Source organism: Pinus tabuliformis, chromosome J (assembly GCF_031772625.1).
Source record: "Pinus tabuliformis cultivar Carrire ecotype Pingquan chromosome J, CPIR1, whole genome shotgun sequence".
Classification (NCBI taxonomy): Eukaryota; Viridiplantae; Streptophyta; class Pinopsida; order Pinales; family Pinaceae; genus Pinus; species Pinus tabuliformis.
Genome location: NC_142295.1, coordinates 2,649,755 through 2,721,843, shown reverse-complemented (window position 1 = coordinate 2,721,843; position 72,089 = coordinate 2,649,755). Strand labels below are relative to the sequence as shown.

At 36.9% G+C, this 72,089-nt stretch overlaps 1 protein-coding gene across 1 annotated transcript; it reads right to left on the bottom strand.

Moving 5' to 3' along the window:
• Positions 1 to 41,839: 41,839 nt before the first annotated feature.
• Positions 41,840 to 64,187, bottom strand: LOC149225124 (uncharacterized). The gene is made up of 19 exons (XM_089376925.1): positions 63,755 to 64,187; positions 60,915 to 61,018; positions 58,576 to 58,662; positions 58,334 to 58,409; positions 57,917 to 57,991; positions 57,632 to 57,685; positions 52,243 to 52,302; positions 51,772 to 51,882; positions 51,518 to 51,612; positions 51,226 to 51,428; positions 46,352 to 46,449; positions 45,960 to 46,063; positions 45,678 to 45,843; positions 45,308 to 45,430; positions 44,586 to 44,668; positions 43,871 to 44,012; positions 43,667 to 43,696; positions 43,327 to 43,397; positions 41,840 to 43,097 (listed from the first exon to the last, which is right to left on the bottom strand). The coding sequence occupies exons 1-19, from the start codon at positions 63,791 to 63,793 to the stop codon at positions 42,212 to 42,214; spliced, it is 2,607 nt and encodes an 868-aa protein (XP_089233051.1). The 5' UTR covers positions 63,794 to 64,187; the 3' UTR covers positions 41,840 to 42,211.
• Positions 64,188 to 72,089: the final 7,902 nt, after the last annotated feature.

Genomic DNA, 72,089 nt, shown 5'->3' with positions numbered 1-72,089 from the left:
AAATGAACTGAAATCCAACCAAAACATGAAACCCTAGTAAACCCTAATCTGACTAGTTTAACCTCTATGATGCAATAGTGAGAGTGCAAATGTCTAAAAATGATGCCATTACTTCTAGTGATGTGAAATGCATGAACTCAAACTACTTCCATTGAAAAGAACATTGTTTTTGTATTTTTGCTTAAGTGGTTGGAGTGATTACGGTTTTGTTTCTTATTAGGGTTTGGCTATGCAGAGGTGGTGCGAAGGGAGAGAAAGCTTGGGAAAGGTCAGGAGGGCTAGGAGAGGTCCCAGAGGATCCCTAGCATCAGTCCATAGAAGTCCACAACGTTAAGGTGCTCGGCAACCAAGTTTGCAGGCTTCTACAGGATGTCTGCAGGGGATCCTACAGGAAACTAAGGAATTCTACAGGAAGTCTGCTATCTTCTACAGGATGTCCTACCGTGGGAGTTTTGGGTGATGGTGAAGTGATGGAGCGGTATGGGTGGATAGGTAAGATGGAGATGGGGCTTGTGATGGCTCAGGGGCAGAGGAATAAGATGGAGAAAGAGTGCACGAAGTTGGTTGGTGGATGGAAGGATGGGAGCAACGAAAGGTCAAGAAAATGGAGCTACGTGGGCAATGGAAGAGTTGGAAGGTAAACGAGCTGAACAGAGGTCGAGTAGGTGGCTTGAGGCATGGTTAAGAATAAGAAGAAGGAAGTGGAATGATACTGAGCAGTGTAAATAAAACAAATTGCTTATGTCTTGCACCAAAAACGAGAATCCATTAACCTGTGCTACCTGTGCTATTAAACCAATGAACAGCAATGTAAATCGTGAAGAGAAGTCGTGCATGGAGTTGTAATGAAGGAGTATGGCTCAAGATCAGAGTGCATGGATGGTTCTATGATTACAACGACTTTGTTGCAGCTTGCATAAAAGTAGAAAAAGACTGCGTTTTTTTTGGTGGTTGGTATAGACTGCACCCCAATCCCTAAACAGAGATGGCAGTGAAGGCACTATCAACCTTTTCTTGGAGCTCCAGTGAATTACAATCCTCCTATTCTAATCTAAGCAACTGAAAGTGATTTAACCATAAGCTAATCCTACTCAATCTCATTAAAGAAATCAAATCAGCAGACTGTGTTCTTGAAATGCATATCAAAACAAAGAAACAAAGTGCTGGAAAGAAAGGCAAATAACACTACAAGAAGAGGAGATCTATTGCTTTCAGGTTGGGCCCTAACCTGAGAGCTATATCTCCCTTAAAATCTCAAAACTAGATCCAAATCTGCTTGCCTTTATTCATAATCAAGAGTCTAATGTCATGCCAAAACTGGCTTACAAAAAATGAACACCGAGCTGTGCTCAGAAATTACAATATCAGTTCAAAAGTTCAAAAAGCTCCTATCAAAGGCTACGGCCTTCATATTTATACACAATGAAGATCAAGCTGGCTTCCTCCATTCGTGGAGCTTGGTTGTCCAACTGAAAGTCAAACTGCTGTAAACTGTTGATCTTGTAGAACATGTTGGCTGCCTTTAAGCTCGGTGGGGAGAGCTGTTGGAGCTCGGAGTTAAGGTGAAAATCACGAGGAAGGTCATCAAGACTGTGGACAACCTCCCTATGAACCCGCAATGTCACCTTTGTTGTCTCCTTGTCTCCATTTGCGTGGTCTTTTGCTCTCTTTAATGCCAAAAACCTGAAATCATCATGTATTAGCCACATAGATATAATGCCTGCCCTTCTTCCTACAAATAACACGAATATACTAAGAAATGAATGCATAAGTGATAAAAGATGAATGGTTGAGCAAGGTAAATAGGCCAAATGAGCCCAAATTGTACCAAAAATTGGGGCTCATCAGATGGCTCTAAAATTGGTACACATTCTCCATATTCCATCCTTCTTTGTGTTGAGCACTATTGGAGAACACATGGAATCAAACTCTCCTTGATGAGACCCTTATCCAATAGCTCTTGCACTTGTCTCTTCACTTTTCCATTCCCTTCTGGAGTAATTATGTATGCTTCTTTATTTAGAAGACTTTATCTAGGGATTAAGTCTAGATAATGACTAATGGTTATAATAGGAGGTAAACTACTCAACAATTCATCAACAATGATATCAAGAAATTCATCCAACATGACTTTGACTTCTTCATGCAAATCATCTAATATTTTCCTAGCAATAATTACCTTGGGCTTTCCAATCAAATAAAAAGGTGCATCTTCCTTTTTTACCTCTTATATTAGATCCTTTGCACTCATCAACGGCACACTAGGACCAACTTCTTCATTTTCTCCTTCATATTGCAAAGATAAAAATGTGTGTCCCTAACCATTCTTCTCAAGGGTGTAGTTGTTTTCCCTACCATCATGAGTAGAATTCATGTCACACTGCAATGGTCTTCCTAACAAAATATGATAAACATCCATGGGTATTATGTCATATATTACCACATCCTTGTAGATTTTAATCTAAATTTTCAAATTGCATTGTTAAGTCACCAAAATTTGATGTCTTTTTTGTAACCATTATACTTTATAATGAGTAGGGTATATTACTCTCTTTAAATATAATTTCTCTACCATATCACTACAACCAAATTATTTGTACTACCACTATCAATCACAACTTTGCAACACTTACCCATTGACTTACATACAGTTAAGAACAAACTTTCCTCTGGGTTGGATCCTTAACTTCTTTTTTTAATTTGATGTGGACCCTCTTCATCAACAATGAGTCTTCTGCTTCGAGAATTCTTCAATTGTCATTGAATTCATACTTTTCACTTTTTCTTATGCCACATGTTCACTAAATCTCTCACTTCTTGGATTCTTTTTTGGACATTCCCATGACATATGTCCCAAATTTCCACATCTATAACATCTAGGTTGGTATTGTTGGGTCCCTATAATACTAGTGATTACCCCATTACTAATGTAGTTATACCCTTATTTATATTGTTGTGCCCCTATTACCCCCATATTGTTATTTTTGTGCCCCATAGAATCCCTCTATTGTTATTTTTGTGGCTTTATATTATTATTGTTAGGTCGGCTGGATTATATTGTGACTCCTTAGACTCCTATATATAGAAAGGAGGTTTTGTCATTTGTATCATCCAAGAATTGTTCATTTATGTAATGTAAAGGAGGTTTCCCCCTCGAAGAGGCTGAATTCTAAGGCGTTGATCTTTCTTTTCTATCTTTTCTTGAGCTGGTTTCATAACATTTAGTATCAGAGCTTTGGATTCTAGGGTTTCGCTACTCCAAATGGTCATCGTGGCATGTTCGCTATAACTTTTTTTCTGTGACGTTTCAAAATTCGCAAAAAAAACCCATTTGAGAAGAATTGACGCTAAACCTTGGGTCTGAATTTCACAGCTTTTCGCATGATATTTTTGGAGATATGATCTGAGGAAGTTGGTCTTTTTGCAGACTCCTGAATTACATTCAAAACAGGTGACCTGGTGAAAATCGTCATAACTTTCTATCTGAGGATCGGATTGAAATTTCGTAAAAAGGTACAGAAAGAGGACGGATTGTAGTTTCTTGTATGTGTGTTTTAGATCCAAAGGTTGAAACAGTGACTCGTGGCACGTCGTACAAGTTCGCTCTACTGAACTAGTCTATAAGCAAGTCACTGTGGGAGATTTCACATAACTCTTCCTTGGAGAATCCAATTTGGGTCAGACTTGTGGCATTGGAAAGAGGACACAGAGGGCTACTACAAATCACAAATTCAGAAGTAGATGATTGGAAAGTACAGAGATATATCAGAGGCAATATCGAGCTCCTACAAAGTAAAAAAAGGTGTGTAGATTTTCTTAAATTTTTGCTTAAGCTTGGTTTGAAAATTTATTTTGAAGGAATTCAAAGGGCATAGTAGAGCATTATTATCGGTAACTGATGCCCCAAGGAAAGAAAATGCAAACACCTAGTAAGGAACCTGAAAGTTCTAGCATGACTCATTAAGAAGAGGAAGAAATGCAACATGATATATCAAAATTACAAGACCAAGTGCAACAACTGTCCCTTGCACAAAAAGGAACAGAATCTAAGATGGATGGTTTAAAGAAAGATGTAGAAGCTAAGATGGATGGTTTAAAGAAAGGTGTAGAAGCTAAGATGGATTGTTTAAAGAAAGGCGTAGAAGCTAAGATGATTGACGTGGAAGCTAAGATGGATGATTTGAAGATAGATTTGAAGACAGACATGGACGAATTGAAGATAAATATGAATAAGTTGCTACAAGAAATGGTCACTAAGGGTGAAAGAGTACTAAAGGAAACTCATGATGAGAACAAAAGAAATGTTAATCATGATTCCATAGACTCTAATGTTGGATCGAAGACTCACCATGTTCCAAAAATCGATATGAGGAAGTTTGATGGCAAGGATCCCGCCACATGGATATTACAGATGGAGCAATTCTTCGATCTCAATAATGTGCAAAACACACAAAAGGTACGTATGGAAACTTTATATTTGGAACCAAATCAGTTTGTATGGTATCAATGGCTTTGTTCTCGTAAACAATTTATCACTTGGGCAATTTTTACGGAAGAATTGATAGCACATTATGAGGATACAAAAAGCAACACTTTTTTTAGCCAATTGATAAGTCTCAAACAAAAGGGTTCAATAATGGAGCACATTGAGGAGTTCCAAAATTGAACATAAGGGTAAAAGATATTCCAGAGGAGCATAGGATTGATGTGTTCATATGGTCTTTAAAGGATAATATCCAACATGATGTGCGCCTTTGGGAACCTGATTCATTAGAGAAGGCATTCAGGTTAGCAAGAAAAATGGAAAGCAAAATTATGGCAACTAGGAAGCATACCATTCACAACTATAAAGACGGAAGTGTTGTTGCCCATAGTCTTCCACAACCTACAAGGTTGACACCACAACAATTGGAAGAAAAAAGAGCAAAAGGGCTTTGTTACAATTGTGATAGCAAATACACAAAAGGTCATAAGTGTGCTGAGAAGAAATTATTCTACATAGATTGTGAAGAGGAAGAAGAAAAGGAGAAAGAAAGGTCAAAAGAAGAGTATATATTTCAGGAACAAAGCCTAGATGAAGAACAAATAAATCCGACCATATCTTGTAATGAATTGGCGGGAATTACCACTCCTCAAACCATCAAGATAGAAGGACAAATCAAGAAGAAAAAGGTAATAGTGTTGATTGATTCAGGAAGCACCCACAATTTTATTCATTGTAGGGTAGAAAAAGAATTGAATTGCTTCCTATATCCAGCACCAGAGTGTCAAGTGATGATTGCAAATGGAGGAACAATAAATTGTTCTGGAAAGTGCCATAATATCAAGCTATCCATGGGAGAATATGTATTGACTAGCCCAATGCTTTCCATTCCAATGGGAGGTGTTGATGTTGTACTAGGAGTCCAATGGCTACAATCCTTGGGTACAATAACTTTTAATTTTCAAGAACTTTTCATGAAATTTTATGTGGAAGGAAAGGAAGTTGAATTAAGGGGTATTGCAGGGAAACCAGGAAAAATAATCAGCTCTAATGGCATGACAAAGCTTCTAAAAAAGGAGCAAAGAGGTGTAATTGCACAATTATGTTCGCTAGATGTTTCCACATTGGAATCATCTATTTCTCCAGATCTCCAAAAAGTCCTGGACAACCATTCCAAGGTATTTGAGACTCCCAAAGGTATCCCACCTATGCGTGACCATGATCATGCTATTCATCTGATTCCAGGAAGTGTTCCTCCAAACATCAGGCCGTACAGATATCCATATGTCCAAAAAAGTGAAATTGAACGTATGGTTGCAGAAATGCTAGAGGCTGGTATAATTCAACCAAGTCAAAGTTCTTTCTCAGCTCCAGTAGTATTGGTGCACAAGAAGGATGGATCATGGCGCATGTGTCCAGATTATAGGGAGCTCAACAAGATCACTATTAAAGATAAGTTCCCCATTCCTGTCATTGATGAATTACTGGATGAATTGCATGGATCAATTTACTTCACAAAGTTGGATCTTCATTCGGGATATCATCAAATCAGAATGAAGATTGAAGACATTCCAAAAACGGCATTTAGAACTCATGAGGGTCATTATGAATTTTTGGTCATGCCTTTTGGCCTTACCAATGCACCTTCAACATTTCAAGGTTTGATGAATTCAATTTTCAAACCATTCCTTAGAAAATTTGTGTTAGTATTTTTTGATGATATACTAATCTACAGCAAGTCTTGGAAGGATCATGTTGAACATGTTGATAAGGTGCTACAACTATTGGAGGAGAAACAATTATATGCAAAAAGATCCAAATGTTTCTTTGGAGTCCAGGAGGTGGAATATTTGGGTCATATTGTATCTCATGAAGGAGTTAAGGTAGACCCTAGCAAAATTAAATCCATTAAGGAATGGAAAATCCCCACATCCATAAAGCATCTGCGAGGATTTCTTGGGTTGACAGGGTATTATCGCAAGTTCGTTAAGAATTATGGGAGAATAGCAGCACCTCTAACAACATTATTGAAGAAAGATTCATTTTCATGGACTCGAGAAGCAACAAAGGCCTTTAAACATCTTAAAGAGGCAATGTGCCAAGCACCGGTCTTAGCTACACCGGACTTCACAAAAACCTTTATTGTGGAATGTGATGCTTCAGGAAATGGAATTGGTGTTGTTCTAATGCAAGATGAAAGACCCATTGCTTTTGAAAGTCGTCCAATCAAGGGAAAGTTTTTAAGCAAAGCTATTTATGAGAAGGAAATGTTGGAAATACTCCATGCACTTAAGAAATGGCGACCCTACCTAATGGGAAGACACTTCAAGGTAAAAACGGATCATGATAGCCTTAAATAATTTTTAGAACAAAGATTATCCTCTGAAGAGCAACAAAAGTGGGTCACAAAGATGTTGGGTTATGAATTTGAAATCATCTACAAAAAAGGGAAGCAAAATGTGGTGGCAGATGCACTCTCAAGAAAGGATGAGGATATGGAATCATTGTTGTGTGCCATTTCTATTATCCAACCAGATTGGATAAACGAAGCAAAGGAGGAATGGAAGAATGACGAAGAAGTGTGGGCACTTATTCGAAAGCTACAACAAGATTCCAGTACTTCTGATACATTTAGCTGGCAAAATGATTCGTTATGGTACAAAGATAGCTTATACCTCTGTAAGTATTCCCAGCTAAAACAAAAGATTCTTATGGAATTGCACACTTCTCCCTTAGGAGGGCACTCAGGATTTTTAAAAACTTACCACAGGGTTAAGAAGGAATTTTTTTGGGATGGCCTTAAATCAGATATTCAAAAGTTTTTGGCGGAATGTTTGGTTTGCCAACAAAATAAAGTTGAAACAATTAAGACACTGGGTCTATTACAACCTTTATCCATTCCAAGCCAACATTTGGAGGAGGTTTCAATGGATTTTATCACAGGTTTACCCAAGTCTGAGGGAAAGAGTGTCATCATGGTGGTAGTTGACAGACTTACCAAGTATGCACACTTTTGTGCATTATCACATCCATTTAAAGCCAGTACAGTTTCTACTGCATTTATGGAAATAGTTCAAAAGCTACATGGAAACCCAAATATTATTGTAACTGACAGAGATCCCATTTTCACTGGAAATTTTTGGACAGAATTATTTTCTTGTCTTGGTACTCAGTTAGCTCATAGCTCATCTTATCATCCTCAATCTGATGGGCAAACTGAGATAGTAAACAAATTTTTGCAAGGATATCTTCGTTGCTTTGTATCTGATAAACAGACACAATGGGTCAAATGGTTGCCTTTGGCTGAATGGTGGTATAACACTTCCTTCCATACAACAATAAAAATGACCCCATTTATGGCACTTTATGGGTACCAACCACCATCAATCACATCATATTTAAGAGAAAATTCTAAGGTTCAGGCAGTGGAACATCACATCGAACATCAACAACAAGTCCCCCAAATCTTAAAGGATAACCTCGTGTTGGCACAAAATAGAATGAAACAATAGGCAGATCAACATCGCAGTGAAAGAAGTTTTGATGTAGGTGATTGGGTATTCCTACGGCTACAACCATATAAGCAAATGTCCCTAAAGCAAGCTAAGAAGGATAATAAATTATCACCAAAGTATTATGGTCCATACAAGGTGTTGGAAAAGATTGGTACTATGGCATACAAATTGGAGCTTCCTGCAGCTTCTCGATTGCACCCAGTTTTCCATGTTTCATGTTTAAAGAAGGTTATAGGCGACAAGCTCCGAGTTCAAACAATATTGCCAGAACTTGACGAGGAAGGAAAAATTATATTGGAACCGGAAGCAGTCACAGAAACAAGAACTCGACAGCTACGAAATCGATCAATTTCAGAGTATCTTATCAAGTGGAAGAACTTATCCGCTGAAGATTCCACATGGGAGGATGAGAATTTTATGCAGAAGTATCCAGAACTGCTCAAGCGTTGAGGACAACAATTTTTTGAAGGAGAGGGGCATGTTGGGTCCCTATAATACTAGTGATTACCCCATTACTAATGTAGTTATACCCCTTATTTATATTGTTGTGCCCCTATTACCCCCATATTGTTATTTCTGTGCCCCATAGAATCCCTCTATTGTTATTTTTGTGGCTTTATATTATTATTGTTAGGTCGGCTGGATTATATTGTGACTCCTTAGACTCCTATATATAGAAAGGAGGTTTTGTCATTTGTATCATCCAAGAATTGTTCATTTATGTAATGTAAAGGAGGTTTCCCCCTCGAAGAGGCTGAATTCTAAGGTGTTGATCTTTCTTTTCTATCTTTTCTTGAGCTGGTTTCATAACAGGTATTCTCGACCTATGTATCTGCCTCTTGAGAAAGATATTCTTCCTATGGAATCACCTCCTCTCGGTGACTAACTACTTGAGCTTCCACCTTCTTTCCTCAAAGACTGGAATATTCCTTTGTCGCTTTGTTGTCTTTTTCCACTTGCGGGACTTCTTCCCCTACTCTTATGACTTTATTTTTTGATGATCTTTTCTTCTGCTTTCAAAACAATGTGATATGCATCCTCAACTTTCTTCATGGATAAGATACCTATCTCCTCCTAAATTTAATACCTTAAGCCATTGATATACCTAGCAACCTTTTCAACATCCTCTTCAATATGTTTAGCTCGACTAACGTTTCATTTATAAAATTCTTAAGTATATTCCTTTATTGACATAGATTTATATCTAACATTATCCAATTGCTTGAAAATATTTAACTAGTAATCTCTTGGCATGAACTTACCTTTGAACTTAGACATCATTCTCTCTCATTTTTCATCTTTGACTTTCCTTTCCTCTTTCTATCTGCTTGCACTTCATCCCACCATAGAGTTTCATTACATTTCAATCTTCTCATTATGTACTTCCTCCTTTTCTCTTTGTCAACATCTTCATAATCAAAATATTTATCCATGTATTGTTCTAATTCGTCAATTCATAAACATTTATATTATTTTCATATACATGAATCTCTATTTTTTTATCTGGAACTCATCTTTTCTATCATCTAGAACATTCTCTCCTCTATTAATTATTCACCTTCTTCTTCACTAGGATACTTTCTCTGCCTCATTGACATCTCCCATGGAAGTTCTTCTTTTTGGAATAGTCTCCAATGCCTTTAATCTCGTCTAAATGTGCCTCATCTATACTTGCAAGGATACATGCCTTACAGACCTTCCTTGACCTGCTCCTCGAGTTTCCCCTTTGTGTCTTTCTGTCATATCTAAGCACTCCTATGCTCTGAAACCAAATTGATAACAAATTTTCACTTCTTTGAATTCCCCTCATTGATTCTTTGATCGTACTCATCAAAATATTATTGATAAATCTATTATCCTTCTCTCTATAGTTGAAGTTTGTGTGGAATAATGGTGATCAGATCCCAACTTAGAATTAATGTTGATTGTGCTCTAATCGAGCTTAAAACCCAAATTCATTTTATTAGTAGGAACCAAAATTTTCTTAGATTTGTTTTCCATGTGATCTGGTTTCTTCCCAATACAGATATAGTGGTGCGACACAGATATCTCTTTGTTATCTGAATGGTCCTTGATATACGCTTCTCCTTTGATCTAGGTGTCTTCTCTAATCGCCTTCAATCTGGATGTCTCTTTTCTAATATACGTGACCCAAATATCTCTTGCAATCTAGATGTTTTCCAATCCAAATATTTCTACCAGGTGACTAGCACTTTAATTCAAAGATCCAAACATCCAAGTCCTTGTTATAACTTGAACTTGATTTTGAGACAGATACTTTATAGTTGGATACCCTTTTCATAACTTGCCATGGGGTTCGCGCTAGATTATTTATCGTCCATATATAAACTTTGATCAGTATCCAAACATCAACTTCGCCATTCCCACTTTTGTTGAACCAAATATTTTTAAATTCAAATACCTCCTGTCAACAAACTATTGTGGTTGGGATTTGAACTAGTGATCTCTACACTTTGGAACCTGGACAAGTTAGCCTTGGGAGAAATTGATCCATTCAAGAAAAACAAGGATTTGATCTTGTCTACAATCAATTCACGCAGTTACCATAACAAAGCCTGAAATTACATAGAGTATATACAGTAATTCAAACTCGAGGGGAAGATTTCAATTTTTTATGTTCCACACGACCTTCCTCCTTTAAACACGCACTTACACTCAAACTCATAATCTCTTGCTCCCTCTAAAAACATATCTTCTTATTTACATGGAAATTCTATTACATAAGACTCTTGTACCTAGATTCAACAAACTCAACCTGTTTCACTAAATTATCTAAAAAAATCCTAAATTGGCTAAATTTATCCCCTAACATGGCTATGAAATGAAAAAAATCCTATCTTCCCTAATAATACATTCTAGATTATATTTAGAAAAATATTACAAATTAAATAAAATTAAGGAAACCAACTTCCTTTGATAAATAATTTTTTACCTAAGGAGGTCAAAAATGTCTTTTACTAGTAGATGCTCCTATATCAGTGAGGTTGATCTACTCTCTCTTTCTCTAAATGGAACTATATGCAAGTTAAAAGAAGTGAGACATGTGGCCAATGGGATACTACTTTATACAAACTCTCTATATTTTATCTATCTTTATCCGCTCTTAGCTACTCTTCTTGTCTATGGAACAAAATGCACTCCAATATAATGGAACCCCTTTTCCAAGCTAGTTGCCCAGTTATAACACATCATAATAGCCTACAAGTGGTTAAGTTTGACTTTAAACTCTTAACTAGAGTTACAATATGGACTCTTCTAGATTCTAATTCATCGTGATCACATGGATATCCTTTTTTCCATGAATAATGGGGGCTGACCCTGCATCCTCTCTAATCATGGTGGTCAAAACAAGAATGGAAACTTCTAGGTGGCATAACTTTCGCATATGGCATTCAATTGAAGTGATTTTTGCACCATTGGGAAGGTATCTATGTGTATAGTAGCGCTAGCGAGTGTCACATCAAAGCCGTAAATATTTAACCCCAAAAAAAATCATTTTATGTATGAAAATGCTTTCAAAAGGTTTCAAACCCTAAGTCATCAAACAGGGACACACTGATAAAAATGGTATTGTGAGCTTATTCCTTCTCTTTTTCCACTCTCAAATCATTAGTATGGATGAAAAATAATATAATTATCCAATATGAACAGTTATAAGCATCAACAAATACAAAGGAGTCTTGTGGCTTTGAAACTAGGAATATGTGCATGTATGTAGGTTATATAGGTTGTGAACATGGAGAGACTCAGGAAGCTATCATGAAAGAATATGAATATTCTCCTCTTGAAGGCATAGAATAGGACAAGAATAAGAGAGATTCTTGAAGTACATTATGAATTCAGGAAGACCTCATATTAACAGATCCAATGAGAATTTGGGATAAATGGCATGACAACAAAGAGTCTTTTGTGAAGGAGATGATAATGCTTGAGAGAGAATAAAAATTTTGTAAGAGTTGCTAGAAAATCCCAAGATTGCAAAAGGCTACATTTCAGTTGCAAACACAACATTCAAAATTCCGAATGGTATCGATATAGTTGGAGAAGTTGGAAACAAAACAATGAATTCACGGGAAGAAGACAAAAATCGGCCTTGTGAAGGAAAACCAAGGATAAATTTATAAAGAGAGAATTCATCTAAATGTAAAATGGGTGGAAGCATGTAAGAAATAAAATTCAAAGAGAAAATCAAAGCAGAGATTTCATAATTGAGATAGCATTCCAGGAAAAAGGAATGCAAATGAAAATTTTCCAAGACATGGATGTATGAATCAAGTTCTAAATTAAATGGAGAACATGGAAAAAAAACATTACTTCATTTGTACAAAAACATAATAAGCACCAAGAGGATGTTTTGGAAGGAATTAAGGAGAAGATAGGTTTTAAATTTAGTGTGATTTTAAATTTTAAGCAATAGATTCAAAATATTGAATGTATAAATGAGCTAGAAAAAATACATTACCGTGGTAGATAGCAAGGAAAACACTATATAAAATGAGGGAAAATATTTTTGGAAATACATTTTTTTTTTGCATATGTGGACAAGAATAGGAGTTCTAAATATGGAAGCAGATACAAGAGCAAGAAGATGGGAGAAGAAACCTAGGTGACTTAAAGATTTTGGAAGAGAAAAGAAAAGTTCTTATAACTATTACACAAGGTATTGTTGAAACAATGTTACAGGATAATAAGTCTAACATGCACGGGCAGAGGTATATTCTCATAAAAGATAAGTAGCCTCAAGAAGGTAGTAGAAGAAGATGTGGTATCGCATAAAATTGGAGTAAAAATTATGAAAAGATTATGCCATCTACGCAAGAAAAAATGAAGATCAAGAAATTTCCTCGGGAGGAAATAAAAAGGTTGGAAATGCAGTTGAATACAGCATTAGTATAAAGTTCAATCAACATATTATAGAATTTCATGAAAAAATTTATACAAAGGAGACAATCCATGGTCATTACTATATGATCAAAAATTTAAAGGAAACTCCACAAGTACATGGAGAAAAGAGTAATCCTGGACCTACAAATGAGTGGTTGTGTATTCTTATATCAAGAATGAATTTATTGATTTTGAATTTGGGAATATTCCACTCAACATAGTGGGCAAATGAATAATGCAAGAAATATGGGAGATATATGTCTCATGCCTATATCGGCATAGAGTAGATAGAAAAAATTGTCATAAATTGTCATATCTTCTAAAGATCAGTTGTGGATTGATGAAAAAGATGAACTAAAGGAAACCTCTTGGATATATAAGTTGATAATAATTATGGAATCAAGAATTATAATGTACATTGAAGCATAACACAAAAGAGTTGGTAACAAGTGCATGGAGTAAAGTTTCAAATACTTTTAGGCATTAGAAAGACGCCTATGTGATTGTATACAGTATTTTGGGCTAAAGATGTTGACAAATGATGGAAGTGTTGAAGATATGACAACATCCATACAAATAATTGATACATAAATAAAGCACCAAATGAAAAAGAGAAACGATAATATATACTAGCAACAAGCAAAAGTGAAGATTTCCAAGTGGAAGTTATTGGATTGAAACAGAAGTTCAAAATTAAAACATAGTTTGTTGAAAGTGCTTATGGAATCACAGCAAGTGGACAACAGTGAAGCAGAGTATGGAATCCAAGAGGAGGAGAAAATGCAGTAGATACACCTGCAATTGAGAAACTTCATATAGTAGGACTGGACCTATAATTGGCTAAAGTATAGCTGCAACCAGAGTTCATGATTTTTTTATCTTGGGAATCTGATGCAGGAGCATATCTTCAAAGTCAGCGATACCTATAGAAGGTCATACAAAATTTACTAAAGGGAGTGGGTTCCCTTAATTTAATTTATAAATATAGGATTACTTCTAAAATGAAAGGGTTTGTTTTACAAAGAAATATGTAATGACTAGTTTGATAGGGATTATTAGAGATGAAGGATTTATTTCTCCATCGACATGTAATTCATAATTTCAAGAGATATTTTAGGTTATATTGGGTGTTTTCTATAAATGAATGATGTGATCCGCCTTTAATGGATCATAGTCTAATGGTTTCATATTGTATATAAACAAGTTATGTAACGAGTAAGATCAATGTGTGTTGAGATAGGAGAGAGTGGTGTAAGTGTGTGAAGAGGTATGAGGAGACCAAAGGGGTGACGTTGTAGTAACATTGTAATCTATAATAATCTATCCTCAGTATCGACTATTCAATAAAGTATCAAAAATTTGTTGTAATTCTTGGTTAAAGGAAAAACTGGTGTGTTTGTGTTTCATTGAAATCCATTTAATAATCATTATTCTACTGAGCAATCGACTAGATTGGACTTATTTTCATTTGCAGGAGAGATACATGAGTGATATTGTTAACCTAAGTCATGGATCCAAGTGAGGTTCCAATTTTAGGGTTCACACAAAGTCCATTCTCGCGTGGAAAATTTCTTTTCTTAAGAGTTATAAGTGCAAAATTACACATATATCAGAGTAAATATTATAACATGTGAAACTCACAAATTCCCAAGGTTTCGGTGGAGTTTTTGTTTACTACTGAAAGATTGTGACAAGAGAAAGATCATCAATTGTTTTTGTTCTACTGTATTTTGACCTTTCGATGGAAAAGTTCCATCACTGTTAGGTTTCACCCTCACCTTGATGTTTAGCAAAAACAACAACAAAAATTGTGTTTTCAACTGATAGTCGATACCCTGGTGCCTCACTCGTTAACTAGCATCCCAGATAACCATTATATTACCAACAGTTTCCACCAATTTACCGACATACATTCTTCCATTTGCAAGCTTTCAAATCATAGTTCTTACCAAACCTTGATGGTTTTGAAACATTTTTCTTTATATTAAGTTTTTTACAAGTTCTAATATGTCAGTGTTTGTACTTGTTAAATTAATGTAACCCCGGGAGAGAAATTCCTCCGTAAATTTTTTCCATCTACCAATATCATTGTATGAGATCCTGCTAGCTAATGTCGGTATGTTTCTAATGGAGGCTTCAGTCATCATTCATTTGTTAAGTTATTTAAAAAAAGTGGAAGGCATGGACGAGCATTGTTGGCCCAAGATGATTGTTGCAAAGGAACTAAAGTGTAGGAATAAAACTTGGAGGAAGAAAAATGAAAAGTGAATAAGCAAATGGGGAATTAATTGGAAAGATTGTCCTAATTCTAAAGACGGGATAAAAATTGGTTGCTTGAAAAATTCAAGACTAATGTGAAAACAGATTGGTTGACAAAAAACACCATATGTCAAAAAAATCAACCCAACAAGGTCACATGGTGAAAATACTTATTTGAGTATCGTAATCAAGGGAAATTCTAGAATTTTAATAGAACAACTAAGGATTGGATCTCACCATCTTAGATTTGAAACAGGTAGATGGATAAGCCCCAAGGAACAGTGAGAAGAAAGAACTCGTATATTTTGTAGGAAAGGAACGATTGAAATCGAATAACACTTCATCATAGAATGTTAAGCGTATGAGGACATTCGTAATCAATGTGAAAGCAATCTGAAGGTGGACAGTTTGAACGAATTGTTTGAGGAAGCAAGGCTTCACAAAACTACGAACTTTCTTATGAAGATTCATTGCAAAAGGGTTGTTTTAAAGGGAAACATGAAAATGTGATGTTTTGTATGGTTTGGAGCTCTAGGTCCCTTATACCACTTGGTCTTGTGGACGTCATTAAAAATTCTTCGATTCAATTTAATTCAATGTTTTAATTAAGTGTCAAGTGAATATAGCATAGTTTCGATACATTGATATATGTTGACATCTGATATAATGGTGGGTTGACTCCCCAATAACATTAATTTATGGGGATTTGTCCATCATTCTAATACACCGACCCAATATACTAAGGAAAACATTGATTCACCAATATGTCAATAAACCCTTAGACACAGCATGTGGTCCTATTCATTATGTTGTGTTAGCACCTAGAAGCGAAGATATTAAGGGTCCTTGGGATTTTCATGTGGTTGTGTAGTTAAGTGAGAAGTGGGTATAGTGTTTGGTCCAATACATTTGGTGTTTGGTGCTAAGGTTTTAGAATAGAGGAAATATAACATGGGTTATAAGGTTCTAGTGGGCTAGAGTTTAAACATGATTGGTTATGGGGATTATCCCGCCCAGTTTCCAAATATAAGGACAAGATTCGACAACAACATAGAAGAGTTGAGACCATAAGAACATTAGAGAAGCTGAGTGTGGATGCACCCAACATCAATTCCATTAAGACTTTTTGATGGTTTAAGGATAAAAACTAGCGTGTTGTTCCTAAAATGTGATTTTAAGGCTCATAAACTATGCAAAAGGTCAAAAACCACCACCTATACCCTATAAAGTGAACACTTGGCCTATTTATGTCATGTGCCTTATACATGGTTTAAATATCACTAGCATAGATCAAATCTCTCAAGATGCAAACCTCTTTGTCAGTGCAAAACTTGAGTAAAGGTTTGCACATTAAGATATTTGATACCTTTTGACACTTAATAGATTCATAGTCAAAATGAATCTATGTTGGTTATTTATAATACTATTTATATCATATAAAAATTTCACATCATTTTACGTTAAAAATATTCTTATTTTTAATTTCATTTAAAAGATCATAATATATATAGCTACATACATATGCACATGGCATTTTCTTTGGCGTGTTTTATAGTTTTTTGTATTGAATTTTTTGATGTGATATTCATAGCATAGATTGGTTATATATATGTGTGTGTGTGTGTATCTTAGAAAAAGAGTTTATTGTGAGTATTAAGACTGTATATGGTTATTGACAATCAAAGACTTTTGGATTTTGAGATGGCTTGGATTTTTGTTTGTAGTGATATTTAGACCATCGTCGTTAAGATACAGGCCCCTTTCTATGCCCAGGGCGTGCTCAAACAAAGAAATTTGCACCTATGTCAAGAGTATGGCACAAATCTGTAGAATTTCCCACTGTAGATCAACAGAATATGCAATATACTAAAGCAAAATACCAGATCTACTTCTACAACAAACTTGCAGAAGCTTAATCAATTTTGAGCAAGATCAAATAGAACACATATAACTGAGAATGAGAAAGCAATCACACATGAACACAGAAGAATACTCTGGGGAAAGCCTCAGCTAAAAACCCCGATCTTTGTATTATCATACAAGTGGAAATATGTCTGGATTACACAAAGCTTTAGCTCACAAGCTATCCAGCTCTTAGTACAATCCCTCTGCTGCTCATAGACAGTCAAAGGCTTCTCACAAACCTTCTCCTTTGCCCTCCAAGCCTCCTATTTCCTTGCGCAGTTTCTCCTGGGGTCCAATGCTGCCACCTGTGTGAATTCACCTCTCACACAGCTCATTAAACTCACAAGTAACTACACAATCTTGAAGGAGATAATTCCTTCTACATGGATGAGTTTCCTATATAGGAAAAATCCTCCAACTGATAGTACATTGTCCTTTTCTCTAATCTCAATTGGGTCTCTGACTGAACTGACATGCATGAGTTATTTATGAGAGAATATTTAGTTATCTGAAGTGCAACAGTTACATTATTGCATGCATTAACTAACTGAACTCACAATCAGTTCCACAAACTATTGGAACTAATCTAATTGGACTTAACTCAGATAACTGAGCTAACTAATTACAACTCAAAGTACAACTCATCTTGATCTCCTTTAATCAAGGGATAACTTCCTCAATCAATGGAGAAATTGTTGCATGTATTCACATAGACTTCATGTTTGATTCCTACAACTAATTAACTCAAGATGAATTAATTAATTATTTTACAAACAACTGCTAAGATCAAATTCGTATTTACTTCTCAATTTTAGTTCAAGGACTAATTAAAATTGGAATCTATCCCGAAATACTATTTATAGCAATGTTATTTTTAGCATTTCCATTTTTCATTCCTTGTTGCTATGTCCAACACTGATACCTGAAATGCTATTTATAGCATTTCTATTTTTAGCATTTCTTGTTGCTATTTTCAACACTCCCTCTCAAAAAGAAAGGCATTCAACATGAACCCGATCCTGAACCTTTGGAATGTTCTGCATGCAACACTTCTCCCTAGTGTTGTTGCTCCAGCAACTCTAAAAACAAAAAAATGTTTCAACTGACCTACCTGTTGGGCTAGAAACATCCTCTGATGCTAAAGCTTCCTCTGTCGCTGACAAGTTCTCCTTCTGTGACCTCTGAGTTGTTGCAACACTCCATGCATCTCGCACCGTTGCACACCTCTCTGTGCCATCATGCACTGGTGCAACACTCTTGTGCCTCTCGCATTGTTGCATCCTGCTAGCTCTATGTTTTCTTGGGATTCCTACACTGTAGCTCTCTCTGCTGCTCCATCTGCATCTGTCTCTACCCACTCAGCCAGTCGTGCTACTCCTCATCGGGGCTCCCGTAGCAAGTTCTAATCAAAGAGGTTGGGTACCTCAATGATCCTGCCCCTATTCCAGCCTTCTTGGGACTATGACTCCACATCGCCCCACCTCCGACCTAAAGGTATGGATGCATGCGATCCCTCTGCCCACTTGGCTCGAAATTTCCCCATACTAGAGGTCTCTGCATGAGTGGATGCCTCCACTCGGTCTCCTCTTGGCTTCTCTATTTGTGGCTGCTCCACAACCTCCTGAAGTTGCTTCACCAATTGTGGCTCCTCCACAATTGTCTGAGACTTCTTCTGGCATTGCATGTTGAGAGGTAATGTACTCTCCCTCTCAACCACCAAGTCTCCAACAGTTTCCTTGCTCCTTGAGGCTTTGAATGCATCTTGAACCTCAATAGCATACAGGTTCTTGACTCGTGAACTGATCTGCTTCACTTGTCTCGTGGTGATGTGTCTAAGGAAAACCTTTCCCTTACTAAAGACTACATCATAGCCTTTGTCTTCCAGCATTGCGATTGATACCAAGTTTTTCCTCAGTCCTAGCTCATACTTCGCATCTGTCAAGGTAATGCGATTTCCATGCTCCCTTTGAAAAACAATTGTGCCTACTCTTGAGAAACTATACTTTTCATCATTACCCATTGCTATGAGTATCTGGAGATCTTTCTCCTCCAAGGTACTGAACAAACTCTTATCATCAGTCATGTGGAATGAAGCTCCGCTGTCAAGAAACCAACCACATCCCACTGTGGATGAAACCATGCATGCGAAGAGGGTTAAATCCAACTCGAACTGTGAGGCCAATGCCTCACATTCAGATCCTTCCTTGGTTCCCATCTTGGATTTCTTCAATGGAAAATTTGTTGCAAAATGGCCCACCTCATGACAATGAAAGCATTGCACTTTCGATTTGTCAAACTTCTTCCCACCATGGGAAGAACTCGATTTGGGATGAGAATCCCTCTCCTTCCCTTTCTTTGCGTTACTTGCTAAGGTGCAGTTTTCTTCATCCTCCTTGGATGAAGAACCATCTCTGGTGCTTCTTCTTATCTCCTCCTGCATTAGATCCGACCAAAGTCGTTCCCAATCTGGCAGTTCTCTCTTCCATTTACCGAGTCTTAGTAGCTATGCCAGCTCTTAGGAAGACCGAGGAGAGCAAGACTCACCATGTCATCATCGGCTGTCGTGATCCCTACACTTCCAAGCTCATCCCTGTAGGTGGTGAGGTTATTTAGATATGTAGAGATCGTGTCGCCATTTTCACACTTGATTTTCCGAAGCTTGTCTTTCAGCACCAGCTTCCTCTAATCGATGTTGTTCTAATATACATCTTTCGATGTTTTCCACATTGAAAACAGTGTTTCCTTCCCATGGAGGCTCGAGACAAAAGTGGTCTCAAACTCCCTCCAGGAGGATTCCCCTTGCTCTAGCCACACATTTCTTCCATTCCTCCAATTCTGTAGCATTAGCTATTGTCGGCTTGTGGACTTCTTGATCAATGAAGTCCTTTAGACCGTTGTCCTCTAATACTACTTACATGTGATCCTTCCAGGCTATATAATTTGAGTTGCCATCAAGGGCATACTCGAGTCTTAAACCGTTGAACGCCATTGGTGAAATTGAGATGTAATAAGAACTTGATTTCTATATTCAAGAACCTCAAACTTCGAACTTCTCCCTTCTTGTATATTGTTCTTCGCTTTGATCACCTTTTCTCCGATAAACTTGGCTCTGATACCATGTAGAAATTTCTCTATAGATCATCTAGCTCTGATACCATGTAGAATTTCCCACTGTAGATCAACAGATTATGCAATATACTAAAGCAAAATACCAGATCTACTTCTACAACAAACTTGCGGAAGCTTAATCGATTTTGAGCAAGATCAAATAGAACACATATAACTGAGAATGAGAAAGAAATCATACATGAACACAGAAGAATACTCTGGGGAAAGCCTTGGCTAAAAACCTTGATCTCTGTATTATCATACAAGTGGAAATATGTCTGGATTACACAAAGATTTAGCTCACAAGCAATCCAACTCTCAGTACAATCCCTCTGCTGCTCATAGACAATAAAAGGCTTCTCAAAAACCTTCTCCTCTGCCCTCCAAGCCTCATATTTCCTTGCGCAGTTTCTTCTGGGGTCCAATGTTGCCACCTATGTGAATTGACCTCTCACACTGCTCACTAAACTCAGAAGTAACTACACAATCCTGAATGAGATAATTCCTTCTGCATGGATTAGTTTCCTATATAGGAAAAATCCTCCAACTGATAGTACATTGTCCCTTCCTCTGATCTCAACTGGGTCTCTGACTGAACTGACATGCATGAGTTATTTATGAGAGAATATTTAACTATCTGAAGTGCAGCAGTTACATGCATGCATGCATTAACTAACTGAATTCACAATCAGTTCCACAAACTGTTGGAACTAATCTAACTGGACTTAACTCAGCTAACTGAGCTAACTAATTACAACTCAAAGTACAACTCATCCTGATCTCCTTTAATCAAGGGATAACTTCCTCAATCAATGGAGAAACTGTTGCATGTCTTCACATAGACTTCATGTTTGATTTCCTACAACTAATTAACTCAATATGAATTAATTAATTATTTTACAAACAGCTGCTAAGATCAAATTCGAATTTTACTTCTCAATTTTAGTTTAGGGACTAACTAAAATTGGAATCTATCCTGAAATACTATTTATAGCAACGTTATTTTTAGCATTTCCATTTTTCATTCCTTTTTGCTATGTCCAACACTGATACCTGAAATTCTATTTATAGCATTCCTATTTTTAGCATTTCTTGTTGCTATTTTCAACAAGATCTAGCTTGCATGAAGATTTTTTTCGAAGAGGATCACCACATGCAAGGAGAACTATGATGTCAATGGGAGGTTACAATTTCTCTCTAAATTCTTTAATGATCATCAATCGGAGGACCAGTTTTTCGGTTGGAGGCATGGATTGGAGCATAAGGGTTCTTGGGTCCCTCTAGTTTATTTTTGGGCAATGTTGTATGCAATTAGTTCTCTATGGAGAAAGTCGATGGGGGAGAGAGCGTCGAAATCGAAATATGCCATGAAGGTTTGTTTTGCACACATCCAAAGACATGGATCTATCCATATGATTCACATTTGATTAAACGAAGTGTTAGGTGTGGAGCCTGATTATATTCCTGATTGTTCAGAGTTTTTTGTTTTAGTCACCTTGGATCCCTGTTCGTATCGGGGCGGAATGTTATGAAACCAGCTCACAAAAAGATAGAAAAGATAGATCAACGCCTTAGAATTCAGCCTCTTCGAGGGGGCAACCTCCTTTACATTACACAAATGAATGATTCTTTGATGATACAAATGAAAATACCTCCCTTCTATATATAGGAGTCTAAGGGGTCATAATATAATCAGAGCCGACATAACAATAATAATGTAAGGGCATAATAATAACAATAGTGGGCTTCTATGCGGCACAATAGTAACAATATGGGCACTACATGGGTACATCAATATAATAAGGGGGTTGTATTAATAACAATAAGGGGTTACACTAATAGTATAGGGGCCTAACATGCCCCTCTCCTTCAAAAAGTGTTGTCCTCAACGCTTGAGTAGTTCTTGATGCTTCTGTATAAAATTCTTGTCCTCCCATGTGGAATCTTTAGCGGGTAAGTTCTTCCACTTAATGAGATACTCTAAAATTGATCGATTTCGTAGTTGTCGGGTTCTTGTTTCTGTGACTGCTCCAGGTTCCAATATGATTTTTCCTTCCTCTTCAAGTCTTGCCAATATTGTTTGAATAGGGATCTTCTGCAACTTTTGAATGAGTGGCAATACTTCTTCGTCCTTCTTCCATTCATCCCTTGCTTCGTTTATCCAATCTAGATGGATAATAGAAATAGCACAAAACAATGCTTCCACATCCTCATCCTTTCTTGAGAGCACATCTGCAACAAAATTTTGCTTCCATTTTCTATAGATGATGTCAAAGACATAACCCAACATATTTGTGACCCCTTTTTTTTGTTCTTATAAAGATAATAGTTGTTCTAAAAGTATTTAAGACTATCATGATCCATTTTTATCTTTAAGTGTCTTCCCATTCGGTAAGGTCGCCATTTCTTAAGTGCATATAGTATTGCCAACATTTCCTTCTCATAAATAGCTTGCTTGAGATGTAGCAGTAAAAATACCCAATCACCTACATCAAAACATTTTTCACTACGATGTTGATCTACCTGTTGTTTCATTCGATTTTGCACCAAAGTGGCATTATCCTTTAAAAGTTGGAAAACTTGTTGTTGATGCTCGATGTGATCTTTCATTGCTTGAACCTTTTTCTTCTTGATATGTCCTTCTATCTTTAGATTTTGAGGAGTGGTAATTTCTTCCAATCCTTTACAAGATATGGTCAGATTCATTTCTTGATGCTCGATGTGATCTTTCACTTCTTGAACATTTTTCTTTTTGATATGCCCTTCTATCTTGATAGTTTGAGGAGTGGTAATTCCGACCAATGAATTACAAGATATGGTTGAATTCATTTCTTCTTTCTCGATGTGATCTTTCACTTCTTGCACCTTTTTCTTCTTGATATGTCCTTCTGCCTTGAGTGTTTGAGGAGTGGTAATTCTTGCCAATGCTTTACAAGATATGGTCTGATTCATTTCTTCTTTCTCTGGGGTTGGGTCCTGGCATATATACTCTTCTTTTGATGTTTCTTGATCCTTTTCTTCCTCCTCTTCATACTCCGTGTAAAATAATTTCTTCTTAGCACACTTATGACCTTTAGTGCATTTGCTATCACAATTGTAACAAAGCCCTTTCTCTCTTTTTTCTTCCAATTGTTGTGGTGTAACCCTTTTAGGTTGTGGAAGGCTAGGAGAAACAACACTTCCATCTTTATAGTTGTGAGGGGTAGACTTCCCTGTTGCCATAATTTTACTTTCCAGTATGTAACAAAGCCCTTTTACTCTTTCCAATTGTTGTGGTGTTGCTCTAAAGAAGGTGTTGCTCTTTGTATCCTCATAATGTGCTATCATTTCCTCCATGAAAATTGACCACGTAACAAGTTTCTTACGAGAACAAAGCCCTTTATACCATAAAAATTGATCGAGTTCTAAATATGAAGATGCAATACATACCTTTTGTAACAGTGGTACACCATGTAGATTCGGGGGCAACGCCCCAGATGCTAAAAATAGATGAAAATTTGCCTTGTAAAATATTGTAATTTCATAGTCAATCTGGGTCATTCATTAGGAGGATTATCTAATGGTAGAAGTTATTTTAATTTATGGTTTTTTCCCTAGAAGGAAACCCTTGATTTATATGAGGGAATTGTATTGTGGTTGTGTATTATTATTTTGAGAGAGAGAGAGAGAGGAGGTTATGTGAGAGCGAAGAGGAAATTACAATGGATCTATTGTAGGTTGTATCTCTTCATTTTGCTGGATAATATAAAAGGAAGGAATAATTGTTTCTCAGTGGACGTAGTCCAAATTGGGTGAACAACGTATATCTATGTCTCTCCTATTTTATATGTTTCTGTATTTCTGTTTCCTCAATATTTGTGTATTTCATTGCTCCGGTAATTAATTTCTAACACAAAGCCCTTTTTTATGTAGCCCAGTCCAACATCTCCAAATATTTAGTAGATAAATATTGGAAAACACTATATCCACATACTACCCTATAGAATATAGCAAATAATTCTATAGATCTGGAAGTTTTTCTTCATATCCATACCAAAATGTGAAATTTGGGGGATATATCTCAAAAACCGAACAATTTTGAGAGCTCTCAAATAGATCTGGACATGGGAGCATCTTTCCAATTCTTTGTGAAAAACCCATATGGGAAATCGACCTCCATATGGGATAGGGAAGAGGACCGGGTACAATATCTGAAGAAGGCTCATGATAATTTGGGAATCTCGACTAAGTTACAACGTGTGATCTATGCAAGGAAAGCTTTGCAAGATGCTATCTAATTGCAAGAATACAACATCGAAAGGGATTCATATATTATCTTAAATCTGAGGATGCAAGCAGGACTTCATGGAACAAGTGTTCTAAGGGCTCAGTATCGTTTAAGGAAGTTGTCAAAATAAAAGATGGGACACAAAGAAAATATGATCAAATCCTAAATCTCCGAGCCCCTACATCGTGGAACAGATGAATCATGATCCAGAAATGGCATTAGACCTTTCAGAGGTCAATAAAATCAACACAAATTTCCAATCCAAAGCATTTATATGTATATTTAATGGCTTATGGCCAAAACCAGTGGATTATTTCAATGGATACTTTCTACTTTGACTCCAAAGTGCGATATTCTCCTATGTTCCATGGGATTTTTCATTGCCAAATTTGAAACATTATAGGATAGGGACCGTCTTAAAGGAGGGCCCATGGTTTTTGGGTAGTGAAAGTATTTTCATGACCCCATGGTTCCCAGGTTTCGATGCCAATACAATGGTGGTTTCAAAATGTTGGTGTGGGTCAGATTTCACAATCTCCCTCTCCATTTTTAGCATCATAAATTATTAGAAGGAATCAGGATTACATCGGGGAAGTACATTAAGACAAATCTAGATAGAAATGTAGAAGGATTGTTTACCTTTGCTGCAATTTGTGTGGAGGTAGACCTCAGTAAAGGTTTACCTGATTGCGTTCATCTGATTCATAATAATTTTTGTTGGACCCAATTCTTAGATTTTGAAAATACAGCTTTTAGATGTCATATTTGTCTTCAAACATGACACTTACAACATACATGTCCTCAGGCAAAGAGAGATCCAAAAAGGAAAAAGAAACAAACCAAAAATCCATAGAGATGGCAGTTTCCATAGCAATCCCTTTCAAAATAAGAAGATGAAGAGGAAACAGGTACTCCCACTATTACAGAAAATCAGAATCCACATGACATAGTAGTTGGAAGAGGAGGCCAACAAGGAGGAACAATGTTACCAAGCTCAAGAGCTCCTATGTATAAATTCCTTGTAGATTCAAACTACTTATGTAATATGCTAATACAAAAGACTTGAATCTACTCTACTCCTCAGCGGAAACAATTAATTGATTAAGAAATCACAACTTAAACATGAGACAAGAATCAATCACATATGCTCATAGATTTATCTAAGGGGACTCCTTTGTTCAAAATCCATTTCTATATGTATTGCATTAGATCAGAAAATAAAGAAGAAATACAATTCTTGTTCAAGCCTGAACAATCTCTGCACAAGTATAATCTATCTCACTACCTCACCAGATGACTCTGGCGAATACTTAGCCAATTCTGTGTTGAGAAATGGCAACAAGAAATTCCAGTTTAATTTCTCCTTGAATTAAACTGATAATTAATATCGAATTCTATTCTCATAGAAACTTGTAAATAGTTAATTAAGTTTAATTAACTTAATTAGATTAGGAATTTCTAGTTGGAAGTCTTTCTATAGTTATGTATATGTTCTCCCTAAGTTTTAGGGGTCCAGTATGAGTTTCAATTGAGTTGGAAATTATATCATTCAGTTTATTGAGTTAAGTTCAGTTAAATTAGTTCTAAATCGTTTTTGGAACTAATAGAGGACTAACAGTCAGTTGGTGCACTAATGCATCCACTAGTGCTACTCCAGTTAACTGAATGTTCCCTCATGAGAAACTCATGCAATTCAGTTCAAAGAAAGACCCAATTGAGACTAGAGTGTAGGGACAGTGTACTATCAGTGGTATTATTTATTGGAGTGTAAATATCATGCATGCATTAGAGATTGATCCTATGTTTGGATTGTGCAATTTTGGAAGCATGGATTCCCTTGAAATACAAGCTATGAATCCCAGGAATTATGCAAGATATTAGGGGCTTAGAGAGCTACAGAATTGGCTAAGTGTTGGCCAAGAGCTAGCTTGTGAGCTAAAATATTTGAGCATACTTGTGCGGAATTGTTCTAGTGAGAACAAGTTTTGTATATTCACTCATATTTCTTATATATGCAATACAGATAGCGGGTTTTGAGTAGTGGCTTTCCCTAGATACATCTTATGTTATGTGCGATTGATTTATCTTCTTCTTGTTCATATTGTTTTCATAGATCTATTGGTTTCCGCTGGTTGTAGAAGTATATTCTTGTCTTGTGCGTTAGTACATTGCATCAGCTTGTGAATCTAAAGGATTTTCTACATGGTATCAGAGCTGAAGACAGTATACTAGAGGATATTTCAAATTTTTCAATTTTGGGTTATAGGTGAAATTCGAATTTACAATACATAGTTCAGGATCGGAAGATAGCGTTCTACGATTTGCGACTCGAGTATGCCTTGGAAGGCATCTCAAATTTTATAGCCTGGAGGGACAGAATGGAGGTTGTGCTAGAGGATAATGGCTTGAAGGAATTTGTTGATCAAGAAATTCCTATGCCAGCAGCATCGGATGCACAGAATTTGGCCGAATGGAAGAAGTGTGTGGCAAAGGTGACGTCGATAATCCTTGAGGGAGTTCGAGACCACATTGTCTCGAGTATCCATGGAAAGGAAAATTCGTATGCTATGTGGAAAACATTATGAACTTGTATCAGAATAACAGTGACCAAAGGAAATTGGCACTGAAGGACAAACTTCGAAAAATCAAAATGGATAAAGGTGAGAGTATTCCAAAATATTTGACCAAGTTCACTCAATGTCGTGATGAACTTGTAAATGTTGGAATCATAGTTTCCGAGGATGATATGGTGAGTCCTACTCTTTGAGGACTCCCAAAGAGTTGGCATAGTTATCAAGGCTCTGTTAATGGTCGGGAAAAGTTTCCAAATTGGAAATGACTATGGTCGGATTTGATGCAGGAGGATATCAGGAGGAATACTAGGGATGGATCTTCATCAAAAACTGATGATGAAGAGAATTGTGCCTTAGAGATTAAGACGAAGAAGTGGAAAGGGAAAGCTTCCCATTCCAAATCATATTCTTATCATGGAGGTAAGAAGAAATACATGACAAAAGTTAAGTTCTTTCATTGTCATGAGCTAGCCCATTTTGCTACAAATTTTCCACTCAAGAAGTCCAAAAAGAAGTTCTCAGGAGGAGCGGCGGGTGAGGCTTTGGCCTCTCAATTAGAATTGGACTTTTCCCTCATTGCATGCATGGTGTCATCAATGATGGGAAGTGTATGGTACTTAAACAATGGAGCTTCATTCCATAGGACTGGCCACAAAGAGTTAATCAATGACCTAGAGGAGAAAGATCTCCATATGCATACTGAGATGGGTGACAATGGGAAGTATAGTGTTATTGGATTGGGCACGATTACATTTCAAAGGGAGCATGGGGCTCCACTCACCTTGAAGAATGTTATGTATGTGCTCAGGCTAAATAAGAATTTCGTATCTGTTGTGATGCTTGAGGATATAGGTTATGATGTGATCTTCTCGAAAGGAAAGGTGTTCCTTCGACACATAGCCACGGGTCAAGTAAAGAAGATAGGGATTCGGGTGAAGAATCTATATAAGATGGAGGTAGAGGAGTGTGCTTCTTTGAGCACAAAAGCAGAAAGGGTGCAGAGTTGATATGTTGGCGAGTTGTGGCACAAGAGATTGAGCCACTTGCATCATGGGGCTTTGACGATATTGTAACAAATATCTACCAGTATTCCAAAAGGTACGCTTAGGAAAGTTGATACATGCAAGGGGTGTACTTTGGGAATATACACCAAGTCTTCTTTTCACGAAAGAGGCAGTCGAGCAGAGGCTATTCTAGAGTGCGTCCATTCAAATGTGTGTGGACCATCCTTGACAGCATCCACGGCCAAAAGCAAGTATTATGTTATATTTGTTGATGACTATTCTTGTAAATGTTGGATATTTTTCATGTAGAAAAAGGATCAAACTTTCACAAAGTTTTGTGAGTTTAAAGCATTAGTGGAGAAAGAATTGGGCAAGAAGGTTAAATCTCTACGGAGTGATAACGATGGTGAGTATGTCTCAAACGAGTTTAAGAACTTCTGTGCAGCGGAAGGCATTAAACGGGAGTTGACGTCACCCCATAACCCTTAGTAGAATGGGGTAGTTGAGAGGAAGAACATAAGCATAGTAGGGGCAGCGAGGACGATGTTGCATGATCAGGGCCTACCACTACACTTGTGGGCTGAGGCATGCCACACAATGGTTTATGTTCAGAATCGTAGCCCACATCAGATACTTGAGATGAAGACACCAAAGGAGGCTTATTATGGTAAGAGGCCATATGTTGGTCACTTTAGGATTTTTGGGTCATTGGTATATTTCCGTGTGACCAAAGATTCACGAAAGAAGTTTTAACCGACAGCAAAGTTGGGGATATTTGTGGGGTACACTGATACACCTCGCAACTATCGGGTGTACTTTCCGACCAGCAAAATGACAGTGGTTCACAGGGATGTCAGGTTCGATGAGGAGAATTCCATGTGAGTTTCGCTTGAGAGGGAGCTTCAGCTACATGCGGATGAGGAGATTTTAGCTCCTAAGGTTGAGGAACCTTAGATTGATGTGGAGTAGCCACATGTAGAGGATTCGAGAGTGGAGACATCCACTCAAGCAGAGTCTTCCAGAGAGGGAAGAAAGTGCACCAGAGAGGTTGATAGATTGTTGGATGATGCACGGGAGAATGTGGGAGCACCCACTTCTCATCACAGGCAGAGGAGGTCACCTGAGAGGTACACTCTACACATGGCTCTTATGGGCGAATGTGTTGTGATAGAGCCCTCTTCCTTTAAGGAAGCAGTGCAGCAGTCAATTTGGGCTGATGCCATGGTGGAGGAGTATGACTCCATAGTTCGTAACAGTGTTTTCCATGTGGTCCCGAGACCAGAGGACAAGTCAGTGGTGAGCTCCTGTTGGCTTTACAAGGTAAAGCAAGATGCAGATGCTAGTGTGGAGAAGCATAAGGCTAGATTTGTTTCCCATGGCTTTTCACAGGTAGAGGGGATTGACTATGATGAGACCTTTGCTCTTGTTGCAAGGTACTCATCGATTAGATCTATATTAGCACTATCAGCATAAATGGTTTGGAAGATACATCAAATGGATGTGAAGACAGCCTTCCTTAATGGCATGATTGAGGAAGAGGTGTACATAGAGCAGCCTGAAGGTTTTGATACCTTTGACTGTGAGTCACATGTGTACTGGCTCAAGAAAGCGTTGTATGGGTTGAAGCAATAACCCTGTGCTTGGTACAACAGGATAGATAGCTACTTCACTGGGTTGGGCTTCACAAAGAGTGAAGCGGATGCGAATCTGTACCACATAGTGGTGGAAGGTAAGTTGTTGATCATTGTAATTTATGTTGATGATCTCATACTGACAAGTGATGATCAGCTGATCAAACCTTACAAGGAGTACCTTGGAAGAGAGTTTGAGATGAAGGACATGAGGCTCATGCATTACTTTCTTGGAATGGAGGTATGGTAGGGAGAAGGGGATTTGTTTATGTCTCAGGGAAAGTATGGCAACAAGATACTCGGGAGATTTCGCATGGAGAGCAGTAAACCCATGGAGACTCCTCTAGCAAGTAACTGGAGGAAGGAGGATGCTGCTTCATGGGAAGTAGTGGAAGCTACTGTTTACAGGCAGCTTGTGGGTTCACTGTTGTACTTGGTGAACACACAACAAGATATGTGTTGTGTAGTTAACCATCTTAGTCAAACGGTGGTTAGGCCTACCAAGTTGTATTAGAAGGTGGAAAAACATGTGTTGAGATACATCAGGGACACTACTCAGTATGGATATGGTGCATACAGACAAAGGGAGTGAAGCTTCAAGGCTTCACCGATGCAGATTGGGTAGGGAGCCCATCCAACCAAAAAAGCACATCAGGAGGGATTTTCAGTATTGGGTTAGCGGCAGTTTCTTGGTACAACAAGAAACAAAGATCGGTTGCACTCAGTTCGGCAAAGGCAGAGTACATGGCTACGAGTCAGGAAGCATGTGAGGCCATCTGGATGAGGAAGATCCTGGTTGGTTTGTTTGGTCAACAAATGGATCCAACTATGATTTACTGCAATAATCAGAGTTGTATCAAACTCTTTGAAAATCCAATTTTTCATGATCGGTCCAAGCATATTGATATCCGATATCATTGTCTTAGAGATTGTGTATTCAAGCAGATTATGTTGTTATAGTACATTCCCACGGAAGAGAAAGATCCTAACATTTTGACAAAGGCATTGTCAAGATGTAAATTCAAGTTTCACAGAGACAGGATTGGGGTAGCAGATAATCCCTTTCTTGTTGAGAGGGAGTGTTGAGAAATAGCAGCAAGAAATTCCAGATTAATTTGACCTTGAATTAAACTGAGAATTAAAATCAAATTCTATTCTCATAGCAACTTGTAAACAGTTAATTAAGTTTAATTAACTTAATTATATTAGGAATTTCTAGTTGGAAGTCATTTTGTAGTCATCTATATGTTCTCCCTAAGTTTTAGGGGTCCAGTATGAGTTTAAATTGAGTTGGAAATTAGATCACTCAGTTTACTGAGTTAAGTTCAGTTAAATTAGTTCTAAAAATTTTTTGGAACTAATAGAGGACTAACAATCAGTTGATGCACTAATGCATCTACTAGTACTGCTCCAGTTAACTTAAGATTCCCTCATGAGAAACTCATGCATGTCAGTTCAGCCAAAGACCCAATTGAGACTAGAGTGTAGGGACAGTGTACTACCAGTGGTATTATTTACTGGAGTGTAAATATCATGCATGCATTAGAGATTGATCCTATGTTTGGTTTGTGCATTTTTTGAAGCATGAATTCCCTTTAAATAAGGGTTATTCATCCTAGGAATTACGCAAGAGATTAGGGACTTGGAGAGTTGCAGAATTGGTTAAGTGTTGGCCAAGAGCTAGCTTGAGAGTTGACAGAGTTGAGCATACTTGTGTGGAATTATTCTAGTGAGAACAAGCTTTGTATCTTCACTCATATTTCTTATATAAGCAATAAAGATAGTGGGGTTTTGAGCAATGGCTTTCCCCATATACATCTTGTGTTGTGTGCCATTGATTTATCTTCTTCTTGTTCATATTTTTTCATTGATCTATTGGCTTTTGCTGGTTGAAAGTAGAAGTAGATTCTTGTCCTTTTCTTTAGTACATTGCATGAGCTTGTCAATATACAGGATTTTCTACATTCTATTGCCTTCAAAGCTCATGTTTCCTTGCATTATTTCTCAAGGAATTATCCCCTTATTAATTAGGGAAATCCCCATCTTGAATTGTGCAATCCCTTAGGCCCTTCTCTGAATGCATGCACCACGTGTACAACTCGAAAAATTATCAAACTGATAGTACAATGCCCTTGAACTCCAATCTCAACTGGGTAACTCAAATTTCATGCATGCATGAGTTAATTATGGTTGATTTATCAGTTAACTAGTTGAACACTAAAGTTGGACCCTCCTACTAGTTCCTCCAATAGTTAGAACTAGTTTAACTGACTTTAACTCAGTTTAACTGAATTAAATTATTACAACTCAAATTAAACTCACCCTAAGCTCCTAAAATTTAGGAACCACTCTTCATTACTCAAGTTAGGCCCTAAAATCAAATTAACTGAGCCAAATAAGTGAAATTAATGTAGTTAACTCATTCTTGTTGTCTTCTGATGTGGAATTACAATTTTCTCCTAATTTAATTGAAGGGAAAATTAAATTAGGATTTTCTTGTTTCCATTTTCAACACTCCCTCTCAACAAGAAAGTTATTATCAGATACCCAAATCTTGTCTCTATGGAACTCTAATTTTCCTCTTGACAATGTCTTTTTCAAAATATTTTTATCTTGTTCCTCTGTAGGAATGTACTCCAACAACATGATCTACCTCTAGACACAATCTCATAGATGGTGACACCGGATGTCAATATGTTTGGATCGATCATGAAAAAATGGATTTTCAGAGAGTTTGATACAACTCTGATTCTCACAATAAATCATGGTGGGATCCATCATATGACCAAATAACCCAACAAGAATCTTCCTCATCCATATAGTTGCACAAGATGCTTGACTAGCAACCATATACTCTGCTTCTGTTGAACATAGTGCCACTGATATCTGCTTCATGTTGTACCAAGAAACTATTTTTGATCTTTACTGAAGATGCCTCCTGATATGCTCTTCATGTCTGATGAAATACCAGCCCAATCTACGTCTGTGAAGCCTTGCAGCTTCACTCCCTCTGTCTGCATGTACCAAAGACCATACTGAGTAGTGCCTTTGAGGTATCTCAAAATATTTGTGTTTTCTTTCCATTACAATTTGGTTATCTTAACCATTGCTTGACTAATATGATTAACTCCATAACACATGCTTGGTCATGTTTTCACCAATTACCTAAGTGAACCCATAAGCTGCCTGTAAACAGTGGCATCCACCTCCTCACCTGAAGTGGCATCCTCTTTCCTCCAACTTCCTGCTAGAGGAGTGTCCATGGGTTTGCTACTCTCCAAGCAGAACTGCTTCAGTATCTCGTTGCCATACTTTCCCTAAGAGAGAAACAGTTCCCCATCTCCTTGCCATACTTCCTAACTGAGGAAATAATGCATGAGTCTCATGTCGTTCATCTTGAATTCTCTTGCAAGAATTGATCAGCTTCTCATCACTGGTTAAAATTAAATCATCAACATATAATACTATAATCAATAATTTACCTTCCACCATAATATGGTAAAGGTTTGCATCTACTTTACTTTTGGTGAAGCCCAACCTAGTCAAATAGTTGTCGATCTCGGTGTACCAAGCACAAGGTGCTTGTTTCAATCCATACAGCGCTCGCTTGAGTCTGCACACATGCAACTCTCTATCAAAGGTCTTAAATCCTTCTGGTTGGTCAATGTACACCTCTTCCTCAATCACTCCAATGAGGAATTTTGTCCTCACATCCATATGATGGATCTTCCATCCCATCTGCATAGCAAGTGCTAGAATTGATCTGATAGAAGAGTACCTTGAAACTGGAGAAAAGGTCTCCTCGTAGATGATTCCCTCCACTTGAGAGAATACCTTGGCTACAAATCTGGCCTTGTGTTTCTCGATGCTTCTGTCTATTGCATGCTTCACCTTGTAGATCCACCTCAAACCTACCACTGACTTGTTCTTTGGTCTTGGGACGACTTCCCAAACATCGTTTCTAACTATGGAATCATATTTCTCTACCATAGCATCAACCCCACACTGGCTTCACACTGCTTCCTCGAATGAGGATGGTTCTGTCTCAACTAGCTCACTCATCAGAGCCATGTACTCAGTGTACCGATCTGGTTACCTCCTCTGCCTACATTGTGATGTGGGTGCTCCCACATTCTCTCTAGAATCATGCAAAAAAAATTCAGCTTCCCTGGTGCGCTTCCTTCCATCTCTAGATGTCTTTGCATGATTGGTGCCTCCACTCTCTATTCCTTTGCTTGTGGATGCTCCACAACATCTCAAGGTTCTTCCTTTGGAGCTAAAAGCTCCTCGTCTACATACAACTGAAGCTCCCTCTCGAGGGAACATCTCATGGCCTTCTCTTCATCAAAGTTCACATCTCTACGAACAACTGTCACCCTATGAGATTGCAGGTACACCCAATAGTTTTGAGGTGTATCAGTGTACCCCACAAATATGCCCAACTTAGTTGTCAGCTTTAGCTTTTTGTTTACATCCTTGGAAACATGACAGTAAACTGATGAACCAAATATCCTGAAGTGTGACGCATTTGGTTTCTTCCTTGAAAAATATTCTTCTGGTGTACTCATCCCAGGAATCCGATGAGGACTCTTGTTCTACACATTTACAGTTGTGTCACATGCTTCAGCCCACAAGTGCAACGGTAGGCCCTAATCATGTAACATCGCTCGTTCAACTCCCATAATACTTTTGTTCTTCCTCTTAGCCACCCCATTTTATTATGGGTTATGGGGTTCTATCAACTCCCACCGAATTCGTTATACATAGAAATTATTGAACTCATTCGACACATATTCACCATAGTTATCGATCCTGAGATCCTTCACTTTCTTGCCAATGTCTTTCTCAACAAGTGCTTTAAATTCAAAAAAATTGGAAAATCTCTGGGCTTTCTTCTGCATGAAGAAAATCCAACAGTTGCGTGAGAAATCATCTACAAATATCACATAATATTTGTGCGTGGTCATGGAGGTTGTCGAGAAAGGTCCACACACATCTGAGTGAACTCTTTCAAATATTACTTGTGCTCTATTATCCTTATCATGAAAGGTGACTTTGGTATACTTCCCCGGTGTACACCCTTTACATGTATCTCGTTGCTCTAGTGCAACCTTGGGAAGTCCTGTAGAAATTTTTTTCATGATCTTCAAATCTCTATGGTTCAAATGGCCAAGTCTCCTATGCCATAATTCGTCGATTTCTCGGCTTTGCACCTTCTCTACTTTCGTGCTCAAAGCAACACATTCTTCTACATCCAATTTGTAGATGTTCTTCACCGAACCCCAATCCATTTCACTTTTCCTGTGGCGATATGTCTAAGGAAAGCCTTTCCTTTGCTAAATATCACATCGTAGCCATGGTCCTCCAACATAGCAACTAAAACTAAATTATTCTTCAGAACTTAAACATACATGACATATTTTAATGTGAGGGGAGAACCAACCTACCTCTTAAAAGTGATTGTATCGATACCAGTCGTGTTATACCTTCCATCATCTCCCATCTCAATGTGCATCTGGAAGTCCTCCTCCAAGTCACTGAAAAATTATTTGTTTCCCATCATATGGAATGAGGCTCCACTATCCAGATACCACACACTACCCATCACTGATGTCACCATGCATGTAATGAGTGTGAAATCCAACTCAAATTGTGAATCTAGAGCTTCACCTGCCGCTCCTCTTGAGGGCTTATTGTTGGCCTTCTTGTGCGGGCACTTCGTGGCATAGTGTCCTAGCGCATGACAGTGAAAACATTTAATCTTCGACAAGTATTTCTTCTTTCCCCCCTGACTAGAATCTCCTTTGGATTGGGATTTCTTCCCTTTCCCTTTCTTTGACTTTCCAACCAAGGCACAGTTCTCCTCATACTCAACCTTGAATGAAATGCCATATTTGTTGCTCTGCCTAATCTCTTCCTGCACAAGATTCTAACCATAATCGCTCTGAGATTGGTAGTTTGTCTCTAACATTGATAGAATCTTAATAACTGTGTCAGCACTTGGGAAGACCCAACAGAGCTATAGCTACCATATCTTCTTCCGAAACAGTAATACCGACCCGGCCAAGTTCATCACGACACTGTGTGAATTTTCTCAGGTACTGCAGAATTGATTCATCCTTCTGCATTTTGATGCTACAAAGCTTGTCCTTCAGTGCTAGCTTCCTGCGGTCATAGTTGTTCTCAAAAAATGTGTGCAGTTTTTCCCACATCACGAATGGATTTTCTTTCCCATGGAGATTCGAGAAAATATGATCTCTAACTCCCTCCAATATAATCCTCCTCGCTTTAGCTACATCCTTCTTCCACTGAGCGAGATCTTGGGCATCAGCTATTGGGGGTTTATCCACATATGTCTTGATGTAATCTAGAAGCTCGCTATCATCTAATACCACCTCCATACGGATATTCCATGCCACAAAATTTGTGGTTCCTTCCAGAGCATACTCAAGCCTGAGTCCGGTGGAAGTCATCTTCTCAATCCTGGAGAAAACCTACAACACTGATCTTCTAATTTTAACCTCCTGCACAAACTTCAAATTATCTTCTCTTCTATTGGTATTCCTGCTCTATTACCATGTAATAATTCCTTTTATATTCAAACTGCTTATGTAATATGCTTAAAAAAAGGCTTGAATCTACTATACTCATTAGTGGAAACAATTAATTGATTGAGAAATCACAACATAAACATGAGATAAGAATCAATCACATATGCTCAGAGATTTATCTAAGGGGAAAGCTTGTTGCTCAAAACCCCTTCCTATCTATATTACATTAGCTCAGAAAATAGATAAGAAATACAATGTTTGTTCAAGCCTGAATAATCTCCACACAAGTATAATCAATCTCACTGCCTCACAAGTTGACTTTGGCCAATACTTAGCCAATTTTGTTGTCTGCCAAACTCCTATTTCCTTGCGATGTTTCTCAAGGAATTAACCCCCTATTAATTAGGGAAATCCCCATCTTGAATTGTGTAATCCCTATAGGCCCTTCTCTCACTGCATGCACCACCTGTACAACTCGAAAAAGTATACAATTGATAGTACATTTCCTTTGAACTCCAATCTCAACTGGGTAATTCAAATTTCATGCATGCATGAGTTAATTGTGGTTGATTTATCAGTTAACTGGTTGAACACTGAAGTTGCACCCCACTATTATACCTCCAACTAGTTCCTCCAATTGTTGGAATTAGTTTAACTGACTTTAACTCAATCTAACTGAATTAAATTATTACAACTCAAATTAAACACCCTATGCTCCTAAAATTTAGGAACCACTCTACATGACTCAAGTTAGGCCCTCAACTAGAATTAATCGATCCAACTAGGTGAAATTAACTTAGTTAACTCATTCTTGTTGTCTTGTGATGTGGAATTGCAATTTTCTCCTAATTTAATTTAAGGAAAAATTAAATCAGGGTTTTCTTGTTGCAATTTTCAACATCCTGAAGCAACAAAAATTTCAGTCTTAATGCAGCACAACAAGAAGACACCTCCTAAAAAGGAGGTGGGAGGTTTTAAAATTTCCCATGTATCTTAGAGCTCGGACTCAGACAAGGATACCTCGATGAATGCAAAAGAGAATCAGTTAGCAATCGTAACCGCTACTCCAAATCAAGGAGATTGACAGAAAGTAGAAAAGCAAAAAGGAAGAAAGGGGTAGTTGACTTTGCACTCAATCCCAGCGTGTAAATTTTTATCTTTTTATTTTTGATAGTTGGTTGTATGGGCCCTAGTTTTTGGACCGGTACGACCAAATGCTCTCGAGCATGGTCTACAAAATGTAATTTTATTTTATAAATAAAATTACAGTTTTTTCCTTGGGAAAAAAAATACTTTATATGGTTATTGACTAAATTTAAACATGAAGTTCTGAAATATTATGGAGACGAAAAAGTATCATCATTATTTACATTTATTTTAAAGTGATATGCATATTGGGAATTTTTTCCAAAGAAATTATATGGAATTGTATTAATAGAACAAAATTGTAATATAACAAATTGAATTGAGCTGACTTACTATTTTTATTATTACTTTTTATATTTTATTACAAATTTAAGTGAGCCAACACTACATTTTATTATTACTATTTTTTTTAACTAACGCTAGTAGAATATCTCTCCCATACTAAGCTATAGAACGCCTATCAAACTAAAAGCTTATACTTTGGGGCCTAAAATACTATTTTATGGCTCATGGACTATGTACAAGTTTCAAAACCACGACATGTCTTGTAAAGAAAACTTTAGTGTGTGATTGTCAAATGAGGACCATTGCAAGGTTTTAAACACTAGATATGCTTATCAAGGCATTTGGCATGGTTTTAAAATAAAAAATGACATCTTAGGGCCTAAGATTCTTTTAGGGCTCATGGAATGTGAACAAGGTTTATAACCACTCCCTACACCCTACAAAAGGGAATCTTTGAAATAGGTGTTGTTGAACAATTTTATGTACTAAATATGCTTAGTAGGGTCTTTGACATGGTTTTAAGGGAAAAAACAAGCATGTTACGGGTTAAAGTATGCTTTTGAAATCATGGACCATGCATAATGGTAATCATGTCACTTCATTTGAGGCTTGGATTGCTTAAGGCTAAAATAAATAATATACTTCTACAACTAAAAGTAATCTCTTTATGCCCTCTTGCTCTTTTACCTCCCTCGCACTCCCTTCATTTCTCTCTCTATCTTCCTTCATCCCTCCCTCTCTCCTTTCTTCCAAGTCCTCTTTATCTTCCTTCTTGTCTCTCCCTTTCTCTCCCACTTCCCTTTATCTCTTCCTCCCCATCACCCTCTCTCTCTCTCCCCCTCTCCTTTTCCTTTCCTTCTCTCTCTTCCCTCCTCTCCTCTCTCCCTCACCTACTCCATCTCTCCCATGTCACTCCCTCTCTCCCTCCATCATCTCTGTCTTTTTTCTTCCCTCCCTCTCTCTCCCCCTTCAACTCCATCCATGCTTCCCTCCCTTCTCCTCTCTCCCCTCTTCTCTCTCTTCCTCCCTCTTTCTCCCACCTCCTTGTCTCTCTCTGTCTCTCCAACTTTGTCACTATCTCCTCTCTTCCCCCTCCATCTATGTTTGCATCTCTCTTGCCTTCTCTCCCTCTCTCTCTCCTCTCGTTCTCTTCCCTCCATCTCTCTCTCTTGCCTCTCTCTCTCTCTAACTCTGTCCCTATCTCCCTCCCTCTTCCTTCTCTCTCCTCTCCTTCACATTTATACATATAAAAGTATTATCATTTTTAATTTACTAAAACCTTGATTTAATTTCTATGAAATATCTATTAAATATTTTTGGCAATGATTATGATAGAGGGCTTAAATATATCTCAAAAGAAATTATAACCTTTTTTTTAGATTTACTTGAAAAATGTTATAAAATTAAATTATTTTGAGTTTGAAATGAAATATTGTTTTTGGGCATCTAGTATTGATAAGCCATGATATTGGACAAACAAAGCCCATTTACAAGTTAATAATAGCCTTGGTAAAGTGGGGAGTGAATATCCATGGTTAAAAGTCTTGATATATTGTAAATTTATTTAAGCATAAAGTCTTGATATATTGAAAATTTATCTAAGTATAAAGTCTTGATATATTGTAAATTTATTGTAAGTATTAAGTTTTTAAATGATTATTATAAAATTTAAATATAGTTACAAAATCATTATTTTAATTTCAATGGAATTTGCATTTTACATTTTACATTATCTTTTATCATTTAGATTGCATTTTACATTTATATATGTTTTAATTTGAATATGAAGCAAACATTTGTTTCCAACATTTAATCAATGTCGACATACATGCTTACTACACATCTCCCCTGTACCAGACTTTACTACACATCTCCCCTATACCAGACTTTAGAACGCTTCTTGGCGCAATGAATAATGAAGGAATGCATCTCAGCTCCCAAACAGCATATGCTATTAGAAACTTTTTTAACCAACCAATTTTACAAGGTTAACGAACTTCTTAGGGTTGCCCAAATTCTATAGAGGATGTGTCCAAGGGCATGAAAATAAATTGGGATGAACTTCTGAATAACATCTAAGACTTTGACAAAGTAAATCGAGTGCTGTATACCAATTCTCCAACTTTCGCTTCTTCATCAACCTTTCAAAATACAAATTAAGATCTAAAATTATGCCCTTGATCTTTCCCTCCAACATACAAATCGATACCTAAATTTATGCACTTTATCTTTCCCTCCTTTGACATGAGGGCATGGTTTCATACCTCAAGTCCTTCAATAATGCCATTATGGTATTCAACCTATGATTTGCAAGCCTTCAGTCCTTGAATAATGTCATTATGTTATTCAATCTATGATTGCATGCCTCCAATACATTAGAGCTGTAACATAAAATATCCTAGTATAACAAAAAGGAGACTAATGCATTTGTTTTGGTTTTGTAAAGAATTTAGATCAAACGGGAAAGAAGTTTCAACTGTCTACAATCAACTTCTCCCCTTCAATTAAGTTGAATTCATCAATGCAAGTTCGCAAAATATCAAGCATAACTTTTTACAATTAAAAAAAGTACAAAAAATGAGACTAATGCAAATTTCTTTGGTTTTGTGAACCAGCTAAATCAATCGGAAAAGAGTTTTAAAAATTCTACGATAAGTTTATTCTTTTCCCCATGTTTCTCAGAAAGACATCCTTCTAAGAGATGAACTTTCTCAAGTCGCTGAACTCATCAATGCAATTTGGCAGAATATTTATTAAAAATGTAACTTCATTTGTTAAAACAGATGAATGAATTTATGTTCAAAACAATTCAAACATATTAACTGTATTATATCACATTACCTTATCCAAGATATGCCAATTTTCATTTCCATATTGCAGTCAGTTCAAAGTGTGTAAAGGGAGGTAACTCATATATGCAATTTGCTAAAGCTTTGTGGTAAGTTCGCGTGAGAAAATATTAGCGGAATCTTAGGTTGTCCAACAATTGAATTATAATAATGTCAGATTTTGTCTTGCTTCTGATTTATTCATATTTTTCTTATGATTGACATGGGAACAGACTGTTAACAGATGATCTTCTGTGAATTCTGTTGCACAGGTTTCATCTGAATTATGGATACATATTAATGAATACGTTTATGTGATTTTCATCCAGAATGTGTAACCATGGTAAATTTCAAAAGAATGGGCATTGGATGTATTCAATCAATACATATGTTTCAACAAACTGAAGAATCACAGTATTCAATAAATGCATGCGTTTCAACAAAATGTAGAATCACACGTTTTGTCACCATGTCACAAATGTCATTTTCTGCCCTCAACATTAGGAGCAAACGCAATCATACCAGTCTATCGTCTTAAATATTAGTTATATAACATAGGTCAGATTATTAGCAAAAGAATCATTTACATACCTTCCCCTCCAGTTCTTTTCACGGTAGAATAAACATTTTTCAAACGAAATCTTGTGAGAACCATCAACATTTAACTCACGCCTGTGAAGAAACATTTGCCGCAATGATTCATGACCGTAAAAAAAGGACAGGAGATATCATGACAAGGCAAAGCTACTCTAGAGCTTCCAAATAGATATTCTCATGATCAAGCCCAAAAAAATCACAGGACAAATCCATTCAGTTGTATGGCACAAACACTAATATCTAAAATAAAACATTATGAACATGGAACAGAAGAAAGCTCTAAATTCACTTAAGGAAACATTTACAAGTATTATCATCAACAGGGTGTTGGCCAGAACATCGATAACTCCATGGCAATCACAGAGCAACTCTAGATTACAATCAAACAACCCTCGTATGGTTTATGGTAAAAATAATGAAAAGAAAACGAAGGCATAGCATTCACAGCTGTTTATAATGGTAAGTATGAAAAAACTCGAATTGAACCAGCCAAGAAGCTTGCAATTCAATTTGCATATATCCTCAGAACTGCAGCACAGACATCGAATGTCGTTTGAAATCTTATAGCCCAAATTGTGTTGTAACAAAACCATAATTGAGAAGATGTTATTCATTTGGTCATTGAATATTCTGAACCTCAGTCTCAAATCCAGAAATAAATCATTGTTCGTCCTATCAATAACTATTTAACCAAGAACGAAACAAGCACAAGCTAGTGACTCATGCAATGATCAAAGATAGGTCATCTGCAGAGCAACTATTACATGCTGTTAACACAACTATAATTGAGAAGATGTTATTTCATTTGGCCATTGAATATTCTGAAGCTTAGTATCAAATCCAGAAATTAATCAATGTTCGTCCTATCAATATCTATTTTTAACCAAGAGTGAAATATCACAAACAAGGGACTCATGCAATGATCTAAGACAAGGTCATCTGCAGAGCCCGTGTCAAGGGAGGAAACAATAAACGGGCTATGAACTAGAACATACAAATCCGTGCTGATTGGTACAAGAGCGGTGTTGTACCCCACTTGTACAGCCAAATCTGGCTGGACATTAGAGACAGGTTTCCATACAGAATACATGCTCTTTACACAATCTGCCTTCATCCTCTGCTGAGATGTACAACAATAAAGACAGAAACATAAGTTACAATGATCCTTCGTCTTGAGCTATTGTGGAATTATAATCACTGCGCCAATAGTTCATGTCGTTGTATTTAGAATCACCATTTTCATCAATCATTTTTGTTTCTTCAGATTTCAAACCAATATCCCGTTTAATTGGTCCAGCCTCTCCCACAATCCCTTCCTTTAGAGCATGTTCCATAGCTTTCTTTGTTCCCTCTATCTCTACACCAACAAACTCCACATTCTCTTCAAACAAGGACAATGTTGTCTTATTCACTAGTCCATCAGCTTCTGCACCCTCTTGTAGTTCAGGAACAGAACCATCTTGAATCGTCTCTTTGCCAGTTACATGATCCATTTTCATCTTGGAGTCTTGGTTTGTACAAGCCGACTTTAAATTATCACCTGCCTCTGATGGGTTTCCAATATCCATTTCAAAAGGATTGTTTGCACTGAATGGATTTCTACCAGAAGTGCCCTCAAAATCTGCAGTATCTTTCCATCCCACCCAATCAGGAGGCTTGACAGAAAATATATCGATACTTCTTTCAACACATTGAAGGAAAGTCAAATTATCGGATATGTCCACCTTCTCCAGCTCTGAAGACAAATCATCAACAGAATTTAAGGTGTTTTCTGGCTTGGCTTCTATATCTACACCGTTTGAAGTGCCATTTGGAGAAGTGGCTGTATCTACCAAGTCCTCATCATCCCCTAACACAACCTCATCATCACTGCTGCTGCTACCACCACTATTAGTTGATGTTATTGTGTTGTTCGCTTGACCACCCTCCACTCTTGGAGATGACGAAACAAGAGATGTTGGCACTGACTGGTCAGTAGGCCTATCATCTTGAAAAGCAAACCAATTTGTACTTGTGAACATTGTTTCTCTCAGCATCCCACTGCAAGAAAACCACAAAAGACCCAAGAGGCAAATAACATCACTAAACGTGCTTCATCTACCCAAGTTGACAAGCATTTGAAAAGGTAAAGTACACATCAATATACATAACCACATTGCTATAGTTTAATCCTCTTTCAATTTCTGAACAGACGACACAATTTATTTCATGGTTCCTTTTCAACAATTTATAATTTTACATATAAGCATATAAAGAGTTGTGACTTTACCCATCCTGCTCTTCACCCATTCTGAGAGAGGAGACCACCACTTCTGCTGACTCGTCATCGAAGAAGACATCCTGGAAAACCATTGTATACAGAAATACTTGTATTCTTATAGCACAAAAGAAACATTGTAAACCCAAACATCAAAAAGGGAAACTAGTGAAGCATGACTTGTGATTAATCATTAAATGAGACTATGGAGACCAATGTTATGGGTTTTGATAGCATTCCTTCATTAATAATAAATACACTTCGATGCACTTTTCAGTTGTTCAAGATGAAAAAGGAGGTGGTCAATGGAAGTGTCCTTAATGCAAGTTATTAGATGCAGTGTACTGCATACCTCGTCATCTCTATCAATGGCTCCATGAGCCTGCACAAGAGGCAAACATAGAATGAATAGGTAAAACTCATCAAGATTTGACCACATTTTACAGAAGGCACCCAAGACCAAAAGTTGAATCACGATATATGACAGTAAACTCAAAATTAAACAAAAAAAAAACATTAAAAAACACTTAATATAGCTGTACCAAAGGAATATTACCTCTTCCCCATCTTCATTGTCAAACATTCCATATCGGAATACTTGACTTAGGTTACTGGCCATTGTTGACACATCATAATCTCTGTCACGAAAATCATCTTCATCACTATCTATAGTCCGTTCGTGTACTGTTGTTGGCCGCCTGCAACACAACATGATCCCCAAAACAACAGTTAGATATTGGTCAGAAATTATTAGGAATTGTGGCAGAACAGGAGGCGACACCACTCTATTCCCCCATTCTTTTGATAAAAGAGTTTATAATAACTGCCCATTCTCAACACCATTATATTCCCCCACTGTTATGATATAGAGGTTTTGAATAACTGCCCACTCTCCCATCTTTTAGAATTATAAATTAATCTTTTTACAAAACCCCTCAATAAATGAGCTACCTAGCCAAACATAATACATGTCTTGGTGTAGTAGTATAAAATATTAGTAAACCTCCTAAGACTATTCTAACAAGCAAACAAAAAACCATCATCCAAGCTAGCTTTTAGATTTACACGTGAATAATAAAGCCACCTAGCCAAGCATCACACAAGTCTTGGTGAAATAGTGAAAATTACTATTAAACTGCTTATGATTACACAATCAACGATTAGGCTGACAGTGCCAGATTTTAGAATCTTTTCCCATCACCAAATGCATCAAAGATTTCTTATTAAAATAGTATTCCTTGGCAGCATTACAAGGGGTTAAAGAAACCTACCCGCATGCCCACTGGAAAACATTCTCCACTACATTACGCTTTGAAAGAACATTTGTTTCCCAATTAGTCCACTCGCTGTTTCCCTGATTAGGATTAAACAAATGCAATATTTTCAGATAGGGACCTGATGGTTGAACATAATGTCGTCCTGCCAATATATTTCGGGAGGCACTAAATATGATTCAAGTGTCGTTCTTTTCACCCTTGCATTAAACAAAATCAAATAAAGTAATACGCATCTAATATTAACCCATAGCTAACAAAAAAATTGTAACTTAATAAACAGTTAGGTTTGGTTGCTACTGCAATAGCAAGAGGTTTGGAAAATATTGTATGTCCAACGGAATATATCATTACTTTTTATTTCGCAGGAATCAATGTTTTAATGTATTAACTTATTTACTTATCTCAATCCAACGTCGGATTCCTTGAAATTGATCATTTGACATAAAATTGACTTGTTACTATGACATTAAAGGGACAATTTTACTCAATTACCACCACAGCTCATTTGCATTTGCATCATATATTTCTATTGAATGATTAATCATTATTTTATCAAGTGAAGAAACAACATTCCACCATGTCTCTTTGATAATTAGGAAAATAACATAACCGATTGGCAAAGGCAAAAGGTATATCTCAAACATTGATGCCAAGTTTCTTTAAACAGCACAAATCTTACAACATAATATTATAATGACAAAAAACTGAATGCATACCCGCAACGATGACTGTATCAGGATATTGTTCATTCCCAACTGAGTTAGCTTGTTTGCAATTCGTGTCAAGTGACCAATATTCCCTGTTCTTGGTGGAGCTTTTCCTGGATAAGGTACTGTTGGCTAAATATCATTCAAAATTGCGCATTAGAGAGTTATACTTAGCATGGCTTCAACATACTTTTTCAATCATTTTACATCTTTATGAATAAGCCAAACAGTACAATTAACCAAAAGCAAGAATTAAACTGCAAAGAGCGTGTATTTCTTTTAAGAATACTGCAAAGACCATATATATATATATATATATATATATATATATATATATATATATATATATTCCTTTTATACATGTAATTCATGCAAGTACCTTATTTTGATCAACAGGAATAGTGGGATTTACTTCTGCTGCCAAAATCCTTCCAACTAAGTTACAATCCTGAAATAGATGCTCAATAAGAGTTGTATTATTGCTCTCTAAGCATGACACTATGATGCTCTCCACTTGATGATGCAGGGAGTTGTTAAAAGGATAACTGCATAGACCATCACAAGCAAGCATCAAATATATGTTCAATTACCAATGTCGTCTGTCGTCAGCAATTCAATGACATTTATTTAGAAATTAAATATAAGTGTAGATGTGACTTACTCAAAAAACAGTTGTATAATCGTTTGGATAGCACCCAACTTGACCAATTCCTGCTGAGCAACTTCACTGCCCGTCCTCAGCAGGACTGCAATGAACTCCACTATCTGGCAATATTACAAACAAATAATGAACAGCTGTTTATCAGGGCAATTTAAAGAATCTACGTGAACAGGCTCCAAATACGCTACAAGCATGTTCCCTTCAGATGCACTACAAATGATTCAACTAATACAATATCCACATTCAGCTCCTACTACCATGACCAGCAGAACTGGAATATACACTGTATATAACCTTGAAACATTGATTATAAATGCCCATTGGAAGATATAGCCAAAGAAAATAACTAGCATGACTCATAACAAAAGCATATTTGTTGACAGAGATCTAACCTTCAAACGATGTTTTCCAAGAGGAGGCCGAAGTTCACCATATGTGGTCGGTAATATGTTTTCATCAGAAGATACGTCCAACAGCTTCAGCAAGTCACCTAAATCATCAACAAAACAACTGAAAATTAGCAAATAGCAACAATAGCATTATACCATGGTAGTGAAACCCACATTAAATACAATCCATAACCTCAGCATTCAAAGCCTTAACATTAAATCAAAACTGTTGTAACTTGAATACAAGTTCTGTTACATATAATGCTAGAATTTACTACAGTAACATAAAATAAACAAACTCAGAAAATCCGAGTCTCAAATCAAACTGGAAAAACAGTAAATTGCTACACAAATAATAATATTCACATGTCTTCAATGCTCCACCCTCTACCACTAGGAACAGCGAGTACAATGAATCTAGACATACACAGCAGTGCCCACTAGATTAAGTCAAATCCAACTAACTAGTGTACCTTACTGCATTGATAGAAGAGCAAATAAGGAATGCTCCTCAATTGGAGAATAAGCTAGGCACTTAAATCTGCTCTCTCCTTGAGATCTACACCTACTCCAACTACCTTCATACAACCAGCACCTAGGGATGAATTGCCTCCTAAATGACTGCATGACTGCTAAAAACTGGAAAGAATGCTATCATCAGGATTCGGCAATAAAATCTTTTTCTGAAATTGCTATTTTGGATTGTTGAATTTGTTGTTTTTAATGCAGAAATGGGTTCAGTGCCCTCTAATACCCCTGCTACAACCTGATTTCACAATGTTAACAATTGATATTTGCAATTCCATCAATCCAAAATGATTCTTGCTTGATTTCAGGTCAAAATGCCAATGCCCTTCCCATTATCTTGAAAGGCCAGAAAAGGCTAAAAACTGGAAAGAATGCTAGACATTCTACAATTTTGAACTTTTCCCGTTTCTCATCATCGGGATTTGGCAATAAAATCTTTTCTGAAATTGCTATTTCGGATTGTTGAATTTGTTGTTTCTAATTCAGAAATGGGTTCAGTTCCCTCTAATACCCCTGCTACAACCTGATTTCGCAATGTTAACAATTGATATTTGCAATTCCATCAAATCCAAAATGATTCTTGCTTGATTTCAGGTCAAAATGCCAATGCCCTTCCCATTATCTTGAAAGGCCAGAAAAGGGCCAATTCATGGAATACTTAAACTACGGCAAAACCGAAATAGCATCTAACTGATGATGAAGAGAAACATTAGTTCTAAACACTAGGTATCCATCTAGTACATCATCCTCTTCCTTGTAGTTGGTTCAGATTTGTAGTTTCATTTCCATTCCAGGGAAAGCATCCCACAACTTCTGAAAACCGGTTAACTTCAACCGACCACAAATAACCTAGACAAAGTTGTGCCAAGATGAACTGAAGCCATTCAGAGCAATCCAGACTAGCTCATTATCTTTGACTAAAACAACTACACCAAGACGGTCTCTCAACTCTACTAGATACATCGGACAGCTAGATACTCTGTGTTCTATACATGTAGGTCATTGTGAATTTGTTCCTCAAAAGCATCATCCCAGATACATTGACACTTTGGTACGACTTCTCCTTGGCAATCTTCATCCCAGAAAACTGAGGGACCAACAATCATTCACCAAAAACCACTAGTACTTGATTCAATTGCACTGGATTCTCATTTTACTCTGCCATATCTTTGGGATCTATAGGAGATTTGACCTCTTGCTCCACATGGTCCCAGAGGGTCGCGACTTCTAGGAAGGTATGCAATCTACACTTCCATGGCACATAGTTGAGGCACCCTCCAACTGGTGACTCTAGCACACTAGGAATGGCCATCACTACAAAAACAAGCTTCTATCTCTACACACTTAGTCAACAAGGGTTTCACACCCCACAACCTTTCTCAAATCCACATGTTGATCATCGAGACAGATCTGCTTTAGTCACTGATGCAAGGACATATCGCCCACTGAAGCCCTCCAACAGCTCTCTTTCCTTCAACCTTGAACTCTCCATGCACAGAATTCTAGATAGCTTCAGATACAACACTTTGATACCAGGTTAAATTTCTAGATAGTGGAAATCAGATCAGCACTTGAATATAGATTCTAACCCTAGGAAATCAAAAGCCCTTAACCTTTCATCAAATCTGCTGTAACTTAAATAAAAAAATATGCTACACATGCTACTTGGAATTACTAACAGAAACAGACAGTAAACATGCTCAGAAAATCTGAGGTTCCAAATCCGCAACTCTGTTTAATGATGCAACAGGAAAACAGTAAGCTACTACCATCAAATAAATATAGTCGAACACTACTACTATTATAAAAAATAATAATTATAGTCAGACATATAATTCCTATATAAACTAGGAGAATGGTGAGTACATTGAATCTAAACATGCACAATGGTGCCTACCAAACTAAGCCAATATCTACTTAAATAGTGTGCCTCCCTTCAAGAATATGCAGGCATGCAAGCATGATATTATCTCCTTCAGATCTGTGGCTACTCCAAGTACTGCCCTCCATGCAGCCACTAACTAGGTATCAGCACTCTCTTAACTCACTGTGAATGTAAAAATAGCACTGCTAAAACTGGATATAGCATCTAACTAGAACTATATCAGAAAATAGCATCCAACTGAAAATGAACAGACACACTAGTTCTGATCTAACTAAAAATATTTGAGGATGGCATAAGCACACACCCTCTACCTCCCTCTCCCCTAAATAAATGACAGTGCTGCACACTCACTCAGTGTCATACATATCATTTTAATCTTTGCTGGAGGAGGGCCACACTGCTGCTGTATGGACATGCACAGTTGTCTCACATGTACCTGTATCTGCACTGTTGCGATAGTGCCACTGCACTTTCTCTGCATGTACCTACGTCTTCTCTGCTCACTCCATCCAGCCAAGGTTTGTGGTGCATTTCAACAAACAAGACAGGAAACAAGTACTGTGCATATTTCACAGAATAGGTACCTCTCAGTCCATGACTGGATTCATATTACATGCTGGTTCAGAACTCTACCTGTAAAATATTTCCAATGCACTTTGATTCTGATTTTGACTTAATGAGGCTCAGTGCTCCAACATGGTTCCAACATACCCCTGTACCTGTCAGATGCCCACATTCAAGCTACTTGAACGATGTTCATGGACAACCTTGAACCCTCTATTCAAACTCAAGTCTTAGCAACAAAGGCGACCTAAGAACTTCTCAAAACCACTTAATACTGTATCCATCCAACTCTCTCAGCACCCTATGAATAGTGAAAAACTGTGTTACCGCATCCGGCTTGCAGATGCTTGGGGGTCCATCTAGATCAAAAGAAGGGGAGGATCATCTACAGATGAACATTTGACTAAAGCATTATATATAGTTTCATACAATATAACTAAATTTCATATACTTGTGTATAGGTCTCTTTTATCAGTATGCAAAATAGTATATAAAATAAATGTATTTATACATTGCATGGATACAATTACGGGTACAGATATCAAACAATATATGATATCGATACAATATAAAAGCTTGGTACTGCTGTGACATGGCATATAATGGCCTACATACATACTACATTTATATGAGTACAAACATGAAACATAAACAAATTCAAATACCATTTAAGAACAAAAGTGGCTTTCCCATTGGTCAAGTGTGCTTTTAGATGCCTTGAAGATACTTTATTTCAGTGAGTAGACAATCTTAATTACCTATTTATTTTCATTTTTCTGGTATCCACATTGCCATTTGGACATTAATAAAATTACAATGCATGATATACCAAGCATGATGAAATCAGCACACACTGAAGAAGATCCTCCTTAAAATTAGCCACAATAAATAAAATCAGCAAACAGTGAAGAGGGTCCTTGAAAATTGAAATCATCCCTGCAAACCTTCAAAACCCCCCTTCATACAAGCAAATCAGAATTGGCATTAATTGCAGCTCAAAATGGCATGACTGTTGTGAATCAAATTTTACCTTTCAAATTTCAGACAATAAATCATTTTCTTAGTGGCTTCTCCTTTTTAATTTCAGACATCAGTTCATTAACTTCATTCTCTTAGTGGCTTCTTTTTCTGAATTTATTCAAGGTTGAGGTTACAATTTCCTTACCAGCCACGTCCAGCACATATGCCCAACACATTCTAGATCAAATATAAACATATTCTTGCCATAGCAGTATATATCCCACTCATATACAGATAATAATACAGCATACATACTGGAACACATTAAGATTGTATCCAGGCATATACGGCATACACAACATATATGGCACATCACAGGAGCATATATGGTAACTATAATATATTTATAATATACATCATAAATTTATATTAATGAATATGTATAGCATAGCAAAATGTTTACTGGTTCTTGGTCAGGTGGTGTCCCTTAACATTGGAAAATTGAAAAAATGAAAATTAGATGGATCCCACAAAATCTCAACTTAAGCACAAAGCAATAGCCTAACATCCACAAAATCCATAAAATGCAACCAAGACCTTAGCCATCTCTTGCCAGCCTCGAAACACTTTGTAAAGGTAAACTAGACAAGCTGAAAGAAACAAAGGAGTATAGAAGAAATAAAGTAGGAATGTTTTAGATAAATTTCTGTTTGTCACCAGTGAGGTCATGGTTCTGTGTACCAGCATCTCTGACTGCCAAAGAAGGTTCAGTTCCCCCAAAGGTATCAATAGCAATTGAGACAGGGTGCAAATCCTAAGTGATTTTGAAGAAAAAGTACCTCGCTGTAGAATGCGCTTCTCAGCACAATAAATTAAGCACTCACAAATCACATCAAAGTTTTAAATTCATAATAAAAAACTGCCAGCCATTAAACATTACCAAGTCTCTGTAGCATGCCATCCACAGTCTCAGGATTTGCAGTCAACACAGGCTCAGTAACATGACCACGGGATACACCAACTGCTGCCACTGTTGCTGCTCTCTTTGGATCCAACACTGAGATACAGACAGACAATGAATGCACTAGAGTAGATTTCGACTGTGAATCTTCTAACGCGTGATGAAAAAGCCTTCCCACAAAGCTACACATACAAAGAATAATGTCAATACAATTACACACAACTGTACAAAATGAGAATTTTAACATACAAAAGTCCACTGCAATCCACACCTTGGGCTTGAAAGCTTTGATGCCAGTGCAGAAGGAGCTAAACGGGTTATCGTACAAAGTGTTTCTGCAGCATTGGTATGCACTTCAGGGGAATTCTGCTTTGCAGAAAAGCCAACAAACCAAATTAATGAACATGTTTGACACTCTTACAGACCACAAAGAAAGATGTAGTGCCTGGCAGGTACACACTTGTTTCTTTCTCGAGAAAAGACTAAAGAATCCAAGACCAGCTACACATCATCCAACATACTTACAGGTGAACTCAGCTTGTCTACAATCATTTCAAGCAAGTCAGTGTCAGCTAGCCATTGCATAGCATCATCAGTATACATATGATCATCCGCTCCAACTAGACGAATTAATATCTGTTTGTCACATGAGGGCATAATTAGCCACATTTTGAAGAAAAATTTGAATACCAGCTCAGACAATATGACAAATAAAGAACATTAATATTTCAGCAGAATATGACAACATTAATATTTGTACAAAACTAATTAAACAAAATATTACAACAAACTATTGAATATGTAAGTTGAAAATATCACAATAAAGAAATTAATGCATGCTAGATAGCAATTACTACAAAATTCACAAACGGCAAAACCATTACAGTTGCAACTTACAAGTAACTAATATTTATAACAAACTAATTCCTGAGAGCCGTGTACAGTTTTTCTTATCTGGCATATTCATTCATGTCACCAAAGGGAGAAGAGAAATACCTCAGTGATGGATGTGATACCAATTAAGTCAACCAATTTACGAAATATGTCTTGGTGTGCCTGCATATATGATAACAACAGTATCATTATATGAAATAAGCAAAATGAAAATCAAAAAGGTAATCAAACCTTGTCATTCAAAAAACACCCTTTCAGTGATAGAGTAAAAATAAACATGAAAGCAAAAGATGTCAGACTTGAGTACATAAATGCAAAACACAAGCGAGCATATAAGCCAATTAGAAAACTAAAGATGAATTTGTAGATGTCTGAAGGCTACCAAATAAGCAATTAATTTTGTAATTACCTATGTTGCACTGGTTTTGGGGACAGGGGAACAGCTAGGACAGGGAGTGAGTACCCAGAAAGGCTAGAGCGCAACCCCAAATTTTCAAGGGATGGTGAGTTGGGGATGTCAATTATATATATATATATATAACATTTATAGTTGTTTCAAGCTTGTAAGCATAACAAGCTATACTTTATAGTATTATGCACAACCCTTACACTTGCCAATTAGAATCTCAAACAATTTTAAAAAGGGTTGAATGACATTCCATTATTGGCCACTAGGCATGTCCTTTAGCTTTACGAAACTTAAGTGTAACTAATTTAAATTTTATATAAGGTCCATGAACAATCTACCACATAGAACTATCTTTATAGCAGTTTTTTTCCTCATATTTCTTGTTAATGCTGAGTAACTATCTTTATAGCAATTTTTTTCCTCATATTTTTTGTTAATGATGACTATGTTACAATTGTGTTGAAAACCACTATAAAATACTTTGGCTTTCTAAAGATATTAAATTCATATTTCAGATTAAGGGATTGAATACGAATTTATTTAAACATTTAGTACCCAATCCAATTCACTACTATCTGATTGTTTTCACAACGCTTGTGGTTGGGATGATGGAAGCATTGAACTTGAATGAGTCCTCAAAACCCACATACAATATATAAAAGCTGAGATGATCCAAAAAGAGAAAAAAACGAGAAAAATAACCACAAGGATCAGCCTTTTAAAACATTGTATTTTCCGTTTTCTTGACATGGAGGCTGGCTGTAATTTTACAATTGAAAATATAATATCTAAATCACTAGAAATCCAATATGAAACCCATCATACAAAACCCATGTTTTGAGCTGCAACTTGTACAAAAAATTTAGATTCAATGCATTCCAAAAAACTGAATGAGAAAAATGATCATATTGTTCAATGATCAATGCTATATGCTTGAATTATCCCTAAAACCTTCCCAAAACATCCCTGAAATCTTCCCAAAATACCCTTGAAATTTGCCAAAGACATCCCCGAAATCTGTCTGGAACATTCTTGAAATTTGTTAGGAACGTCTTGGAGATGGCCAACAAGTCCCCAAGTCCCCGATGGAGTCCCCAACAGTTTGGGGACGTTTCCTAAAGGGTCCAAAAGTCCCTGGAACGTGGAGACAGTGTACCTGAGTATTTTTTTTGGGGGGGATGGGTCCCTGTGCAATATATAGGTAATTACTAATAATTAATCATAGCAAAAATAATTAACTGTGCACATGCCACAAATAAATACACAACAGGAAAAAATATACACACCCATCTGCATTTTTCCTCTCCAAGCCCTGTGTTTCCTAAATAATTCCTTTAACAAGTTTTCAATGGTCAGTTATTTTAAGCAATTGGGAGAGAAAAATGAAAAGATATAATACAGGATGGGTTACTTATGGAAATATGGGCAATCCCTTTCTCCCATTTACCCTACCCTTTCTCCCAACAATTATATTGATATAAGTGCCAACACTTTTAGCTCGATACCAGTTCTTGAAACAAAAAGGCTTGTTTCACTTGACATTTAAGTTAAAAATAAGCACCTTGAACTTTAACAAAAAACCCTCATTTATGAACCCAATGTTCACATAACTTTGTCCTATCACCTGAAAAAGTTTGTGCTTATAAACAACATTATCAACTCAAACCCGTTAGTTCACATGTATTAGCTATTAAGCAAAAAACTGACCACCAGTAGAAAGGGAAAGCATGCACACACAACAACAGACACGAAGATTCATGTTGTGTTCAACAATCAACTAATTGGCTGGAATAAACAATGGCAGAACACCCTGTTGTATGCACATTTTGCACAGAACACCCTTGATGGCTTGATATTATTCACATTAAAGAAAGATACAAAACCTGAGTAAACTGTAAGTTTTAAGTATTACAGGGATGTAATTTATAAAAAGATTAATCAAGTTCTACAACATGATTAATTTAACGCAAGTCCCATTGCAAAAGAACAGAGTTTGAACACAACAAGGCGTGACTAATGAAAAGACACCAAAGGAATGAAAGGCTTTAATATATGGGCCTAAAGAGGTTTGGTCTCGTGGCCAGCGGACGATCTGCTAAGTTATCCGTGCCGCTGTGCAGGTCACGAGTTCGAGTCTCGTCTTAACCGAGGGCCGTTCTTGCAGGCTGGGTGGTTCCTCCTAGAGGTTATAGTGGCAGCCGGTGGGATTCGACCCCATGTAATGCGAGTACGATACCAACGCCGTTGCTGATTGCGCTATTCAACAAAAAAAAGAAAGGCTTTAATATATGGAGCTTCCATGCACATTCACATTAACATATACATCTTATCTGAACTGGCAACCATAAGAGCAGCTAGAGCTTTGAGTACCAACAGAGCAGCTGATGACAATGGGTTTCAAGCCGAATTCCTCAAGCATGGCATTCAATAGCTTGAGTCATATATTGCAAATCTTTTTATCCATGTGGTTTGTTCAGGCTCTAGCCCCCATCAAGCGACAACATTTCCAGGCGCAGTTCCAGGACATCTCATCCAAGCTCCACCTCATGGAGGCGATTATCAGACCCACAGTCCTCTATGATTCAAAGATTTCGAGAACTAGTTTACTACAGTCAGATTGGGCCACAATGGAGAGCATCCAAACCCTACTTCTCCAGTGTATTATCTGCTGCAAATGCATAGTTTCGCAACCCATTATTCAAGCTAAGTTCAGGGTCCACCCATTTTTCTTGAGGTCATTTTCTGCTCGGTCTCTTTCCTTCATAGAGTCAAGGCTTACAAAGATTTCGCTACAAGGAGAGAGAGAGATACCACTATCTTGCACTTTGTTCTTCTAAGGCCATCACTTTTGATGCCCCCTCAAGTCGTGCTCGTAGATGGTTCACAAAGGCATTTTGACTCCTTCAACAGATGACCATCTCCCCATAAAGCGTTGCTCCATTTAGTTTCTCCCTTGACAGACTAGCACATCTCTTACCGACTAGGCAAATACATAATCAAGTCATCAAAGAGGATATTTACAAATTATATATTCAAGTCACTTGCAAATTCCCTTCAATGAACCTCGGCTCAATGATGTCCTTCTACCTAGAGCACTTTTGAAGCTACAAGATGGCCTCATCATCCACCCCCCTTACACTCACAAGCACTAGATGTACTAACTCAAGATCCCATTGGGGCAAGCTTCAACTTGGGTCCCATCAACTTCGGGTGGAGACGGATCACCATCTACCATGATCTAATAGGGTTTGCTAGTTGTGCCACCTACAAGAGCCAAAGATCGAGATGCACCTCATTTTTCGGTGCCCCATATACTATGAGATCAAGGGATGATATCATTGCCTATATACAGAGTTGAGAGGATCTCTCTCTACCTTCTTCCTGACCCTTGACCATAGATGCCAAGCCCTCTTCATTAGGGGGTTATTTAGACACAGAACTAATATCCTACATACCTTGCCTCTCTTAAGGATGATCCAAACAATCACACCATACTTTTAGTTTAATCCAATCGATCAAAGCAACAAGCAACAAACCGAGTCCCAAGGTATTTCAGATAGTATGGCAACGAGACCTCAAGTCTCAGAATGATCAACCCCAAGGTAAAGTTGCCACCATACACTTAACAAAGCAAAATCTGGGCACCGAGATTGTGAAACAAGATCTAGTCTTCAAATCCAAATGACTTGTGTAATGACAACATAACAAGCTATCATTCAAACATGATGATTTGCTTAACTTTTCTCTGGAATGATTCCAGCCTACATTGCACAAGTTTCTGGTACGTGGGTACTTCGGGTACGGAGGAACAAGTATCTCGCAAGGCTAGAAGCTTTGCCCAAATTTACAAGAAACGCCAAGTTGGGAGCAACAATAATATAATATATTAAAATTTAATATATATTAATAGTAAAAATAAAATAATTAATTTATTTCCATCCAAAACTTGCCAATCATATTCCAGCCTGCAGATTCCATCTTGCAATGAAATATGTAAAAGGTTGAACTTTGGAACAATGCCACAAAAGATCAAAATATTAACCCATCAACAATTTGCCAATGAAATTCCTTGCCAACAAAGAAACATGCGGAACTCCCAAACCAAAAAAAAGGCTATTATTATTTGATTATTATGTAATTTCATGCAACACTATTATATTCAACTTCATAATTCAAGTTTGGAAATTTATAAAATGAAACTGAGTAACACGCTATTCTTTCTCTTTCTGACCATCACTGTAATTTGTTGAATCTTATCATTAAAGCTTCAAGATAGACTTCAAGAAAGTAGACTTATTTGCAATTGTTGAACTTCAAGATTTGCAACAGAAGTTGCCAAGGAATGACTGGCAACTGTCTATATTTTGTTGAAACCTTTGCTACATCTCCACGTCTCTGTCGCTTTACAGAGCCATGCAGTCCAGTGGCCAGCCCCCTGACCTGACATGTATCACTTAGAAAATAAACAATTGGTACCTTCTCTGTTCAAAATAGGTACCCGAAAGGTGAAAATCTGCTCAAAATAGGTACCCAAAACATCAAAATCTGTTGTAATGAAGCACTCCCAAAAAGCTCCGAAGTGCCCGTTGAAGCTCCCAGCGATTTTGGAACATTTCCTAACAGCTCCCAAGCTCCCAGGAGCACAGGAGCATGGGGTACGTGCTCTCCAATGCCTGGGAGTGATACCCGTGTTACTATGATTCCAGCTGGAGTAACTCCACAGCATTGAATAAATCGTGAATAGATCATCTAATGACATCAGTGCACTGATTTTCAGCACTTTTCCCTGTCTTGCTCTATGGACGATGTTAATTAAGAACTTCAGGTTGCTGATTATTTAAATGCATTCTTGGACTATAAGTCCCTGAATAGAAAAGGTTTTACAATTTTATGAATGAATGGGAGATTTGACCATATTGTGGATAGAATTGATCTTCACATTTTTTGTTAGAAAAAAAATTACAACACAACTTAGCCCATGACATGCAGCACAAATGAAGATACAACATTCACAAGGACAGGAAAAGAGCTTGACTCCAAGAATTTGCACTTGAATTATTTGAAAAAAAATAAAATGCTTACTTGAATATAGTGCATAAGAGATTCTGTCTTTCGCTGCAACAAACATACCACAACCTAACAAGATGATAACCAGCATACAAAAAATCAGCTTCGATTTAAAATCTGTTGGCTTCAACATGCCAACAGTGGAAAAATGATACAAAAAAAAAGTGGAAAAGTGAAACAAGAAAAGGTTCAATAGCATGTTATTAAGACATAATATTTTATGACCAGCCAGCCAAACAAACAATACAACCCCAATTGAGATAGACTGAAAAAAGCATAAAAAGAAGATATATTGAATACCTTGCTAAAATATCCAGCTAATAATGTACTGTGAGAACGATCATGTTCCAAAAAAGAAAACAGCAGGTCCATCAACTGTGGGCAATAGAGAAAGTATGTTAGTGACCTAAACCCAATTCCATACTTTCAGAAATAAATGCAAATAACACATTATTGCAATTTTCGTGCTAGGACCTTGTACACCCAAAGTTATAGAACACGAGCTAATATTGTATCCTGTAGTTCAATAAAGCAAATTGACCTTGACCAAAAACAAAATTGAACTAAATGAGTATTTGTTTATCATTTAAACAGCACATCATGAAAGATCCAACCCAACAATAAATCAAGTATATCAATAGCGTACATAAAAACTAAGCTGCCTAACATGAAAATCCAGAAACAAGCATCTACAAGCTCAGGCAGCAAGCAACCTACCTCCTCATCTTCTACAAGTGTCTTGAATATAGCATCAATTTCACAGGCAAATATTTCACAAGCAATAAATGGAAACCTGCCAAAGAAACACAGCCATGCATTACTGTTTGTAAAGAGAAAATCCATGAGGAAACCACCCGTATGCAGTGAAATCCATATATTCCGCAGCCACCTGGGCGAAGGCAAAATGCTCCAATTCATTAAAGAAAAAATACAAGCAATAGATGAGAAATGGTAGTTACTTGAATGTTCGTCTATTGTCTGCATCCTCTGATGGCTGTTCAACAATATAACGCAGCATCTGTTCCACCTGTGGTCTAACTCGAAGACTGCAGACAACATCACAGATAAGATGACATAGTAATATTTTTGAATCAAACAACAATCAAAGATTAGTGTGTAAGATTAAAATTTGTCAAATACTAAATTCCATCGGATACAACATGAAAACTGATTGCCCAGACAGCTAACAGGATTTATCTAACCAGATAGATCCATCTTAACCAGAGCGCTTATTCATAATAATGATATTTTATTTCCTTCCTTTTTCATGTTGTTCCCTCAAAAACATTTTCTGAAGCTACATTTTATGAACCACGACCATCACAGCACATGCTTCTGGAAGCTATATAGCTTCAAGAGGTTCCCACACAATCGGCTTCCATTGTGATAAAATTTCAAACAGTACAAAATGTGACAATTAGTGTTTTGAGAGGGTTCATGTGAGATTGCAATATTTGCCTCATTCGTAATAATAATTTCGTTGGCTTCTCGATTTATTCATTCTTCACATTTTCAGAAGCTACTGGTCATTTTTCTTCAATTTTGGAAACACAACCATTACAGCACATGTTTCTGAATCTATATGGCTTCAAGTGGTTCCCTTCAAATATGCTTTGTTTGCAATATTAAATTGGACGAAGATTAACCCTTCCATTTAGTAGCGCCTTCCGATGGCGTAACCTTCGACATTGCAGTTCAAATCAGCAATGGGCTCACAGCATAAGCCATAAAAGACAAAGACGGGCATGGATAGGATGGATATGCTACACAAAGAGAAAGATTTTGAAATGGGTCATATTCTTTTAAACTAATGTAGAATCCATGGACAGGCAACAAACAGCCCAGCAAACTAGAACATCTTATAGTTACCACAGGAAGAGAAAGCAAAATCATTTCTTGTAGAAGTTTTAAGCTGAACTCAAACAAATAATTAAAAAAGAGGTCATGACAGAACAATATAATCATTGTGCTACGAGACAAAATAGTAGATTTTTGCATCCATGATGGTGAGAGTTCTCAGTTTAGAACACTGAAGTATTGCTGGCTTACACTTTTAATCCAAGTAGCTCTTGATCCAGAGAATAGACTCCATAAAGCCACTTGATGAAGTACTTAGACAATTCAGAGCAGACTTTAAAACAGGATCATAACAGTGTGTTGATGGACACGAACAACAATTAAACAGCACAAGGAAATATCAACACATGGAGTTATCATGTAAGATTGGAACACCACAATACACACAGAATTATCATGTAAGTTTCCATCCCCTATACACTAGCAGAAATCCATTTTAAACTTGGATCTATTCGTAGTTGTCTACATATGGATATTTCAGACCTTTTAATCAATTTATTTTATTAGCATTACATGCCCACCCACACATACACCTGTACATCTCCCCACCTGGGCTGCAGAGAAGTTCACTTCCCTTTGGTGCAATAATTCCATTAACCCCAATCGAAAAGACATATAAAATACAAGATCCCACAGTATACAATAGGTATTACTTCAAATATAAACCACATACACCCAAGAAAACCACTCCAGAATTCTATTTGAGCTCCTTTTTATGGGAGACTATTGCAGTTATCCATCACCCTCACACAATTGGCAACAACACTTGGTATTGAACAAGCCTGGTCATCCACAGATGGCAATTGAGTTATTGAATAGTTCCATCAAAGTGCTTGATACTGTAACCTACTCAAACATTGTAAAACATTGGAGCTTGGTGACTCGACATCACCAACATTCTCCCACCACCTAGTCATTCACCCAGTTCAAAGACTTTTCACCAACCCTTCTCATCTTTTGGTCATGAACCCATATCTCAATCCACCACCAATTTTATTTTATTTTATTACTGATTGCAACACCCGGAGTCACTGCATCTGCAAACATCAGATCAATGTTGCACTGCCTCAAGAAAATTTGGCTGAACCCCGTCGCTTCTCTAATATCAAAAGGAAATAATAATCACCACTACAACAAAGAAAAGTTTTCAATAGGATTCGTCAGACTCTTCAAATTGTAGGATTTCCCACAATGTATCTCAAAAGTGGGACAAATCACAACATGAATCATGATATGAGTTGCACTGAAGAAATAATTGCCCGTAAAAAGAATCAAATAGCTAGAAATTTCAAGAGTGTACATCTAGTATTTTAGGAGACAAGAACTGCAGCATCAATAAATTTAAACCTGTGATTGCAAGTTGAATTATAAAAACGCTGTGTCATGATCCTGTAAAACAACTCAAAAAGCAACATTCAAGAATAGTCGTTAAGAAAATTACAAATTAATAAGACGATTGTTTAAAGCTTTGCATTCTTGAATAATTTCCTCCTCATCGAAAAGCTCTTCCAGGGTGTAATTTTCTTTCCCCAATAATGTCTCTACCTGTAGCAAGGCATGGAACTAATAATTAGATTGAACCATTCCTGTACAAGAGCTTGACCTATTCACATAAAGCCAAATAAATAAGTTTGAGACAAGTAAGCAGCATCAGCCTAAAATTCTGTCACAAACATAATCATCAACATCAACACAGAATAGCTGACACGTTAAATCTTTCACAATTTTCTCCTGTAAGCAACGTTACAATACCACTGTCACAAAAACAATGGAACATAATAAAATTACAAGGACATGCAAAAATATTATAATTATCTGCAGAAATATTGAATTCAAGCTGAGATTGGAAGGATTCATTTAATAAGCAGTACTGTTGAGAATCAAGTCAGATTATTATGATGTGGTGACAACTGTGACATGATGAAATACAAACACATATAAATGCATGACTGCAGCTTAAATAGATTCTGAAACGATTTGACTAGCAGTCAGATAACACATGAATAATAAGTGTAATGCACAATGTCAGGTGAACCAGGGACCAAGTAAGCCATACTCTAAATCAGCAAGTCCTTCAAACAGCACAGATGTAAGACTCTTTTTCCAGATTAGCTGACAAATTGTTCATGAAAGATAAAACCTCCTAACCTATTGTTGTCAATCTTACCGCTAAGCTTAATTTTGTTCCATTTAATTCTACGTTTTTACAACTAAGCAAATTTTCAGAAGATACTTCTGAAACAATACCACAGTAGTAAAAGCAGAGGACCTGTTCCCAGAAATTGACTTCACTGTAACTCAAATAAGCATTAGGAAAAATTAAATATCTGAAATTCTGATATGTGCACTACTTGATACTTATTTGGATCACTGCTATTTAAATCAAGATCAGACTGAGATGTAAAATAAAGCAAGTGTATGTTGTACAAGAATTCCCTATTCAACTAGTAGATGAGCTGTAACTAAAATAATACATCGCAGTACAGTATTTCATCAGCTAACCTAGATCTCCATCAACAAAATGCCTTGCATAAATTACTGCGATCTATTTCAAAATTCATCTTTGTGTTGGTCATTAAAATGCTCATTTCGCACTTGAGGCCAATGCAATCCTTATGCTTTGAAATACTTCCCATTGGCAACATCTTCCTTAAAAGATAATTTAACCAATTTTCCAGACAGGTTAGTTTTTCGATCTTTTTTAACAGAAGAGGGCCTTAATCTTAACGTTCAGTACTGTATTCTATTGCTTCAATCGTCAATAAAAGCATTAAATTCCATGCCTTCTAGAGAGCACATTCCAATCTAAGACAACTGCTTTTACCAGAAAATGGAAACTAACCTTCCAGCACTCTATCCATGTTCTTAAAAGCTAGCTCCTTTGGTAATGGATTACTATTGCCTCAAAGGCAGTATAAAAAGGCCATACACAACCACGAGCAACAACTTCCATGAAGATTTTATATCTATTAAGGGATTAAACTACTGACTCCTTAGATAACTTGTAGGCACTGGCCTAGGAAACAACATTTTGTTGAGAAAACCTTCGAACAAACCCACTGAGTTATGTTACAAAATGAACGAAAGGAAAAGAACTGCATATCTACATTAGACTTCGAGAAATCAACTTTTCAAAGGAATCAACTTTGACATGCACTTCGAGAAATTGGACGTCAAAAATATCAAAAACATATATTTACATCAGAAATTTAATTATATTAATAAAATGTCTCACAAAGTTGTGTGCTTTACAAACATTTACTATTTATAGCCACTTATAATACATTGTGCGATGAAACGTTTTTCAAGTTTTTACTCAACGTGGATTATTCCTCGTCAAGGGATGTGAAGAGAAGGGTAGGGCACCTAGTCATGTATAGGTATGTGGAAACATGATTCCAAATTAAAAGCTAAACTAGAAACAAGATAAAGACTTGATTCAGAGCATTTCCATGTGTGGGAAAAAAGATAAGCGTGTGCTAGTCAAAAGGCCTTGTGCAAAAAGTCTAATCAATTACACACAAAACAGAAGACAAACAAGCCCAATCCCCAGATAGAAAAATTCCTTTTCAATTTGAGCTGGGGAAGCTCAGCGCTAGACCATTGATCTGTGATTGTGAAACACCGGCATTCTCCCCATGGTTTGGGAAGTCTGTGCCAAGCGGCCCGCCTGTGTAGTTTCAATTGCAGAAGATCCATTCATAAGTTTGCTCTAGGCAGTCCCAGTAACCAGGCACAGTCTCCCAGCCACCACTAAAAGACCGTTGCTTGGCCTTGCCTCTGCATGCCCTGAAGAAAAGTCGGGCCCTACCAGTTAGGGCGTCGTATCCACAGTCCTCCACTCTCACAACCTGCAAACCGATTCGAGCTGCCTGCAAATCCAACCTTAATTCTATGGTCTACACTATAAACCCATAGGGTTTAAAATCTCAAGCCCGTCCTGTCATGCTGCCGGGCTCTCTGCCACATAGTATTCCAGACAGACATAGTTTTGAGAGGCCCGCGCTCTCCCTGAGTGCATCAAACAGCGATATCTTTCTCTATCCTATAATGCAAAGTAAACAAAGGTGAAGGCATTCGAAATCGGACGAAGCAGATGCCACGGTAGACAGAATATTAGGCCTTGGGGTAAGTTATTAGTGCATCAATTGTCACTTACAGTGTTAATTGTTTCAAACTCCGCGGCACTCAAACACGCGCCCTAGGTTTCTCAATTGCCACACAAAATGCATTCACGTTCCAATAAAAAAAACACCTGGAGATCTCAGATAGCGTGCTTACCGGAGAAGTTGTGGACAGGCCAGCCATGCGCCAGAACATCTTTGCTGTGAAATTTTGACCTGGGAACAGCAGGAAAACGTCGCAAATCCCCCGTTTTCTCTATTCTTTCGTCGATCTATTGACCTGAGCGTGCAAGACCCTCAGATTCATTCGCCAGCGTTCGAAACCCTAGTGGACCATCTGCTGGTTGAATTTTCAATCGCGAAACTCAAAATCGGGGTCCCAGAGCCCGTAAAAATAGAGGGGATGCGGTGCCGAGCTCCGAAAGGCGAGTGAAACGATGCCGTGATGACTTTGTGGCTCCAGATCAACCAAACCCTGGTGCCCTGGTGCAGATCGAAAGGACGGCGAGCGAAAAAAATCTGAGAAGAATCCGAAGGAACCCCAAACAAAAAAAATAAACGAAAAGCAGTGAAAAGGAAAAAGAGGGAGAAATATAATAAGAAGGTAAGAGGCTGGGACCAGATTTCAGCTGGAAAAAAAGTGCTTAAGAGTGGATTAAAGTGTGTTAACCGTGCTTAAATACTATAAGAGATTGAGATCAATATGGTTCATGGGAAAATCTAATAATAGAATGAGATTGATATGGTTTATTGGAAACTTCAATAATAGCATGAGATTAATATGGTTTATTTATAATGGAATTAAATTAAATATGATATATTTGGTTATTCAAGTTGAAGTCGAGTGGTTGAGATTGGGCAATGTAATGCAAATCATTCAAAAATCTAGTAAAAATAAGAGTGCACTAAAGAAGAATAATATGTGGATATAGTCTTTTGACTCCAAAAAAAAAGTCAAATTGAAGTATTTAGTAAGATATCTACATTAAAAATATAAATTCAATTCATTTTATGTGGAGTTGTAATTAATCATCACAAAGGTTATTGAACTTGAGACTAGACTACATATAAAATTTAAATTATGGTATATGTTTAATATTGTTGTTAGAAATCCTTCCTGGGTGACGAATATTGAGGTGAGTCAAATGTGTGTGCCATGAATGAGAATATTTGGTAGATGATATGGAGGATAGTTACCATGTTCTCCCATCACGTATGGTGTATGGTGAATATTACGGTGTTGCATGTGATGTTTTATTTTTTCTGTTTGAGATTGAGAGCCGGTGTGGGTAGTGGGTTTATGGTGTCTGTCGGGTTTCAATATTGCTATTTTGTTGTGGTAGTTTGGTGGCTAGTTGCTTCTGATCCAAGATTTGGTAAACGGACGGGTTTTAGTATTGCTATTTTGTTGTGGTAGTTTGGTGGCTAGCTGCTCCTGATCTAAGCTTTGGTAGGCGGACAGGTTTATCTGGCCTTTGGTTAGTATTGGAGTGGTGGAGATTTCACTATCATCGTCTTCTCCACCGAGTCTGGCTTTCAAAAACACTAAGTTCCTCTCCCTTTGCATGGTTTCTCTATTTGTCAAAGGCTCGAGTGACTTCTGCATGGTAATTGGGACGACTTTAGAACCCACTCTTGTGTTATTATTAGCTCACTTCCTGGTTGTTTTATGTGCTCGGGAGGGTGTCTAAGTCTCCTGTTAGTCGATTATGTTTTGGGTCCTCTTATCTTTGTGGGTTTTCTGTGGATTCCTGAGATCCATTGTTGGGTGAGCAGAATTGGGGTTCAGTGGTGGAAATATGGTCTGAAGGTGTATGCGGAGATTAGTTATCAGATTGGGTTCATACCTCCTGTGTTTGTGCCTAGGTGTCAAGTCTTTCTATTTGCGACTTTGTTCCTTGGTGCTTCCTCTAGTAGAGGCGATGACAAGGTCTCAGTTTGGTTTGTTTGTTGCCTTTCTATAGTTCCAATTGCAATTCCCTGGGCTGGGGTGAAAGGTTGGTAGTTCTAAGAAGTAGGAGTTTGTTGGACAATTCGGGGTTGCTTGTTGCTCCGTTGTGGTTCACGGAGGGGCTGTTGTAAGTTGCTAATTTTGTTTTAGAGGTGTATCCTTGGGCCCTCACCATGCGACCTATGTTGCGTAATTCCTGCTCCCAGCCCCAGCAGAGGGGAGCTTCTTCAGCCAGGGCGGGTGCAGTATTGAGTCAAAGATGGTGTTGGCGGGTCGGGTGTCTAAGCGTTCATCATGAGGTGTTCGAACTGCTGGAGGTATGGTTCGAGCAGTGTCAGGGCCCGTGGTAGCAGGGGTGGCACGAGAGTAATTCAGGGTGGTCGTGCAGTTGAGAAGGGAAAGGAGGGTAGTGCAACGTGTGGGGTAGAAGCAAGTGTGCGGAGCCTGAATTTGAGGCAAAGGCGTGCAGGGGATGCTGGCCAACAATGGTGCTCTAAGGCTTGTCATTACTTGTTTCAATCCATCCTAGATCACCTGGAAGCTTACGATAAGGTCAGGAAGGAAGAATACGAGGTTGTTATTGCTACGCTCAACCAACTCCATTACTTTTAATGCCATATCAGAGAGAGGATTGTGGTGGTTTGGCGTGGACAAAATTTGTTATTTGAAAAGGTGGAAAAGTTGGAAACGTGGATGGCTCACTTCGAGCAGCACGTCCAGTGTACTTATCGTCCCCCTCCCCCTCTAGGGATTGGGCCAGACAACCCTGCATCTATTACTTCTGACGATTGAGCATGGTCATAGGTGTTCTTCTATTTGTGTTTGTCTTTTGCTGCTTTTGGCTCGTCAAGATGTTGACTATCCCTTTAGTTTTGCTACTGTTTATTTGTCATATGCTGCTAGCTTTAGTCAACAAACCTGATTGGGGTGAGCTACCTACATTTTGATATCTATGTACTTTCCTTTTGAAGAATGAATAGAATCTTGATTTACAAAAAATATTGTTGTAGGAAAAAAGACCAAAATGTTAAATTATAATATATGTTCAACACAGTTGGTAAAAAGACCAAAATGTTAAATTATGATATATGTTCGACATTTTGGGAAGAAAGTCAATACATAAATAAGGGATCGAATTTAAAACTAACTAGTTATGAATAACGTTGGATGGAACATTCAAGAGGTACCCACAGCATTGGTAGATATTTATGGAATGTGGGGTTGTAGTGATACACAGTGTCATACGAGGGTTGAACTCAAAATCAACTATTTGTGGATGTTGTTACTTACCCAAAATGCTACATATATTCAATTTATGGAATGTGGGGTTAAAGTGATATAAAGTGTCATAGGGGGGTGAACTCAAAACCAACTACTCATGGATGTTGTTACTTTACCCAAAATGTTATATTGGGGCATTTGACAAAGTAACCACATCATTAGTATAAACTATGTGTTTCTTCCTAGGAAAATCACATGTTCAAATTTGAAGAGGGTAAGATTTGTACGCATCCATATACTTTCGCAATCAAATCATTGTGTAGAGGGCTCATTACCCCACAAACAAGGGGATCTCTTACACCAATTTGGTGTCTAGCTATGTTACAACCTTAGAAATTAGATTTGGAGCATTTTATTAATGTATCCATGTCATTGGCAAAAATTCAACTTACCACAATAAACACCACACAATTGATTGAACTCAAGGCCAACTACCAATTGATATAGGTTCTTAACCAAACTGTGAGACTATGGCAATTGGAAAGGCACCACATAATTATTAGAAACTCAACCTATGGATTTATCTTTGGAGTTCTAATAACACACTAAGAGGAAAAGACGATTGAACATGAAACTTATTATCTATGGATATAGCTCCTTAACAGAACTGTTAGGTCGAGGCTTTTGGCAAGGTATCCATATCATTGGCGGAAATTAGAGATTGAAGTTATATGCAAAGTTGTTGCAATACACGAGCACCACGACAAGGGCAAACTCATGTCAATTATGCATGGATAGAGGCATTTAATCGAAATGCTAGATTTGACATTCAAAAATGCACACATCATTAGTATAAATTGAACTCGGAGTAATAGAGATGTACAACCACCTCAAAAGGGTTTGAACTCCAAACTCTTTATGGGTAATATAAATCCTTAACCAAAATGTCAAACCAACATATTTAATAAAATACCTATGTCATTAACAAAAATTCAATCCATGAAACCTTAAAAAAAAAAAAAAAAAATTGTTACAATGAATAATTATTATGGGGGTGTTAAACTCAAACCCAAGATTTAATAGTACAATGAAAGTGAAATGGCAACACAATATAAAGAAATATGTATTTTAGCTAGTTAATATAATATAAAGTAATGTGTACTTTAGTTAAATTTATTAGTATGATGAAAATGGCTTACTAGGAACTATTTTTTTAATTTATTAGTACAATGATGTTAGCCTACTACAAACTATTTAAAGAACGAGTTATTTAAAAAACGATTGTATAAATTTTGTGATTTTATCTAAGAAAAAAGAGAAACACAATATTAAAATCTCCCTTATAGCAATCTAAAAAATATGTAGTTTACTTTTTAGCGTGAAGAATCCCATAATCAAGAATTTGATGATAATGGAAACTTATAACAAATTTAATATTTTTCTTCTAATAAAATTGAAATATTAAAAAAACAAATAAAACATAAATTTTTAATCTTAATATAAATGATTTAAACATAAATTTTATTAATTTAAAATACTAAACTTTTTATATACAAATGATATCTCTTAAAACCCCTAACTTAATAAAAAAACAACCACAACTTAAAAACTCTCATAAATAATTTAAACATAAATTTTATCAATTTAAAATACTCAACCTCTTATATACAAATAATATCTAATATCTTTTAAAACCCCTAAATTAATGAAGAAACAACCAAAACTTAAAAACTCAATGAAAACTAAGCTCCCAGATTAAAAAAATAGATTCCTAAATTTAGTAAAGAAACGGTGCCTCAAAAGAAAAAAAGTTAGCTTGAACCCTCGACCACTATTAATTTTAATGGAAAGACACCCAAAAGACATGAAGAAAAAGATATACAACAAAGAGATAAGATATACAACAAAGAGATTCAACCTGAAAAAATGCTTTTTCAAGGTGTTAAACCATTATTTATTTTATTTAGAGTTAGGATAATAAATTAGATATTATTTATATATATAAGTTTGGTAGGATTACATTTTTATCACGTTCAACTTTTCAAGGGATAGCACAAGATTTGAACCAAAGATTTTTGGTTCAGTGAGACTTCATTTCCATGGCCATTGCCAATTAAACTACCCCAAACAAACTAAATATATAAATTTTGAATTTAATTATAAAAAAATAATAATATAATATATTTTTATTTTTTTAATAATAAAATTTATAAATCTATCTTTACATTATTTTATAAAACATAAAAAAAATACAAGTTAATGATATGACAATACATTTAATAATAATGATAATGATATGATGTTCTAGAACACTATGTATTTTGATTTCTTTATCTCGTTTTGGATTCACGATAAATGAATATATCATCAACGTGATCCTTGCGAAATAGTGATCCATTCAAATCCCCATGTATTAATGTACAATAACAAATAAGTATTTTGATTTGATTTAATCTTAAAATTAAAGAGAAATGAGATTAAATATGTTTATAAAAATACAAAGTTCTTAATATAATGTTTTAGAAAAATAAATATTTTAAATTGATTTAGCGTTATGATTATGTAATCTCGATGGGTGTTAGCAAGGCATTAATGGGGATGGGGGTTGATAGGATGGACCCCCCCACTGTCCGAAAACCATGCACACAACAAGGACGACATAAGTTAATAAGGCCTTGCCTTCCAGGGAAGGTGGCAAAGGCTCTTGGGTAAGCCATTATTATGAAGTCGATGGCATAGGTTGTAACCTCCATGATGTTCTTCCTCCTTGACAACTTGGTTGCTCTACTCCTGCTCCTCTGTCATGCCCTCATGTTGTTTTCATCGTTGGCCATGACCTTCATCCATAGCATAATGTCTTGGGTGCGAGGGTCTTATCCATCTGCTTTGGCTTTCCCTCCGTCTTTAATGGCTTTTTCTGAAGTTGAGGAACTTGTTTAACTTTTAACATATGTTCTTCCCTCTTAGCATGCTTTTCTAGTTACCTTCTTCCATTAACATCTCTTACATCTCTCAACCCACATTAGCTAAGTATTAGTTGTCTTGTTGTCTCTTATTGCAATGATGCGTCAACATGCACATCGTCGTAAGGGCGAGAGGGGGACGATGAACAATTAGTGCCTCCAGGGCAAGGATTTGGGACAAATCCTCAGTAGGAATTTTTCATGAGCGCACCCCTCTCGACATTTAGGATGAAATTCATTTGGTGGAGGAAAAAATTCCCTAGGAAAGGCAAAAAGTTTTGGATTCATATGTCATTATAAGAGTTGCTCCTTGGGTACTAGATACAAGCAATTCACATGGAGGCAAAATCACTACCTCCATATAATGGACCTCTATTGGCATGTCAAGCTATTGTTGGGTAAGGTTCTGGTAGATTGCCAAGAAACTCGATTTAATCTCATACACATGTTGAATGAGTCAAAGAACCTCATGCTAGATGTAAAAGGGAGATTGGCAGGGCTGGAGATGGAGTACCACCCACCACTCCATTTCCTCCTCCATGCAAGGTCAGGGAATAACCTATCAATTTGGACACTTCCTTAACCTCTTAGGGCCCAAGTTCCCCTCCAATCATGTTATTTAGTTTTTGAATTTCTATGTTCGTTTTCTGGGGGGTTTTACACCCTATCTCAATTATTATTTTTAATTTCCTTAGCATGTTCTCTCAGTGTGGAGCAACAATGCTGCTATTTTACTTGAATTTTGATGTTGGTTTCCCCAACTATGAGGCAACAAATAGATTGTTAACTCTCTAAACATATATTGTCATTTGCAATTTAATTATGTAATTTTGGACTCCATGCTCTTATGTCTTTGGCCTAGTTTACCAAGTGTTGGGCTAAAGATAGAGAATCTAGTAAATGTGATGTAATTATTTGAAAAATTGATACAAGAATTAGCTTTAAAAATCATTATAATTGAGTAACATTATAAAAACGTTAAAATAAAATTTATAATATTTTATATTTTAAAAATGTGTTTAATTAATATGAAGAGTTAGTTCAATTAATTAGTATTATTATTGTTAAGATTTTGTTTGAAGAAGGCTTTTTATAATTATTTCTACACATGGCATTTAAAATAAAAATAAAAAAATAAACAAAGAGCACACATATATATATATATATATAATTGAAAGTAAAAATTTGTCCGTGGTTACAGGTGGGGCGGGGATCTGTTTAGTCATAGAATTGGAATACTCGTGGAGCCCAGGCATAACCTCTAACAACAAGGCTAAAATATATGCTTTCTTCCAAGGCATCATCCTAACTTGATCTTTACCAATTAGATCTCTAATTATAATAGGTGACTCTAATAACTCCATTTGTCATCTTGCTTCGAGAACCTTTCCTTTGGCCTCCATGCTTCGTCGTCTTTACACAAGAACTTTGAGGTCACTCACTTGGATTCCTCACATTCAAGTCAAACATATTTCAAGAGACCTAAACATGGCAATAAACAAGTTGGCAAATCAATCCTTATCACTCTCTTATGGAACTTTGAGGGTCAATGGAACCCTGTGTAAAGAAATGTTACCTTAAAAATACGATGATGATTTTAAAATTTATATATATATATATATATATATGAGACAACTCCAAGTGGTGCAACAAGGAGACACTCAAGGTAGTGAGCACAAACTCTCTTCTGCAAACTTGGCCCAATCTACCCAAACTGAACTACTAATCTTAATCGAGTAGTTGTTAATGAAAATTTGATCATTACAAATGACTAGGAGTGAATCACTATTATATTTTGATGTCACTTAAATGTTATTGTGTTAATAACATTTTCTCTAGATTGCATCCACGTGGCTTCTTTTGGAACATGACATTCAGATTGAGGTGCAACCAATCTAACCATATTAGTGTAGTCTTAAAACCCTTTTGTAATATTTTCTCTCAATAACTTATGGATGTATCTCTTATGTGCTTCGACACATCTTTTGCTAATATAATTTGCCTTGTTATTATTATAAAATAAATAAATAAAGGAAAAAACAAAAAAACTTGTTTATGGTTAAATATTTTAGTGGTGTGATATTTGGTATGAGAGAGATGTGTAATTCCTCTAGTGTTCAATACGAATTTGGCATGTGAGATGCACACACATATCATGAGTACAAGGATCAAATTCCTTAAAGTGACCTTTTTTCATTCAAAAAAAGATGGAGAAAATTTTACACGTGGAGGGATTTGATCTTTCTCCAAGCACATCTCCAAATAAATTTACAATAAATCAATATTATAATACTTTGTAAAGTATCAATTTGATTCGAACAAAATTAACTATATTAAATACATATTAGCCATTCCAC

Coding starts and splice junctions, on each gene's coding strand:
- LOC149225124 (XM_089376925.1), bottom strand. CDS start 63,793: ATGTTCTGGCGCATGGCTGGCCTGTCCACAACTTCTCCG. Junction 45,844..45,959: donor ATTATACAACTGTTTTTTGA/GTAAGTCACATC, acceptor TGGTCTATGCAG/TTATCCTTTTAACAACTCCC. Junction 44,669..45,307: donor TGATACAGTCATCGTTGCGG/GTATGCATTCAG, acceptor AATCCTAATCAG/GGAAACAGCGAGTGGACTAA.